Source organism: Teleopsis dalmanni, chromosome X (assembly GCF_002237135.1).
Source record: "Teleopsis dalmanni isolate 2A chromosome X, ASM223713v2, whole genome shotgun sequence".
Taxonomy (NCBI): Eukaryota; Metazoa; Arthropoda; class Insecta; order Diptera; family Diopsidae; genus Teleopsis; species Teleopsis dalmanni.
In genome coordinates, this window is record NC_051848.1 from 62,537,186 (window position 1) to 62,609,274 (window position 72,089).

The 72,089-nt window shown below is 30.6% G+C and overlaps 2 protein-coding genes across 3 annotated transcripts in view; one reads left to right on the plus strand and one right to left on the minus strand.

The window, feature by feature from the left end:
* Positions 1-23,826: 23,826 nt before the first annotated feature.
* On the minus strand, positions 23,827-43,632 carry LOC119688943 (putative uncharacterized protein DDB_G0282133). The gene is made up of 2 exons (XM_038103624.1): positions 42,295-43,632; positions 23,827-27,385 (listed from the first exon to the last, which is right to left on the minus strand). The coding sequence occupies exons 1-2, from the start codon at positions 43,462-43,464 to the stop codon at positions 24,092-24,094; spliced, it is 4,464 nt and encodes a 1,487-aa protein (XP_037959552.1). The 5' UTR covers positions 43,465-43,632; the 3' UTR covers positions 23,827-24,091.
* A 28,319-nt stretch (positions 43,633-71,951) lies between these two features.
* Positions 71,952-72,089, plus strand: part of LOC119689177 (UV radiation resistance-associated gene protein) — a 7,402-nt gene continuing 7,264 nt past the window's right edge. The window contains exon 1 of one of the 2 annotated variants that reach the window (XM_038103949.1): positions 71,952-72,089. This exon is cut by the window's right edge and continues 463 nt beyond it. The gene's annotated coding sequence lies outside the window, so the exon portion shown is untranslated. The other variant, XM_038103948.1, reaches the window with a different exon arrangement.

Consider the following 72,089-nt stretch of genomic DNA (forward strand, 5'->3'; position numbering starts at 1 on the left):
CACTGGGATTATTCGAGAGAAAAATTTTTAATAAGGTATTTGGTCCTCTACGATTTGGCGACGACTACCGCATCAGATTGAATTACGAGCTATACATGCTTTATCACGGAGTTCAGTGGATCAACATCTAGCGGCTTCGCTGGCTTGAATATGTCGTGAGAATGAAGATCCTTCAACGTAAAGGGTGTTTGAAGCGATAGAAGGTATAGAGAAAGAAAGCACAGAGTTAGGTCGTATCTAAGGTGGAGTGATTAAGTTGAGTGAGCACTAACCCGATTTGATGTACGAGATCGGCGAAGACGCGCATGCAGAAGAGGCGCCCGGAGAGACATACTGCATCAAGCCGAAACCCGGTAACAGGTTGTTGTGATGATTTAAGTGAGTAAGTAAGTAAGGCCGCGAAACAGCTTTTTAACTTCAAATTGATGTTGGAGTGGTTTTATAAAGGCTTAATTTTGCTTTCCTTTTGACCTTTGCGTTAAAGTCAATCAAGAGAATTCGCTGCGTGAACAAAAGGCCATACCTTCGGTGGTCTATTAAACTTGTATGGAAAATTGGATCAAGCGTTGGTATGCATGTATTGCCGCAGGAGAAGAGTACTTTCAAGGAAATAATAAATAAAAATTATTAACAATTTAAATTTTGCGTTTTTTTTAACTTCTCGTTCTTTTTTGATCAAATGGTAGATATTATGCTGTTATTAGAGACTCATTTAAAGCAAAAAAATCGTTTTCGGATAAATGGTTATAAATTTTATGACACCAAACTTTCAGATAAAAAAGCTCAGGGAGGCACCGGCGTATTAATCAAGAAAACTATTCACCACTTTGAGTTAGAGCAACATAGAGAAAGCTACCTCAATTTGTGTAAAAATTGGTCTTAATAAAATTGTTATTTCTGTTCTTTGCTGTCCTCCACGGCTTACAATAACTACACCCCAATTTCGCATATTTTTTAATATGTTAGGTATCAAATTTGTAGTGGCTGGCGACTTTAATACAAAACACACTTTTTGGGGTTCGAGACTAATCTCATCAAGAGGCAGACAACTTTACATGGCATTTAAGAATGATCTTGATATTATTTCCTCAGGTCAACCAATGTATTGGCCAACTGATCAACATAAAATACCTGATTTGATTCACTTTAGTGTTATTAAAGGGCTAAGTAGAAAAGATATAACTGAAGTATCATCATTTGATCTATCCTCAGATCACTCTCCGATTATATTAACTTTATAAAAATAAATAGAAACGACACAGAATGTCAAATTAGCATACCTCAAACTACAGCTCTTAGATGCCATTCAAATATTGATAAAGCAGTGGAATTACTGAATAATACAATAACCAATGCGATAGAAGATGCCCCAGCTTACAGAAAAACCACTCGTTCGAAAGTTGTTTCTCACAATGAAATTGACAAGTTAATTTTTGTAAAGCGACAATGAATTTCTCTGATAAAAAAGATTCCAAAACCAGGAAAGAACACAACTCTGGCTACCTCTTACAGGCCGATAAGTCTTCTTCCTCACTTATAACTTATTGGAACCTTGTATAATGGATCATAAAATAATACCTGATTACCAATTTGGTTTCAGAAAAAATCACGGAACAATAGAGCAAGTTCACAGAATTGCAAGTGAAATCCGCACTGCTTTCTAGGAGAAAAAACATTATACTGCCATTTTTCTGGACGTTGCTCAAGCTTCGACAATGTTTGGCACGAAGGCTTACTTGCGAAAATTAAATGAAAACCCCTTGAAAACATGCATCGACTATATCTTTCTTACTTAACTTCTAGAAAATTTCGTTTGAAACATAACTCTTTTACTTCAAGAGATGTTGAAATAATGGTTAGTGTTTCTCAGGGAAGTGTTTTTGGGCCGTTTTTATACTTACTATACACAGCCGATATTCCTCTCTTTTCAAACCATAAAATCTCAACTTTTGCAGGCGATACTGCTATTCATAGTATACCTTATTCATAGTATACCTTGGATCTTCATAATGGCCTCTCAAAATTTGTCACTTCATCTGTGTCTTGTTGAGAAGTGATTGGCCAAATGGAGGAAATGCTGATTAACACTACATATCTTGATGAAATATCGAATCTCAGAATGATTACAGGCTTCTCGGGGAGGTATGCAGATCTGAGATCAATTATTGCTTAGTCTGGTGAAGTGATAAACAATAATCCAGTCAAGAGGTAAAGAGAGGTTTTGAAGATACTTCGAGTTATAAAGAGTAAAAGTGCTCAAGTGTACAGGCTCAAATAGCTTCAACATAATAATAAGTGTCATAATCGGGTTCATCTAAAAACAACTACTTTTCAACTTTGAAAAAGCGTTTTGTATTATCTAAACTGAGAGCATTTGGCCTACACTGGAGAGAAGACAATTTAAATAAACTTGTTACACTTGCTAAGTAAAACTATAATGACTTATGCTGTCACGTTCTGTGTGAGGGAAAGTTGTCGGATCCTTTCAAGTGTTGTATTGCGTACTTAATAAACTACTACTGAATTATTCTATGTGATCGTCCAGAGTTTTCATATTGCTTGTTAAAACTTTTCTTTGTTTCGGTAACTGTTTCTGCTTTTCGAAAAGATGAGTTTAATCGATATGAGCGAAATTATTCTATACTTCTATGCTCTTCTCTCAAAAATATTAAATTTCTTACATCATTGAAGTACGCCTGTCACATTCATCTTATGCAAACTTTCTATTTGAACTTTATTAATAAATTATATTATGTTTAAACAATTTTATCTAAATATGCTGCAATATGTACCATTGTTCATATAAACTCCACATAAAAATTTGCTAAAAAGGTTTGTTAAATTAAGGTGTATACACATTACTAGATATATTTTTAAAAACCAAGACGAGCGCGATTTAATTTACCATACAATTAATAAAATAGTCTAAAAAAACGCAACGGTAAATATTTAATGTTTATAAATTAACTACGATGTAACAAACAATAGGTATTTAAAATAACCAGCCAGATATGCTCCAATTATGGCTCCAACCGTTATGTAGCTCTTAATTCGATATACATATATTAAAATTACAATTTATGGTCAATCACTAACGAATCATGTTGTTACCTATTTATAGAGTAGAGAGTTATGAACTTAATGAGAATTATAATTAAAAAAAAATGTATGCAATTGTACAACATATTGAAAATATAATTCTTATTAGATGTAAATCTCCCGATTTGTGTGTATATTACCTTAATGACGAAAATATTAGTAGGCTTGGTTTATAATATTTACCGAAATGTTCCTTCAAAGGAGTCATACTCTTTATTAAAATACTCTAAATTTAAATAAATTTAAGTGCTGAAAATATAACTAAAATTTAACTGTGTTAAATGAATATATTAAGTAATTTATTATGGATCAATAAGAAGAACAAGCATGATTTTTTTTTATATATATATTGTATTTTATTTCATAAAAACTGCTCTGAATTTTTTCTTAATTTTATATGCATTTTATTTGACCTTTTTAAATCTCAATGGATAAAATACAAAACAACATTTCTACTTTGAGTAAAACTAAAATTAGTTAAATAAATAATTTATTATTTAATAATATTTTAATGTTTAAAATTTTTATACTTGACTTTTTGGTAATGATTAATATTTTAGAAATTCCGTATCCTTATTTTATGTTCTATATATGTTTCACATTATTTGTATATATATATTATTTTTATGAACGTTTTTGTTTTTAAATTTCTAATTTTTTAAACATATGAGTAAACTTAGTGTTATATATAAATTTAGTGTATGCAACTTTAAATATATAATATATTATAAAATAATTAAATTTTAAAACTAAAAAAATAATTTTTTTTTTTTGAGAATATTTTATTTATTATATTTGAACATATTCAAGACTTTAAACATTTTCTGCTTTTATGAAATTTAAATATACTTTAAAATTTAATATCATAAATTATTTACATATTTTTATTGAAAAAATCAAATTATTTATAGTAAAAGTAAATTATTAATCTTAAATGTATATATTATTAAAAATGGTAATTCTTATTATTATGAAATCAATTAATAAGTTTTTCATATTTATTTCCCTGGACTTCTTATATTTAGTTTTTGTTTTTGCTTTGTGCTTTGTATAATTATATATATTAATGACAAAAAAAATAAAATAAATAAATAAATATATATGATGTTATTTAAAATATACATAATAACTTTTTACAAGTACGTACTAACAACTTCAAATATATACCCACTAGAGAGAAAGCGTGCGCTCAAAACCTTTTCAGATATATATGCAATTTGAAAAGTGCGGAAACCAGTTATCGGATTTAGGCACACATACTCATCCCAGTAGAATACTACAATTGCCAACATTAACAACTTTATCATATTTTACAGAAGAGTTGCTTCAACTCCACGAAATGATTTTGTTCAATATAACTTTGTTATATGTTAATAGCCAGTTAACATATTTGATTTTATCAGAATTTCTCAGATTTGTCAAAAAGTTTTTATAAAGCTCTACTACTTAATAAGTATAAGTGAAAAAATTCTAAATAATCCAACCTCTGAAATTAGAATTAAAAGGCCACATTTTATTTAACTCTTGAAAAGTAATTCCAAATAATATCCAAAGGAATTTGAAATAGAATTTTACTTTTTAGAAGAGTTTATCGAAGAATGCTTGAAAATCATATACAGGAACATAATCAAAAGAATTATCGAAATTTAAATGATTTCGAAGCAAAATATATAATAATAATAATAAACAAAAAAAAAAAAAAATAATTATGGGTTACAAAAAAAAAAAACATATGGGTTGAAAAAAACAAAAATATGTTTTGAATAATAGATAATAACATAATAGTAATTGAAATTAAGTCTTAAAATGTCCATTTAAAAATAATCTAAGGATAACAACTATACATATACGAATTTTATCCTTAATTCAGTTTTAAATTAATATTTTCAAAGTAACAATAATTTAAATATTCCTAAAATATTGGTGTTTTTCTGAAATAACTGCGAAAATTATAATTTCATTCCAAAAGTGAAAACAAATATCCATTAAATCACTTAAAACACTAACACTGATAGTAGTGAAAGTAAGTTATCAATTATTTACTTTGTTGTTCACACAGTTAATTGTCAAACGAAAAATAAGAAAAAAAAAAAAAAAGTTCTTTATTTTAATAATATAACCCTCCACTGACACTTCTGCGAAAAGTGTGTTAAGACCAGTGATGTATTGCCCATAGCTAGCATTTCTCATTTGTTTCTATAATGCTCGTTCCTATATAGCTTCAGTACGAAGATTCTCGCCTAGGCTTACTTATAAAGGTTAGCTAGAATAGCATTGTGTTTAATACTCACGGGATATTTGCTGCTTCAGGTAGCCTACTAGAAATAATCCAGTAAAATTTTTAATGGTAAGAAAGACACGCGCTTACTAACAAAATTTTAAAAATTTTTATTTAACAATATATTTCAGTATTTCATATTATAAATAGTGAATTAGCACCATAACTTTATTATCAATGAAAATTCATAGCTTCTGTATACGTAAATCTTGAGCATCACTGTTATAAATGTTATTGGGATGTCAGGATTTTAATACAAATTTTAATAATTGGTCTAAATGGAAATTAGTATTGTTTGAAATAATTAGCAGCTTATGTCTTTAATAGTCTCTCATGAACTCTACTATTGACTTTCCACTGAGTCTTTTATTTGGTGATGGATTTATAAATTTAAAAAGTGCTGGAAACCGAGTTTGAAATAACGAAAAGCGTAGATATTGGATAACAGACATCATTAATATACACACTATAGGCAATAAATTTTGAAGACAATCACTTCAAAAAGACTGTATACATTGTATCACCCGGCAGAAATACGCAGACAACAATACGTCAATAATTACAACATATTTTAATATTAACATTAAAATATTTTTAAGCTATGGGGAATATGTCCACAGTAATTTTAATAAAGCTTCAAAAATCAGTTGAAAGGCATGTTCTAATAAATATGGTATATACATAGAGACTGCACCTGAAAACTGTTAGGAGTCAATTAATGTCTGAAAGAAAAAAAAAATTAAAATTAAATTTAAATTTTATTATTAATGACCAAAGACCTGTTGAAAATGATTCCCCTAAGCATATGATGCTTATATATAGCATATGATGCTCTTAAAAGTTATAAAAGATTCAGGAACCTTCTTCTTATTGCCTTTCATTGACACCAAAAAAATTTGAAGTGCTGTACAAAAACTCATTTGAACGAGTCAACAGTTGTTAGTTCTCTTGCAGTTGCAAGCATTCGTTCATATTGTGTGGAAGTGTTCGGTAAAGTCTAAAAAATTAACTCGGACTCTGATAATTTTTTTTTCAGACCTATTCTGAATCCGGTCTACTTTCAGAATCACTATTCTGAAAGTAAACCAGATGTTCCTCGCAGTTTCCATAAGGGAAGCAAAGAAGATGTTGTTAGGTTTTGGAGCAACGCGACAACAGAGCTGAACTTAGCAGGACCGCCAACAAAAAAATGTCTGAGTGGAAAAAGATGTGGATTGATCAGAAGAGATACGTAAAAAAGAAAGCAGCGGACAATTTAAAATTCAGGAAGGGAATATATAGAACATAAATTTTCAGCTGTTGAATGAGCAATTTATATTCTTATTGGACTGAAAGATGCTATTGAAGGCTTGTCAGTAAAAAAAATTGGATTGCATTTAACAGAAATTTCTACAATTCTTCCGCCGCCGCAATTTGGCAGGACACAGGCAACTGAAACAGAATTAGTTCGAAAGCAGTTCCTTTTTCTGAAGATTTGATCAAAACAACTGTCCATCCAAACCTATGCATGCTTAAAGAATCAGCAAGCAATAGAGATATTGCTACCAATGCTTTGAAAGAGGAACTTGGTGCACAAAGAGAAATATGCGACACCATTAAAATTGGATGAACATTAACAGCTGCATAATTCTTTTCATATATTTGTTTTTCTCATTTTCGCACTTTAAATCTAAAGAAGTCCAAATTATTAATAAACAAAATTGAATTTTTAAGCCACGATATCGAAGATCACAAAATAACGTATCATCTGCAAAGGTACAAGCAGTTATAAAATTTGAAACACCAGTAAACCAAAAACAACTAGAAAGCTTCTTGCGACTAGTAGGCTACTTCCAGAAATTTATTCCTAACTTTTCAATATTAACTAAACCATTGACCGATTTCACGAAAACAAATTCAAAATTTAATTTTACTGAGAGAGAAAGGCGTGCACTCGAAACCTTGAAGAAGTTTACTGCAGATAAACCAATACTAAAAATGTTTAACCAAAATCATCAAACAGAATTACATACAGACGCGTCAATTGATGGCTTCGGAGCAGTTCTTTTACAAAAGTCGTCCCACGATAGGCAGTTGCATCCCGTCCAAAAAATTTTGCAGTTCTAATTCATAGAAATATTAGCAGTGGTAAAAGCACTAAAGAAATTTCACGTTTATTTGTTGGGATTACATTTTAATTACTGGTTGTACCGCTTTTGCAAAAAGAAAGAACTTGAAAGAAAGAACTTTGTATTCGAGTCGCGCGATGGGTAATGTTATTACAAGAATATGACTATGAAGTAGAGCATCGATCTGGCAGCCGAATGCGAAACGTAGACGCACTTAGCAAAAATCCGATCACGATAATTAACACAGAAAATAATTTAACAATCGTAAGACGTGCACAACAACAAGAAGAAGAACTATATACAATAATTAACATTCTTCGCGAAAAGATGACATACAAAGATTTCTTTATGAAAAACAATGTTTTATACAAGTTGTAATCAACAAAGGGAAAATCCCATTGCATACTTATCATATTGATTTCTTGGATCCTCTCTATTCAATAAACAAATGTCTTTACAAAATTCTCTTGGTTATATCCAACCAAGACAACACCAACCAAAGATGCTATACTAAGACTTAGTCAGATTAATATCGAATAGTGGAGCGGCATTTACATCAGATGATTTCCGCAGTTACTGTACATCTGAAGATATCAAACACGTACAGATAACGACCGGCCTGCTTAGAGCAAACAGTCTAGTAGAACGACTCAACGCGACCATCACATCTGTTTTAGCTAAATCAAGCATCGACGATTCAACAAAATGGTACAAACATGTTCCGTCGGTTCAACAAATAATCAATTCTACGATATCAAGAAGCAAAAAAACGACGCCTTTTGAATTGTTAACTGGTATAAAGATGCCGAAGGAGGCGATGATGCGCAACTCTAAACGTAAGCTAGCTACTCAACATATAGTGGGTGACTTGATAGTAATAAAAAGAATCCAATTGGGCGGTGGTATGACCCAAAATACCAAAACCAAAATACTTAGGATCATATGAAATATAACTGCATGCAAACTTAACAATTCTTATGATGTCATTAAAGTAAGCAACAGTGAAGGTCCTACAATAACGACTACGTGTGTAAAATACATGAAGTCTTATCGCACTAGCCCTGAAGATGAGCACTGTAAGGCATTCGAGACAAATGCTGAGTTGGCAACGCGAGTAGCGTGGCCACATGACAGCTGCTCAACAACAATGAGAGTGTAAGTGGTAAAGACATGTGCGGTTGCATGGTTACTGTACGTAAATTCCCACGTATATACTTTTCGTAGTTTATAATATAATATAATATATATAATCCTTTTGCTACTACAATAATAATAAATAAACTTCCATATGTATGTAAGAGAGTGAGTGACGCCAGTAGTCGAAGCTTAGTATTCGGTAGTAAGCAGTAGCAGAAGTCAATCGGTAGTCAACAGTGGGTTGTTCAAGCAGTTGCTGTCGGTTGTGAAATTCTAATAAACTATATTAACTTTAAGCTCTAATAAACTGTTTTAGCAATTATCTTACATTTAGAGGCTCAACCGTGTACGAGTCTAAATTGATTATATAGAACACTCAAATTATGTTACCTGGTGAAATTAATTTTATGAAAAAATTACAAGACGTATTTTTTACCCGTAAAGTAAAACGAAACAATCAAAAGTGAAAAGTTGTGCAGTGGACAATAACATTTGGAGCAGAAAAAAGTTGTATGGAAATTGCTAATATTTAGCAGAGGCGTTGAAATTTGTTCAGAAGTTACTAGCAGTTCACAAAAAACGGTAAAAAGTTGTGGCGTCATCAGATTTCGTAGAACTAGAAATACAGCTGTGTGTTGTTGTTTTAATTAAGTAGTCTTCGGAAATTGAAACGAACGCCAGCGAAACGGAACGAAATGGACATGGGAAACGAAGGAAATCAAGAAGCAAACAGCGAGAATGAGGATATGACAGTGAAGCCAAATAAAAATGTGCAATCGCCGTTAGTTGCTATAGACAAAAATGAGGCTATGTCCGAACAGAAGTGGACACATTGCAAAAAACTGTATTAGTGTCAGAAAAGAGCATAATAATGTGAATCTAATAGTAGATAAAAAATGTGTTAAAAATATTGTGTTAAATGATGTCGAAATAGAATGTCTAGTGAATACAGGGTCAGATGTCACAATAATGCAGGAAAAAGTTTTCAAAAATAATTTAAAAAGAACGTTGATCTATAGAACAATGACTCGGCGCTATGGGGCTTAGGAAATGTATATACGGAAGTAATTGACTCTTTTAAAGGAATGGTGCAAGTAGATGGGCTTAAAGCGTTATATAATTTTCTGGTAGTTCCAAATGAGCGTATTAAATATGATGTTTTGCTGGGATACGATTTCATACAAAAATTTCAACGCTAACGGGTATAAATTTGTTTCGTCGAAGGTGAAGACTTGAAACAGCAGTCGCAGTTAAATGTCTTCAACATAATCGAGATAGGCACGGATATTGGCGTTCCACTGCAACATAAATAAAAAGTGGAGCAAGTTATACAAAACTGAGACTGAAAAAATTGAGAACTGCAGTAAAATTTCTGAAAAAGAAGAACAAGTTAGTAGTGAGAAACAAAAAACTGAACAGGAAAAAACTGATGATGAAAAGAAAACAGAAGAAACTCTAGCAGAAAAGATTCCAGACAAGATTAAAGAAAATGACAAACCAGTTGAAGATAAGGTTGATTCCAATAATGACACAACTGAACAATAAGAAACAAAGTTGAATAATAGTTAGAATAATCCAGTTGAGTCCAGCAAAAAACATAAAAGTACAAATTCTATTTCACCTTCTGTATATGATGGTTAAATTTTAAAGCAGCGTAAAATTAAAGTTGCTGGTGCTTCAAAGATGCCGGTAGCAGGGTATGTACGTTATATCAATGAAAGACGGGACACTATGTGAAAAAAGTTTCCTACTAAAACGGCAATAGAGCATAATAGAATGATCACAGAAGAATGGGGACAATTATCAGAAGAACGTAAAGCACCTTACACTAAAGCAGTGGCAATGGAAAGAAAAAAATGTCTAGCAGATTTACAAGCGTTTCTAAAAGCGAATTGGCTTAAACTAAACCAATACGTAAAAGTCAGAGCAAAACACTTGTGAAGGAAAAACCAAAATTAAGGGGTAATAACAAGTCCGCTGGCAAAAATAATGATAACAATACGAATGATAATAAGAAGAACGATAAAGAGAAGAATCATAAAAAGAAGAATGATAAGAAAAAGAATGATAAGGAGAAAAATGATAAGAGGAAAAAGGCAGTGGAAGAAACAAAGCTTACACCATTTGAAATGCTGTTCGAAGTGAAAATGCAAAATGTATCAGATACAGAAGTGCTGCAGATATTTCAAGACAACTTATTAGTGAAATTTCAAGATGAGCGTAATCGAGTAAGAAGACGCCAGAATGCAAATAAAAATAAAAAAAATGTTGTCGTATAAAGAAAACTTTGACAAGAAAAGAAAAAACAATTATGGTTATAAACAGGGCGATTTGGTAGCAGTGAAAAGGACACTGTTTGTGGCCAGTAGAAAGCAATCTATCGCTATCTAAAGCAGCAAAGTGCGAGGGACCCTTAAGAACGTCCACCAGTAACGACAATATGAAGCTATGGAAAATTGCGGAACCAAGTGAGGAATTACTGTCATCAGAGACTAATGATATATATATATACATCCAGAAAGTTATATTCTTATTTTCAATGATTTTATTAAAATACATTTTTTGCTCAAAACCTAAAACTGACATTTTTTTCCTCCAGCAGTTAGTCTTAAAAGTTGAAAAGTATCTTAAATACTTCCAACATTTTATTATCAAAATTACTAGTTAATGTTAGTAAAACATAAAAACCAAAATATATTAGAATTATATAGATTTGGATCATCCCACTAAATAAACCACTGTATCTTAGCAACGGGCAGAGTATTTTTATATGATTTTATTCTAATGGGGAAGTTACTTTATGATAGCAGGTTTTGAAATAATTTAATTTTAATTAACGAATGCAAATAATAAAAAAAGCTTTGTTATTTTAAATTAAAATTTTTATAAATTTGTATTTCGTAATCCATATCGTGTCGATTAATATATGAAAGTTAACCTAAATACTTGAATACTTATTATGTAAATTTACATCTTTAAAAGTATGTATAAGTATTTTATATATAAAAAATATGAATATAACTAGATTTTCTTTTTAATCCTTTCGGCAACATAATTTCTACACACTTTAATATAATATTTAATATTTTTGCACATTTAAATGTGTATTTATATAAATTATTATTTTGCATTAGAAATAAATGCTTTTTTTAACTGGTTTAGGTTTTCTACATTGACTAGATAGATATATATGATTTAATCTTCTCAGCTATTAGTGAGAAGCTGCAAGCCACAAAAAAAGATACATTCAGGTTAGATATAATATCAATAATTATAATAATAATTAAAAATAATCATAATAATAATTAAAAATAATTACTAATAAAAAACCATTAACAATAAAAAACAATTAATACAAAAAAAAAAAAAAAAAAAATTAAATTAATAAATAAATTAGAAAAAAATTATATGTACTAGAAAAAATTCAAAAATAGAACAAAATCGAATAGAAAGTAGAATAAAAAAAATATAACAAAATAAAATAAATAATATAATGAAAAATAATAACAAAATAAAATAATTTTAGAAATAAAAAAAAATAAAAAACAAAAAAAATTAAAATAAAAAAAAAAAATAAAAAACAAAAAAATTAAAATAAAAAAAAAATAAAAAACAAAAAAAATTAAAATAAACAAAAAATAAAAAACAAAAAAAATTAAAATAAATAACAAAAAAAATTAAAATAAAAAATAAAAAAAAAATAACATTTTTTATTATTTTTTAAAGAAAAAAAAAGGCCATCAAGAAATTACTACGTTATAAAAAAAATGTAACTATATTTATTGTTTTTATTTCTACAATTATTGGGTATATACATAAAAAAGTATAAACGCGGAAATTATTTATTTTCAAATAAAAACAGAAACTTGTTATAATCAAAATGGTATATTTTTTACTTAAAATAAATCATTCCTAATTGAAATAAATAAATATTAACTTAATATGCGATGTGTTCGTTTGAACGTCAAGTGCTGTTCTACACAATTAATTTTAAAAAATATATCTAATGACTGTATGAATTATTAAATACAAGTAAGTCTATATTGAAAGTATTCTCATCTCTGAAACATACGCTTAAAACACGTAAGAACATTTATTGAAAACATGTGTATTATCTTTACTTTTTGCATGATTTAATTATTATCGTTTAGTTGATCTTATTAATCATAAAATAATAATAAACTAAAGAATATAGATTGTAAAAGCATTGTGCAAATCTGGTAGACAATTTTTATTCTTACATAAATATTTAAGAGTTGTATACATAACAAATTAGATAAAAAAAAATATTTTATAAAAAAAATAAAAACAAAAAAATAAAAAACATAAAAAAAATAAAAAAAAAAATAGAAAAAACAAAAAAATAAATAAAAAAAATAGAATAAAAAATTAAAAAATATATACATAAATAAAAAATATATATAATAATAAAAAATATATATAAAAATAAAAGATATATAAAAAAAAATAAAAAAAATATAATAAATTTAAAAAAAATAAAAAATTAATAAAAAAAATATATATATATAAAAAAAAATAAAAAAACATTTATATCAGAAAAATAATAAAACAAAAAAGTTATGTTGCAAAAACAAATAAAGTAAAAAATTTATATTAAAAATGCTTTAAGCAGATACTTGATATAATTTCTTGTGAATTTTAAACTAATTTTTTAATTATTTATAATAATTATTAAGATTTGTTAGAGAAATGAAACTATAATATCCGAAAATTTTTTTTGTTAAATTATTTTTTATAACTAAATATACTAAAACGTAAATTTTGTTTTTTTTTTAATAACTATATGTATATATTATAAGATTTTAACTATAAAGTTGTACTTCAGTTCAAATAAAAAAAAACAAATTAAATATATCAATCGGTGAGTTTGTGGACACAATAAAAATTACATTCAATTTGGTATTAGAATAAATTTTATTATTAAAATTTGTATTCCTCAAAAGACACGATAAATAATAGTGTGGATTAAACAGTGCTCTGCGTCTTTAACACGTTGGGATATAATTATAATTTTTATGTCAATAACTTAATTAAATTTGAATTTAATTTTTTTTTTTTGATATAAAAATCAAATTAAAATTAAATTAATTTTTAATTAAATGAAATTTTACAACAGTTTGGAATATTGCCAAATTTCTATTATCAGTGGCCTTTAGAATTATTTATTAATTTTAATTGTTTGTATATAATTTTTTTACCGTAACGCCAGGTATTGAACGCAATTGAATCTGAAACGTATACGCACGTATTAGACCACCACTGAGTTATAGCGTGTCACTCAATTTGTGGTGATTAAACTTGACGTTATATTAATTGTCGTTTCTCTTCAACAACACTGCATTGCTGCCCTATTTTTAGAACAATCGCTTAAGACCCCACTGTAAAAATGAAGAATTGCTAATATTATATTCTCTAATTTTTGGAATGCATATAAACCTTATAGGAAGGGATTTTCTTATAAACATTATACCAGCGTTTTTAATGAGTTGTTAATATTATTTGATACTCGTGTTAAAGACGTCAATGTTAACGTTTGTAAGAGAACATTTCTCCATAAGATTTCCGTGCATATCAAATATACTCAGCGTAATTTTTGCAATTTAAGACTAAAAACACCGTGACGCTTGAAGAGAGTTCAACAATTATAAATGATAGATTCTTCAAAGTCTGTACTGTTGGCATATAACTTCTTCTAGTCCTCAAGATTAAATTCAAAATTTGGACAGAAAATCGTAAAAAATTGAAAACATCCATGTCTTTTCTTAAAAATTAACTTTGAAAACATTAGATTACATCACAATGACTAAATATAAAACCCAGATTACGCACAAAGTTTCTCGCTTGTATGATATATTAAAAAAGATATATCACAAAAAAAAAAAAAAACAAAAAATATGAAATTTTTATTTAAAGATAAATTAAGAATTTAATTTAATAATTAAACAACATAATAAAATGAGCTGCTTAATTTTATTTTGAAACCATTTGTAAGATTCAATACTTATTCATCATAACGTTCATTGTAAAAAACGTTTAATTTATTCTGTATTTCAACAAATATGTCATATAACTTAGAAACATTCTGCTCTAAATTAACTCATCGAATGGAGACAGTGAACTAACTGCAACAGAATAAGTTGTAATGTATATAAGCAATGTCGTTTAATTTAATTGTAGACAGTTTCTTTCGTAAGTTGCAAAATGACACTCGCATCCAAACATAATAATTTATAATCATCATGTGTATAACTATTATTAGTTACATACTTATTTGATTGTATGCACAATTGAATAGCTCGTCAATTCGATGTATTCGACCGCTCCGAAATGCGACAAAAAAACAACAAGTCTCTTGCTAAAGTCTCTAACAACCACACTACTCTCTTGCTCAGAGACTAGTTGTAAAGTGTTTAATCAACACTAAGAGACTACGGAAAGAAATTTTATCAAAGTGATAAGCGATCTATTGCAAACCGTAATAGAAAGTTTTAAAGAATATTTTAGTAATATGTCAAAAATTATGGAAACGAAATATTTTAAACATACATAAAAAATGTTGAAAAATAATACTTTAAATAAATATACAAAAATGTTTAAGAATACACGAAGAAAGTGTAATTAAAAAGTGTATGCTTATTAAGGCATAAATATTTTTAACTATAATTAACTTTATTGTAAAAGGAAATTACAAAATTTACTACATTGTTAACATTGCAATTAACATGCAATTTATTTTAATAGTTAATTTTTTATTAAATATTCAAATTTACACAATATTCAGTTTGCCTTGAATATTACACACATGCGTGAGACTTGTTAATTGTGAACACATAATATTTGACAGATGGCGACAGTGATGCCAACATTCTAGCAAGAGACTTGTTGTTTTTTCTGCCGCACTTCGGAGCGTTCGAACACACATATTGATGCTCTTTATAAGCGACTGAATGCCGTTCTTTTGCTAATTCTTTACAAAAAAAAAACGCTTTGAATTATAAACAATTTTTATCACAAGATGAATGAAAAAATAATATACAATTGAAATCTAATGAAAATATTACGTTTTAAAAAATATTTTATGATTAAAATATATGATACTATACAATCCAATGTGATATAATTTATATATAAAATAAAAACAATAAAATAAATAATATATATATACCGTAATACAATTTAATTGTATGTGATTTTTAATAAATAAATAATTATAAGTATATTGAATTTTTATTGAGCTGAGCCCAACCAATTATTGGCTCTAAATAGAAAATAATATTTATATCTCTTTCGCAATTAAACATCAATAAACACAACAACTTAAAATCAATTCAGAACTTTGCAATTATGTTTTAAATTTATAGATATATATTTTTTTCTTTGGGCTGTCAGAGAAAATATAATTAGTTTTGTCAAATGAAGTGACTACAAGTATTAAATTTTCAAAGGCAACTGAAGATACAGCATTCATTTAAAAAATTTATCTTTTTCTATATTGTCTATCTGAGGTTTGAAAAGTAGCTTTCAAGTAGTAGAAATTACTACCGCCTGCTTGTTAAGAGTGATCAGAAATCAGTAGGTGTCTTGTAAATATCTATCGTAATTTGATTTGATTGATTTGAAAAAAAGACATATTGAGGTTGAATAAATAATTTATCCTTAACACTTAAGACATAAGTAATCAAGAGTAAACAGTAAACATAGAGAAGTAAAGTTGAAATAAAAAACTCAAAATGGCATTATGTTTAATAAAACAAAAACTTCTGTTGGATTAGAGTTTAATAATGAAAGATAACGTATAAGGGTTAGATTGTTGGTAGATATCTACTTTGAGAAAATAGCAGATCTAGACAATGTTAATCGAGCAAGATTTTTAAGATATCTATTGAAAACCTGTTAAGGTCTATTGAAAGGGCGAGTAAAATTTCCCCATAGGCCAATGTGAGTCCCAATGCCCTCTGTGGTGGGAGCGTCATATAAATAATAAAACAACGCATATGAGAGTAATGAGACAATATGATAGCCGAGTCAGCTGCCATTATCAATTGCAACTGCAGAATGACTGAAATTAGTGAAATGGAAAAAAACTCAAGCATAAAAAATTATATTTAAAATTGACTACAAATCAATAATCATTTTATACTTAGTTATGTTTTAAAACCAATATATTATAATAGATAATGCTTTATATAACATGAGTCTATATGCTAATAATAAATCTAATAATTAATCAGAATATATTATGCATTATATTAGCAAACTGTAAATCAAGCCAATATTAAATAATTTTATTACGAGAGTAAATTTTTTGAAGTGAGCTTAAGGAGAATGGAACGATCGGCTAACCTCATGGGTAATAGTTAGAAATTCAAATCGTTGTGAAATCTCAAGATCTTTTCTTTTTCTTACAATTCGTATCTTGGTAATTTTAAAGACATATTAATAAAATATATATATGAGTTCCAAAGTTAAATATTTTAAGTTTGCTGTTTTTATTGCAGTTTAATTCTTTATATTATGAATTTGTTTATTGCAAACACTACATTGACATAGCAAATACCGTGAGTTTAGATACTTTAAACATTTGGGAAAACTAAACAAAAAAGGAACTTGTTATATAAGAATAATTTTTTTTTTGCTAAACTTAAAAAAGCACAGTTATATATAAAAATTTTAAATAAAAATTTTGAATAAATTTATACATATATATGTTATAATTGAAATTAAATACAATATTTAAAAATTTTAGAAATTTTTTAATATCTCGCTTGGCATTCATTTACTTCTAGTCCTAATCCTAATCTGTTTTTAATAGTTAAACTAAATTGTAACCTCCTTTGGAGAAATTTTGTTTTATTCAAGCAAAATAGCGACTTTATAAGAGCCTATTTTAGAATAATATAATGACTTCTTTTAGTGTTCTCAAAAAACGATTCCGCAATATGTTGAGTTTGAAATTTAGAGAGATAATAGAAAAACATTCAACTAAAGTGAAACATATAAAAAACTTGCGATCTGTACTATTATTCAAATAATAAAAAATTTTATCGACACATATATGGAAAGCTTTTTTAAATACTTTATTATGCTTATCTCCAAGAGATACCCAATTCACACCATAAACCTATCTTGCGGAGGGAGACTAAGAGCAGCTATAATTAGAAATTTGAGTAAAGCATGTGAATACAGAGAGACTCTGAAACTAGTTCCTACAATAGTTTTGATATAATATGCGTGAGCACAAAAGAAAAAAACAGAAATTTTTTATTAAAAACGTATGAGACTTTTACTTGTTCTCCTGTTCTCTTGCACCAAAAGGTTGTAGAGAGTGTAAAAACCAAAAAACACATGTACAACTGCTACAACTTCAGAAGGTTAAGCAGTTAATACACATTAACTTGCAGTGTGAATTAGGTATAAAGCCGAGATGTGTACGAAGACAGCGAAATTCTCATGCTTTGACAATATTTTATTGTTTAGAAAATTTAAAGGAAACTTATTTATATAATTTTAAAATATTTATGACCTTTAACACTTTTTTGGGACATTAACTATTGTGAAACGAAGCAGTCCATACAGTTAAACCATTTACTGCAAACATTTCTAGCTCCAGATGATTTAAAAATTTAAATGTCAGTAGTAACATCAGCAATTCTTTATATATCTCCGTTAGTTGACCATTCTTAACGAGATGCTTGGATTGATCTGATCATTGTTATGGCTATAGATTACCATCGTACGCGCAGAAATGGATATTTTTTATTTTTCATTATTTCTAACTAAGAAATCGTACAATTTCATTAAATTATGTCTTATTAAATTATTATATTTTTAAAATTTGTAATAATCTCAACAATAAATAATTATATACAAAAGATTTTCAATAGTTACATTTTTGAAGAAATTTATAATGTCTTTAACACTTTTCAACTCACAGTATTTGTTTATGCCAAATATAGCATAAATTTGCATTTTGATAATAATAATAATAATAATAATAATAATAATAATAATAATAATAATAATAATTAAACAAATTGTGTATATTGAGTATTTGTTCTTATAGAGTGCAAATTTAATGAATTATACACGTATGTATATATGTATATAGTCCTATTTCAAAAAGTTTACAACGAAACCACTTTTTATGTTTTAATACCTTAGCTACTTAATAATTCTAGAAACGCTGTGACTATATTGATCACGTATGCAATTACAGTTTCATTTATTGAACTATCATATGATAACTAACACTGGCGGTCTTTTAAAGTGACCGCCGACTAGTTCGATCATATTAACATATTAGATTAAATAGTTTATAAAAGAAACATATCGGTATAGAGAGATGAAATTCAGATTGTACCTTTAGCCTTGAATATTTAACAATTAATAATTTTTATACAAAAACAGTTTTATGGTTCTATTTAACATATATATAATATATATAAGAGATAATTTATATATCAAAAATTATGAAAAAAGAAAATGTAAAAAATATTATATATATTAAAAATTACGGAAAAAAATATATATATAAATAATATATAAAATCGGGCGCAAGTATTCCAGTTCTTTATTTTTAGTTAATTTTAGTGTTAACTTACAAATAAATAAATATATAAAAAATATGAATAAAAAAATATTTAAAAAATATATACATAAGAATATATATGTAGGAATGGTGCCCAGACACACTAATAACAGAATAAAAAAAAAGAATTTACAAAAAAATATCAAAAATAAAGAAAATATAAATAATAAAAAAAATATTAAAGGTCAAGAATATATAAAAATAAATAATGAAAATATAAAAAATATAAAAAAAAGTAAATAAATAAAAACTATGAAAAATAAATATGTGAAAAATGTATCAAAAAAGTAAAAAAATATAAAATTTTAAAAAAATTAAGAACAAATAAAAATATTTAAAAAAAATAATTTAAAGCAAATAACATTTTTTTTATTAAAAAAATAATATATTAAAAAAAAATATTAAACAAAAATATTAAAAAAATATTATTAAAAAAAAGTATAAAAGTATATATTAACAAAAAGAATTTAAAAAAATATGTATTAAGAAAAACATAAATTTAAAAAGAAATAATAAAAAATAATTTCAAAAAGACAAAAAAAAAAGAAAAAAAAACAACAAGAAAAACAAACAAACAACGACCAATATTGCAATGGAGCCTACATCAGTGAGGTCGAATACAAACGTGGACTTATAGCACTCCACACCGATGCAGTATCTTCTTCGAGACCTAGGTTGGCTCCCAACAAGGTCCTCAATAGGCCTCCGCCTAACATTTCCCAGGATGAACGTAATCTGCCTCGTACGACAAGAACTGTCCTATCTCAATTGAGATCAGGATATAGCCATGTGCTTAACAGTTACTTGTCACGTATTAATACGTCCATTCCTAATGTGTGCCCAAACTGCAGCTCCACGCCCCATGACGTCGCCCATCTGTTTTCTTGCCCCAACGCACACACCAATCTTGGTCCAATCGACCTTTGGACTCGTCCCCTTGAAGTTGCTAGGTTTCTTCGACTGGATCCTGGTTTGGTTCAAATTACTCCCACCCCTCCCCTTTCCCTCATCCCAACACCCACTCCCACCTTTTCCATTCCTTATTCCCATGTATTCGTCTTGTAATCCTTACATGTTATCTGCTTTCAGGTCCCGGCGGGCTACAACAACAACAACAACAACAAGAAAAACAATATAAAGAAAAATTTGGATTTGTTTGGTTTGAATTTATCATCCTTCAAAGCTATCAGTTTGGTGAGTAAAGGGTGTCCATTTTCAATAGGAGTTATGAGAGGAAATGTTTGATAACAAGAGTATAATATGCAGGTATATACTAACTGTTATATTTAAAATATTAAGATCATAAGTGACTACCAGGTGTACCGGTATGAAGCGAGCGTAAAGATACAAATGTTCCGACAGGGAGCATTTGTTGTGAACGAGCCTTTATTTCTTTTTGTTTGTTTGCTATGAAATGTGTGAAATATATTTAGTGTACATCAAGTCATTGAACAGACAACATCATATTTTTTCATCGTGTTAAAAATGTCGAATTTTGTACCAGAAAGTGATGATTTGCGGAAAGCATTAATTTTTTGTTTTCATTTGAAGTAAAGTGGCGCAGAGTCGCATCGAATGCTTGTCGAGGCATATGGTGATCATGCTCTATCAGAAGCAACATACAAAAGATGGTTTCAACGGTTCAGACATAATGATTTTGATGTGAGAAATGAAGAACGTGGAAGACCGCCAAAAAAGTTTCAAGACGCCGAATTGAAAACGATATTGGATGGAGATGACACTTTGGGTCAAAAGCAAATGGCAGAAATGTTAAATGATCCACAACAAACAATTTCTGACCGTTTTAAAGCTATGGGAAAGATCCAAAAGTGTGGATAATGGGTGCCACATGAATTAAATGAAAGACAGATGGAAAACCGAAAAAACACTTGTGAAATTTTGCTTCAAAGACACGAAAGAAAATCGGGTTTGCATCGGATTGTTACTGGCGATGAAAAATGGATTCCTATGAGGAGGTCGAAAATTGGGTGTCTGGTTGGTTTGCTTTAAAAGACGAACAATTTTTTTGGCGTGATATCCACAAATTGCCAGAAAGGTGGTCAAAATGTGTAGAAAGCAATGGCCAATACTTTGAATAAAATGTTTTTTACTTTCCTATTAATAATTAGTGTTTTATTTTCACCAAAAAACGCTCATTTCATACCGGTACACCTGGTATATCAGAGTTATATTAAGTCAGAATCTGGATATGTGTCTAAATGTGTGAACAGTTTTGTGCGCTATAAAAGTTGCTTCCTGCGATATAAATTTGAATTAAATATTTTATTTATATATTAAATAAAATTTTTCCAAATCGTCTGACATATCTGCAAAAAAGTTTTTATATGTACGGGCATATCAAATGCAACAAAGCACTCAATTAGAGGAACTTATATAGCAAATAAAAGCAAATTGGCTAAAAGTGTTACGGGATGGGCATCACTGATCTAGAAACTTCTGGCAGTTAAGTCAAACAATTGTTGCCATATATATTTAAGGACTATTAACTATGAAATAAAGAAAAATAAATAGAAAAAAATGGAAATAAATAAAAATAAATAGAAATAACTAGACATGAATAGAAATAAATAAATATATAAATAAATAAATATATAAATAAATAAATATATAAATAAATAAATATATAACTAAATAAATATATAAATAAATAAATATATAAATAATAAGCAAATAAATATATAAATAATAAGTAAATAAATATATAAAGAATAAATAAATAAAAATATAAATAAATAAAAATATAAATAATAAATATATAAATAATAAATATATAAATAATATGTACATAAATAATGAATATATAAATAATAAATAAATAAATAATAAATAAATAAATAATAAATAAATAAATAATAAATATATATAACATATATAAATAATGAATATATAAATAATAAATATATATAACATATATAAATAATGAATATATAAATAATAAATAATGAATATATAAATAATAAATAAATAAATAGATAAATAGAAATAAAATATATTTTCAAAACAATGTAAAATGACGTAAAATCAAATTTTTTTTAACTTCGAACTGGTCTATAACGAAACGTTTTTCAACGACTTTGTTATGGAAGCGTCTGACTCTATATACTAAACTGTAACTCCACACTGATGTCTAATATTTGTAGTCAAGCATTTTAGAATTCTACAACTGTTCCAAATTGCAAAAACGCAACGATAAATTTAGAATGATTGCAAGTAATAGACCTTTTCATTCAGTTTTTAATATTATACATTATATATGCTTTATCCTATATAGAATTTTAAAGGATAATATGTGATGTGCACAATATAGCTTTTAACATGCATAAGCAATTTGTATGTAAACTTTTTGATAAATAAAGAACGTTTGTAATTTTCGTTTTATATACAATACATACTCGTATAACATACATATTTGCAATATATAGTTAATGATTGTATTATCTACAAAATACAAATTTATCATTTCAATAGTTTAAATATAATTTTATATATATATATAATTTATATATATATAATTTATATATATATACGGACCTATTCTGTGCACTTTATAAACTTGTCAAACATTCACACTTGTCAAAATTGACTGCTGTAAAGGTATTGGTATTCTGTGACATAAATAAAAAGCTCTTTTCCTTGTTAGTTATCAATACTACAAATGCTGTTGACAACTATAAAAAATATGCTCTTTACAAGCATTTTTTAGTTTTTGCATGCATGACAAATATTCTTAATTAAAATATACGCTCTTTACAAGCATATTTTTTATTGTTATTTGAATGCATGAAAAATGCTCTTGGCAACTTAAAATATGTGCTCTTTACAAGCATTTTTTACGAACAGTTACGAACACTTTTCTATACAAAACACTTTACACCATAGTGTGGTGAGAAGCATTAGGTACTTGAGCTTTGAAATTTGTCAAGATGTGTCCAGAATACCAAAAAGCTTTCTGCTTTATAAAAATCAAAAATTTTATTAAAGAATTTGACAAATCTGTCAAGTGCACAGAATAGGTCCGATAATATAATATATATATATATATATATATTATATATATATATATATTATATATATATATAATATAATATATGTATATATACATATATAAGCAGCAAGTTTTAAACTAGGCTTGTTAATATAAACATACTGGTATATAAACATATTATAATCATAATAAATTCTAATAATCATAAGCACAATACAAGAACAAAAATGATGTATGGTACACTTTTTCAAATAGAGCGACTATTAATTATTAAATAATGAATGTATTGTTTTGTAAACGTATAATTTTTCTTATTATTTATAACGATATTAATAGTGATTACTTTTATATGCAGTTTTATAAACTAATGGTGTAAATCTCACAGATCACTACTATAATACGTATATGTCAATATATATATAATTTTATTTTAATTAATTTACTATTAACGCGTTCAATTTTAAATGTATGTATATGTAGAATATATATATAATGTCATTTTTGTTAAATATAAAAATTACATAACCATCACTTTACATATATTTTTATACATATGTTTATAGGTGGTTGTATCATTAAGTCTCAACTTAAAGCATAAGGGACATTTATTTATGGAGAACTTAAAAAGCTTTAGCATGCCATACCAAATACAATAAACTACTAAAAGCCGCACACACATATCAAATATAATAAAATAAATGGGTTATCTAATTATTGAAATAAAAGATAGAGATCAAAAGCTTTAGTATTAACAAGGTATTAAAATACAATACTCAAGTACTTGCACTTGTAATTAACTTTCCATTAATGTAATGTAATGTATGCGTTTACTAACTTACAGTTAAGCTATGAATTTAATAATTTTCTGTTTTGATTTGTATATCGCAATTCGTTGTTAGTTTCTTGTTGAATTTTGTTGCAATTTTTGGTACGGCTTTAGCTGTTGCTCTTGCCATAGGTATGTTTCTTGAAGTCATTATCTTATCAATATGCTCCTTTCGCATCTTTTTTTCTCTGCTTAACTCGCTGTCTCTATCTTTTCCCTTATATTTGTGTCTATGTCTACAATTATTTATGTCTTTGTTACGTTCCCTATGCCTATGTTTCTCTTTGCATTTATCTCGGTTTCTTTCCTTAATCTTATTTTTATTTTTTTTATCGTGACGATTTTTGTTATAAGTATTATTTTCACTACTATCTTTACTGTTACTATTACTGTTACTGTTACTGTTATTGTTATAAAAGATCTCTTTGCTACTTTTATTAATATTAATATTATCTACTTGTTTACTTTGTTTACTCTGTGTGTTTCCGTGTATAATTTCGTTGCCTTCAGCATCTGCACACATATTCGACAGTACTCTCGATGCGGACATTTGGGTTTTTTGTAAAAATATATTATCACTATTACAGCTGTTTTTGAACAACTGACCTGCAGTTGTAGTTGTGGTTGAGTCCAGTATATTGGGTTCTACCGATGTAGGAGCTGCTTCCATTTCAGTACTATGTAGAATTTTTAAACACTTTTGGCTATTCTCCTCGTCAATTTTGTTCCTTTCGTAATCATTGTCAGCGCTGTCTTTCGTATGAAAGGATTCAGTCTGCTGTATGGCATTTAGATTTGATACTATGACATCGACATAAGCTTCGTTTGCTTTGCTGCCGTAATTTTCAACATGGTCCTGTTGATGATTTTTATTGTTATATTCATCTGAGCTAGAACTATCTATATTATCTGGATCTACATCAATATTTGATGTGACATTTCTATTTATAACTTTGTTATAATCTTTCATTCTTAAAATGTCTAAATTTGTTGTGCTCACATCCACTTCTTGTACACTTTCCTCGTGTACCATGCCTCTGTTATGGTTAACAACATGGGTTTCACTACTGTGGTTTAGTTTTTCTTGCTGTTGTTGTTGAGGTTGCGTATTGAATTGTGTCTTACTTAGGGATATTACCGATTGCTGTGTTGTTGTTTCTGTTGCTATTTTATCAGAGAGTTTTTGTTCACGCTTAAAATTGAGAGCCGACTGAACTTCATCGGTATCACTGCTTGCAACATTTGTAACAATTTTGCCATTTTGCTGCTGTAATCTGTACGCCTCCAATTGTCTTCGACATTGTTGTAATTGTTCCCGCAATTCGCGGATGTGCGCATCTCTCTTTTGCAGTATATTATTGAGTTGAACACTGTTAAAACGGTGTCGTTGATTTTCATGAAACAGTTTTTGCAGTAGTTTAAGTATACATTCACGATCTTTGGGACGCGTGTCACGTAACGCTTCAGCTGCTAGTTCCCATGGAACCAACACATTGATACTATCCAAATCTCCGTTAAGGCTCTCATCGTCAGTGTCTGTCGATAACTCCAACTCACTACCAATATGCGTTGAACCATTTTGTTGGTTATGTAAAAGGTCTGCATGCTGTTGAAATATGCAATTTGACGAATTAATGCTAAGATTAAGCCCAGCATTTTTGGAAGACTGTTGCTCTTGTTGTTCACATGATTTCTTAATTGAAAATGAGGCATGGTGGTCGTTTTCTGACTGATTGTGTTTGAAATATTCGCATTGCTGCTGTGGCTTTTGTTGAAATTGATTTTGTTGTGATCGTTGATTATATTGTTGTTGGTTTTGTTGAGGAAAACTTTTCGGAGGTGGTGGAATTGGTGGTGTTGGTGATCTTATTATATTTGGTTGACTTATTAAATTCTTACTTATTCGAATACGATTTGGCATTTCGTTGCAAATACTGCTGTTATTGTTGTTACAACTAATACTGTTCCCACTTAATGTTGCTGACACTGAAGTTGGCAGTAGTTTTTTGTGTTGATTCACAGTCGATATAATTGTTTGCGATGGCTCTGTATCAACTTGTGATGGATGTATATTATCTTGTTGTTGCGAATATTCAGTATGTTCAATCATTTTTGTGTTGCAAAGCGCTGGGGAAGTAGATGACGTTATTTCATTTGAACTGGAAAATTCTTCGGGACTACGAGTATGACTTGATGTGGGTGAGCAAGACAATCGCCTAACATGTACAAATTGCATAGACGCATGATTCACGTGCCGTTGTTGTTGTTGTTGCTGTTGTTGCTGTTGCTGTTGTACTGGTACAGTAAAATGTGAATGCAACATCTGCTGCTGGGGTGATGATATCGAATCGGTAGATGATGAATTTGAACAGGTCGAAGAATTTGAAGTATGTAATGAAGGTCGTCGATACATCAATAAATCCATATGATTTTTAGAATGAAGTGGGTTTGTACTTAATGATATTGAAGAGATCATTGGAATTGTTACTTCTTCATTTATTGGTCCATTGGTACGTATATCCAATAAATCTCCTTCAAGTGCAATATTATTAGGTGTTTGGGGTTCAGATGCTTCTGTTGGTGTATTGGCACGTTCTTGTTTTATGTGTACTTCAGTTTCGCAAAAGTTTGCTGCTGTATTATGATGTTGCTGATGGTTTTTTATTTCTTTTTCGATTTGAGCGTATTGTTTCTTATATCGAGAACGTATATCATGGTCGACTTCTTTTTGATGATCTTGTTCCACAAAACAATCTTTAACAGGTCCCATATCTTGTTCTCGCTCATGTTCCATTCGCTCTATTTCTCGGTCTCTCTGTTTTTCTTTTTCTCTCTCATATTCTTTCAACTCTCGCTGTTCTTTTTCTCGGTCTTTAGTCAATGTGATTTTACGAGGAGCTAACGCAACATTAGGTTGATACGTACGCTCAAAGCGACCACGATCTGTATTGCGAACAACACGCTCTGGGTTTTGTAAAACTGGTGGCTCTTGACTTAAATATGGCAGAGTAGATAATGCTACTGCAGCTGCATTATATGAAACAGTATTTAAAAATTTTGAAGATGCCCATGGCCTAAAAGCTGACATTTGCCCCAATCGTTGCTGTTGAGCACAATGTGCGTACATAAAGGTATGGTAACGTTGATACTCGAGCTGAACTACTGACGCTTCATCAATATGTTTGGATTTTTTTGTTGGAATGTCACGCAAATCACCACATTGATTATTTCTTATAACGTGTAAGTTCGATGATGGTTGTACACCCGGCATTAATTGTCCCATTGAATGTGCAAACAATGTTTCATCTGCAAAAACGTCGGCCTGAAAATATAATAAAAAATGTTAGTAAAAATTCCATGATATATTTACAAGAAACTATTTCTTACAAATACGTTAAATCGTCTTAATCTAGGTTAACTTCATTTAAAAATTTCAAAAATTTAACTAAGGGATGCATAAAAATATGCCCAGAGAAGATTCTGCATTTGGTTCTTTTTAAATTAAAAAGAAGAATTTAAAAATATCTAAAAAAGTTACTTTCGTTAAAGTTAAATTAAGAGTATCTTTTAAATGATAGCAGAATAAATGATACCAGCTACCACTGACTCTTTTTTAATGATATAAAATAAAATATTTAGTATATTTACAACATTGCAACAAGCATATATTAGTTTTTCTTTAAGTATATTTTGTGTAAAAGTATCCAGAACTATTAAATGAAATAAAATTCTTGTAGCCTTTAATCATCCATACATTTTTGGCAGACTGATTTAGGTATGACTTTTAGCTTCTTCAACGAATTTTCACAATCGATTCAAATCACGAAAATAGACGTGGTCAGACTAGCGTCATGATTCATATAAGCCATGTTAAGAGAATACGTTGTTTGGACTATCGATTCAACTTTTATTAAGATGAGTTTGTGCGATCTTACATAATTGTGATGAAATCCCTATGAATCTAACTGTTTTTAACGAATATTCTTCCTTTGTCTTTTTAGAAGAAATTTGGAGTGTACTACGGTGTTTCAAAAAAAAAAAAACTATCAGGGGCTTTAATGTGATTTTTTTGGGGTTTCGTCTGGTTTTCGGAATAATATTCCAAAGATTAATTACGTGTCGAACTCACATAGCCATGTCTTATCACCAGTTATAATATGTTTCATTAGGTTGCGGATCGTAGAAGTTTAAGATATCAAGTCATCAAAAATTTGTTTTCAATCCAAATGACGTGTTTCTCAAAAGTGACAAAATAATCTTCAGCATTTGGATATCATTTCAGATGTAATTCTGCCTAATTATACGTAAAAATAAAACTAGAAAGAGCAATATTTAAAAAAAAATTTGATTACTTTAATTGAATTTTTCTCTTCAAAAACTCTTCTCTTAGAAAAAACACAGCGACCAATTTAAAGATGTCCAATATATGTGTTTTTAAAATAACGAACCAACACAACTGCATTATAAAAATTATATACGGACTAACAGAACCTATCACTATTGCCAAAGACCATTATTGAAAGGTACTTATCAATACTCGAAACAGCTATATTGTTAGGTTTAAAATTCAATAAGTGAACGAAACTTTTTGTCTGGATTAGTTGTTGGTTCACGTTAGCAGAAGCCTGACCAATTTCATGGGGGTACGTCCAAAGGTCAACTGGACGGAGGTTTATGTGCTTAGAGGGGCAGGAGAACAGATGGGCTACGTCATGAGGGGTAGAGGTAGAGCTACAGTTTGGGCACACATTAGAAATAGACGTGTTTATGCATGACAAATAACTGTTTAGCACGTGGCTATACTCTTATCTCAATTAAGCTAGAACAGTCCTTGTTGTACGTGGACGTCTTTCTTTCTGGCAGATGTTAAACGAAGACCTGTTGAGAACCTTATTATGGGTCAACCTAGCTTTCGAAGAGAATACTGCATTTGTGTGAAAGACGGTTAGACCACATTTGTATTCGACCTGACTGATGTTGGCTTCATTTCAATAGGTGTTGATATATCAATGATAAGAGGAAAGTGATCGACAAATTCATCATGGAGGGAAGGCTCTATTGAACAAGGCGCCATTAAGATGTCCATCTGAATTAAATAATAAATTAGTTTAAGTAAATATTGTATATCTTGCAATTATTATTGCATTTTAATTTGTATAAAAGACCAATTTATTGTAAATAAAATCAGTTATTGAATTACAATCAATATCTCCGCATTTGTATATTGTTCCCCCCCACCAGTGGTAAGGAACCATCTGTGTGGCACGCAAGAATATATTACTTGGACAATTGACTTTTTTAATTTTTGATAATTGATAAATAGGCTGAAGTGAAAAAAAGAATAAAACCTTATAGATTAGTTTTAATTGTTGTTTTTATTATTACATAGTAGTTTATATTTTTATTATAAGTTGTAATTTAACGACAGTTTTTGACGGAAGTGACTATTTATTTAATAGAAACTACTATATTTGGTAGATATTTCGAAAAATAGTCAACTACAACAAAAAATTAGTGAATGGCCAGCTAAAAATTCAATTTATTAAAACAATATAAAAAGCATTTTTGTTGTTATACTTCACTTTTCAATATATCTCTATAGTATATCTATATCTATCACAGACGTTTTGAAGTTTCTTTGACTTCTTCCGCAGAGCGCAGTACTATCATAACTGCTTTTGGAAACATATAGGGCGGTTATTTATACAGGAATCTGTTCAATTATTAAATAATAACATATTAAATACTTACAATATATGAACAAAATACAATTATATTATACAGTCAAGGTAGTAATAGTAGCAGATAACTGATGGTAATATTGTTAATGTCCTCTTGCCTGTTCATGGTTCTGTCTATGTTTTTTAGTATGTGAAGGCTCTTTCTTATTAATTATAATTTTTTTTGTGTTTTCTTCACTATTATATACTCCATTAATGATGCTGCCTTCAAATGTGTCGTGAGAATGATACACATATCTGTATAATACAACACAATTAGAGTATCTTAATCGTTTGCTTTGCTTTAGTTTCTACTATACTGTCTACTATAACGAAAAAAATCTATAAAACTACACTAAATTAATGACTTTACTAGAACAATTATTTCTGTTTTGTTTTTTTACGCGTAATATTAAATTTTCATTCCTTAAAGTTTGAAACACAAGATTAAAGATGTGAAAGTGATCATTTTGTTAGTGAAATGTAAGAGTACATCTATAGTAATCGACTATAAAAAATAACAGGTTGACTTTAGTGTTCCAATTTATTAGATTGTTTGCTGGTACCTAAGTGCAGCATTGATCGTTAATGGGTTAACATTGAATTAACATATAACTGTGTATTACAAAAACATGAGTGGCGAGAAGTGGCGAGAAGTGGCTACCAGCTGAAAATATTTGTCAACAAGCAATAACCAAAAACAAGCTTAACCGCTTCTAATCCAATCATTGTGCTAAAGCGTGTGAATTTACTTATTATATATGAGTCTATATATATATAAACTATTATTAAATTAACAGTTATTTAATAATATGAAGCAAATATTAAGCAACGATACTAGATTACAATATTTTGTCTCGGTCTTTTACGATATAAAGTGAAAATACTAAAAAAGATATTGATTCTCAAAGAACAAAACAAAAACCAAAATGAAAAATATATTAGTGATATAACAATTAAAAATACGTATAATACATATAATATATACGTATAATATATATCTATTATTATATCTCTATATATTAAATACCACAAAACATTACTCTGCAAGGTCACTCCAATATAAAAACAAAGTATGCCTAATATGCAATATATAGTGGCAGTACTAGACCGAAACCTATATATACACCACTAGATTAGATTAGATTTTTAAGATGGATTGGGAACTTGTCACCGCGTCACTGCATCCTTAGAGGATTATTGTGACATACCCACTTCAGTTCCATAGACGCTGGTACTCGTAAGAATGCTAATATGTCCTTTAGAGAGATGTTGCCTAATTGCGTTATAAGCGGATAGGCAGTGGATAAGTACCGAAGTCTGAGTCAAGACTATCACAGTGACACAAAATGTGTTCTGCTGTTTCCTCTTCTTCGCACCAAAGTCTGCAGCTATCGTCTCTAGTAATACCTTGATTTGATAGATGCTTTTTAACTCCGCAGTGCCCAGAAACCCTGTGACAAGTCGGATACCACTTCTATTCAGCATTAGTAGCTTCCTAGTTCTGGCTTTTGATCGAAACGGCATGGATTCTTTGGGTTGTCTGCAGGCAATTGTATTATCCCAAACAGTCTGAGCTGCTTTTTCCAGCCAGTCATTAGTTTTATACACCACTAAATGCTACACATAAAGTCAGCATACCAACCCAATAAGAGTTAAGGGACAAAATGGAATTAAAATCTATCCAGTAACATAAGTATGAACAACGACATATCACAGAATAGGAACTTATATTCTCATCAAACTGTCACATCTTAAAACAACTATTTTAACTAATAAACTAAAAACTATATATATTTATATACAAACAAATTATGGGCGTTCGAAATTTAACAGCAACTTTTATAAATATGTATTTGTAGTGAGGCCATCTAGTCCAGTCGTTACATTTGCATGAATAGAAACCATAATATTGCGTTTCAAGTGACAGTATATTTGCATTATAGTTACAAATATGAGTATCAGGGAAAGTTCTGTATTAAACTTAGTAAAACCTTCACCGGAACGTTTTTATTGATGATTAAGACTTGTGGTGATAATTATTTAGTCGTAAAGATATGAATAATAAGCAACCAGCTCAAGTAAATTTATTTTCTGGACCTGGACCTTATTTTCTGAGATCTGGACCTCAATCAGCAAATTTGTCTAATCTTGAATTAACAATATTATAAAAATATTTATTTTAAAGTAGCATTCGAGCCTGATAGTTGATCGTATTTATAATCGATTGCTTGAGATAAGAACAAGATTATTTTAATATCGTGCGAAGCTTCGGACATAGTAACTTCTTAACTGTTGAAGATTACATTGACTGCCAGTAGGTATATATGTCATTTACGTAGTCAGCTAACTGCTGACGCCCATATTTTGGAAACTATGAAGTGGAGCTATCTTAACATCGTTATAAGCTGCAACAATGCCTGAGATTCGAAAAATAATTGCCATTTCCAACAAATGCTGTAGAGTCTTATACTATAAATTGGTTAGATTACCTTTTTTTCTACATGACACGTAAGCATGTATATTAACACCGAATTATGAAACAATAATGAGTTGCAGTATTTAAAAACTGCAGTTAGAAGGAAAGCCGAGCTTTCAGTGAAGTGATCAAGTCAAGTGAGTCTTCCACTTTACTCGACGTACAATACATAGGAGATATACATGAATTGAAAAACATATTGAAGGCTACGTATATAAGCTTCGAGAAAGACAAAATATCACCCATTTCCATTCTATAATTAATACATAATAGTATAATATAATATATATATATATATATAATATATACAATAATATATATACGTATATATATATAATAATAATGTATATAATAAATATATAATAAATAATATATATAATAAAAAAATATATTATTATACATATACCATAATAAACTCACTAAATTACATAAATTAAATGTATAATTTATAAGTTTAAATTTTCAAAAGAATACGCAAAAAAAAAATAATGCTCGACACAATGGACAACTCGACATTAGGCAATAGAAACTTGGACTATTATTAAAAAGAAGGAATTGTGCACTGCGATCTAAAAGATCTATTGTGCTCCAAAAACTTTGACTAACAGCCAGCTAATATTGGTGCTCTAGTAATAATTTCAAGTGCCTGGAAGGATCAAATAACATCTTTAATAGCTTTTCAGCTTCTATCTATTCGCTAATAGTTTCATTAAGTCGAGTATTCCATACTAAACATAACGATTTATTTAGAATATGACAAGTAGCAAAATTTATAAAATAAGGACCTAAAAGCAGACATTACAATGCCTGCTTTTAATGATTTTTACTATTATAAAATATGAATCTATATACCCTATTTTGATTTATTAACAACAATTCTTAATGTCTATTTTTTTAAAATATTCAACATATTTTGTCGACTTTTTTTAGTTATTAGTTATTATAAAACACTATCAATTTTAGTCAAATAAATATATACATATGTATTTTGATTCTTTTTTCGAGTCAGCGCAACTGGGCACTTTTACTCTTTGATAGCTGGGGGTACTACAGGCTCCCACCCATCTCATTGACTAATTTATGTATTGCCTATAAGCTTCATGATTATTCAGTGATTGATCTAAGATCTGCGAAACTCCCCGTGCGGAGAGTGATTACTCTAAGAATAGTAATATTTTTGATATAAACTCTTTAAGATAAAAGGCAGACTTTAAGGTTTAGATTAGAATGTGCTACATATACAGTCTGCAGATAAAAACTACCTTTTCGCTAAACTCTTTTCGTAGTTTGACTAGCTAATAAGTAGTTGAAAGTCTTTAGTAAGCAGTACCCTTTTTTTTCATCATTATAATATATATTAACTTCTTTAATTACAACATCAGATATAAAGCTTTGGCTCGTTCGGTGAATAAGCATGACAGCCATTTGCTTCAAATTTGATAGTATTAAAGTTCTAAGGCTGGCACGTGTAGTACAATAATTATATACTGAGTTTTATATATTATATTATATAAAGATTATTTCTAGAGAGATCAATATTGGTAATACACATAACAGATGTATGGTCAGTAAGTTAAAAAAATTTAGTTAATTAAAAAATAAAATTGTGTTGTAATTCACTACCATTCAAAATAGCTTTTATTATTAAAACATTTTTCTTTCATAATAATTGACTTTAAAAATTAATTGAATGTGTGTTTTATTTGATGAGATAAGAAAATTACTTAACAGTACATTTATATATAATAATATATAATCAAAAAATATAATTAAAAAAGCAAATAACTTTTTGATTTTTTTAATTTTATGTTAATTTTTAATATTGCAAAAGGATCTCAATCTCAATAAATAGAAACTCGAATTGTCTATGTTGACATTTTGGATTTTCGGGATAAAAAAACGGGCAGGATCCCAAATGACTATATAATATATATGGTTATATAATAGCCATATAACGTAGTAATTTATAATTGCTTATATTTTTAATTAGAAGTTAGTAAAGTAAATCTGGTAGGTAAACCAGATTTGCTTATGAAATAGTGTCACCCAAAAAAAATTATTTTTTTAATCTTTCCAGTAAATCTACCATATTATAACTGATGTTTTTCAATGATTAATTTTAGAACTGATTGCGTCATAATTTAGAGTAGCAATCGAAAAATATTCTTATTCCTTCAATAAAAGAATATATACCAGCATAATCTGAACTATGGTAAGGTGTATTTAAGTAGCACTAGTTAAATACTAAGCATTGAAAAACTTAGATATAAATTTGTGGAGCAATAACAAATCTTAAGTATATACATATTATACATATACATATTATATATAGACATATATATATATATATATAGATATACATATAGATATATTTATATAGATATACATATTAAAACAAATTAGATATATGGCATTCTTATAAACATAGTTTTTATGTATTAAGTAACGCTAGTACGTAATGCAATGTATTTCTGAAATGTATGTTTTGGTGAACGGGCTTAGAAAAGGTGTATAGCAGTGTCGATTAATTTCGAAATCCATAAAAATGATTACAAAAGTTTGTGGAAATAGTAGAAACCATATAGTCCACATTGTAGTAGCACATTGAAAAAAAAAAAAAAAAAAAAAATAAGAATATTTTAAATATGTTCAACCACATATTCACTTACACCATTTTTTTCAATTTTTTTATTTTCATCAATGACAGATGTTTCAAGCCATTACTATGGTACGGTACTATGGAACTAAGGTACAATAAATTTAAAGTCATCTATACACTTTTTAAATAATATACATTATTATATATAATAAGTTATATTTATTTTGACGCCTAATTATAATCATTTTAATCAAAAAATATCTACTTAGATAAAAGAAAAAAATTCAATTACTTAAAAAAATTTGGTAGCTCAACTCTATTAATCATAGTACATAAAAAAAAAAAATATTTCTATTAATTTTAGTCGTTCAAAAATGCATTCAAGATAGTAAGATAACATATATTCATCAGTGTATTCAAAAATGTCTTTTAAATTTATAGATTTGAGAAAATATGAACTAAAATTCAAACTACATCTGCCCTTATCCTGAAACAGGATGATCCTACAAATTCTCACGACATAAAACTCTGAACACTCTAATGAGAAATCATTTTTATGGTTGTTTTGAGCAAGAACTCAAGATCATCTGCCAACTTAACAGATTTAACAACAGCTTTAGATAATGTATATCCATCAAAACCTCAGAAGTTGACATTATACTATCATGATTGAAATATTCTTTCAATCACGACTGAGACATTAGAATCTTCAAAAATTTGGCGAGGTGTGAATATAATATTTGTACCTTAACCAAATTACACAAACACAATATGTTTATATCAAAGCGAAATTTATCAATATGGCATTACCTAGCCTAGGGTACACAGTTAAGAAATCCGTACGACGTAAGAAATTGTCTCTTGTCTTGAGCATCAAACAGCAGCACCTCAGTAGTTATTTTGACAGCAATACCTCATCTGCATATATGCAACCCTATTCGAGAGTTAATTAACTGTTAAACCAAATCATAAAGACTGCAAAGTTTTGTTAAACTAACTTTAAAAGATTTACCATTAAAAATGCACTCCAAGGAACTGTAATTTCTCTACCTCAGTAAAATTTAGCAGTTAACAAGCTACTGTTCTTACTAGACAATGCAAAATGCAAAGCCGTATCCCATAGCTTTTTGTATTTCTAGGGAAGTTATTCGAAGGTCTTACTAGTATTTCAACCGCAATGAAATGTTTCAATTAAATCTCTAATTAATGACACTTTAAAAATACCATTGTACTATAAGATCTAGTAGTCCTAATGGCAAACCTATTTTCTGATTACAGAATACTGGAGATCATATCACTTTAAAGTTCTATACACCTTATTTGACATTCTTCCAATCGATTTATCAACTATTCTATCTAACTATTCTATTCTATGAGTTGTCTTAAAAAATAAAAATTATATCAAGGTCGCACTATATAAATAATCACAGACCGTACCAAAAACGAAGAAACCATTAGCGTCAATAGATAATAACATTTTATTTTGAATTTACTTAGAAGTAAATAAAGGAATCGCTGGCGTAACCGTGACTTATATCAATTACGCTCTAGGTCCTTAAAATGTTTTGGCAAGATGAGATCATTTGCTTAAGAATTAACAAATAGTGTAGCCCATTAATTTATCTAGAATTACGAAACTAATTTACTTAGGTAAGACCAAAATCAAAATCAAAAATTATCTGCTTTGTAGTAATCATTGTGTAATAATTTCTATCCGATGATATTTGATATTTGGGCAGATGCCTAGTCTTAGTAACCAACTACGTTAGAATTAGGAGGACCCTAAAAGACTATCAAAAATTGATTTTGAAACTTAATAAAATTATTAAAAAAATAAAATTATATACCATAAAGTGACGCGAATAACTATTGAATCAGGCAGGCATCTATCATAAAAACTAATATTACAGGACTAAATCTAATAAAAAGAGTTCTAGAAAAACGTAATAGACGATCTATGCGAAATATACAAATTAACTGAAACAACAAATATTCTTATCAAAATCGAGATGGTATAACCCGTAGTGCAGACAAATAGAAATAGAAATATAAAATAAGTTTTATATTATCGTTAATTATTATTATATATATTACATGGTCTGATACACATAAGAAATATGAAATTGTAGTTACAGAATCGATTTACTGCACTTTTTTTTGACGAATATAGGGAAAAAAAGATGGGAGTAAATATTCTAAATGTATATAATGTAAGTATAGTATTACGGGATCTGAGTTTCTTAAGTTTTGCAACGATGAGGTGTTATTAGAAAACAATATAAGTTCAGCCCCATGGAACAGAATAAATAACCAGATCAGGTCAATGTCACGTTAGTCAAGGTAAATGATCGAAATTTTGATAATTACTTAAGCAAAAAACTGTTGATAGTAATAGTTTCCAGTTCAGTAGTCAACAATGTTGATCGACTGATATCGAATAATTTTGACTATTCTATATCAGATTTATTTTTAGAAGTGCTTGGAATTTAAAGATTAAAAATTTCGAACAAACTTATGTGTAAATATACAGTTTAAAGGACAAATAAATTAAATATTCTAATTTTACACGTATGTTTTGGTGGAGAGGTTTTGAAAAGTAGTGAACTACAACAACACATGTTTTGTAAAAAGAACTTATAGTATTTTGATGATTATACATTTGTGATCTTGTATTCTGTCATAGATGATGTTCGGTCAAGTGGTTGAAAAAAAAACATCAGGAGACCGATTTTCAAATTTTGCTCATATCAGAAATGCAATATGATAATGTTATCAGATATTCAAGCTACTCCCGAAACAGTAAGCTTAGATATAATAATCCAGACTAATTGGAACACGATAAGCGAGAATGAACTTAAATCAAGACAACCACATTTTTGTAGGTTTTAAGATACATGAAGATATCTAATAACAAAATAAATAAAATAATAACTAATAATTAAATTAGTAACTAATAAAAAAAATTGTATAACATATGCAAGAATTAAGTCTAATCGAGATACGTCAATATATATTGCACTGATATTGTTGTTTAGCTTTAGAAATAGAAACAGCTTTAAAAAGATAATATTTCGGATTAAGCTACAAGGAAAAATTATATAATAAAAATAGTCACAAAATGCAAACTAACTATGGAAGTGTAAAAAGGTAGATAGAGAAGTATATATTCAAAAGGTATTTGGGTTTAGAGCAGTGTATTGTGATCTTATTAGATCATTAGTACTGCAACTGACATTATTTGATTAGAATGCATTTACGAATTTACGAGAATTTCTAGCTACAGAAATTTAGATTTATAATAGAGCAAAGACAAAGTATGTGATTGAGGAGATCGCATCAAAATTTAGGAATTTAGTGGAAAATATTCTCAAAAAATAAAATCATAATAACATAATTTGTTTACCAAAACAAAAAATCCACTCTGTGTGATCTTGTGATCAGTGTCGCCTGCAGAATGTCGAACTGCGAAGATACTCCTAACCATGCCCTTGCGTTTTTGTTAAGGGTAGGTAGCCGCAGTGTGTGTAACGTTCTATACTTTATTTTTTACTTTAAATATTATTTTTCAATTTTGTTTATAAGCTTTTATGGCAATATAAACAAAAATTCACTACGTTTTAAGGAAAATTACCCAATTTCAGACTATTGCATAGTTGCAAAATATTTTAACGAATTAAAGAACAGCTTTTAAACGAAAGATGGAAAGATACGTATTATATATGTGAATAGATATTTTGTTTGTTTATGGATATAAACAGTAAATTGACAGTGATTTACGCTATGCATTTGATATTGTAAATAAATGTCAAAATTCGAAATATTCTCTTAATACCTCTTATTTTAATAAACAAACTTGAATGGTGTGCAGTTTCGAAATTATATTAGTGTAAAAACAAAAACATCCGCAAAACTTTTAACACCGAAAACGAAACTATCAGAATGTTTATTTTATTAATAATAAACTAATCCAGTAAAAAAAAGAAAAAAATACCATATTATATATAATTTGGGTACGCAAACAAAACCGTGACACATAACTTCTCAGGTCCTTGCAACTTTACTAACATCTCCTATCAAACTCTGGATATGGATTGGGAGTAAATATTGCACCACAGATGTATATTATAAAATCATTTATTATTAGACATTTCAATACAAATCAGCTTGTAAAATCCAATAGTCTGATAATAATCTTAATACGACAGAAAAAAACCTCATAATATATTTTTTACTTGACATTTTAGATTATTTTACATAAAGGTATCTAGCCAAAACAATACCTACATAGTATATTGAAATACCTTTCGTTTAGCAATAGAAAAAGATTTAATAAATCTAAGAGACAACAACCACAATACATCTAAACAGAATTTTCAGTTTATACTGATTAAAAAGTATACTAAAAGAATTGGAAAAAAAAGTCAAAATTTAGCCTGTTTATTCAGAAATCTTGTACGCTATATCATTTACATATGATTATTTAGTATTTAGAAAGTTCTTTAGAGACAACATCGACGATATATCTAGATAGTATTCTAAGTTTATACTGATTAAAAATATACTAAAACAATAGTAAAAAACAGTAGAAAGTAAGCTTCAGCTTATCCAAAAATCTTATATACAATATTACTAAATCTTAATGTTCTTGACTCTGGAGATCGTAGTTCTTTTCTTATGTGATCAACTTTCAGTGTTTAATTATATAGTTTCTTTATATAGTTTATATAGTTTCTCCACTACTTTCGCAATGATTTAAATAAGTATTATGAATATATATGTTCGTAAATATTACAAATTTCGGATTCACCAAATTTGTTGTGAGAATATAAACCTCCCTTCTTAAAAGATCTCTATGTTAAAATATATACAAATATTATGAAAATCTTTATTAAAAATTTTTTATTAATGAATAGAGTTTAGTGAATAAAATATTTCAAATTAAAACACAAAATTATGCTATTTAATAATAATTTAATATTATTTATTACTGATGAGGTAAAAAAAACTTCGAAACGTCTTCGATATTAAATAAAAAAAATATAAAAAATATATATACCTTACAAAAATAAATATATATAAGGTTGCTTTGTTTTTAAAGATTTTGTTCACTTAAGCCAATTTAAATTCTTTAAAATTAAAAAAAACTCCATGAACTTAAATAATATCTACATATACTATCGTATCGAAATCATCAGCTTATATAGTAGTTATAGCGAAATTTTTACCAACAGAACCAGTGTTTAATAGGAATTCATGATAAAAGTTATGACTGAACAATTCGATTTAATAAAAATTGATGTACGTAAATATATATATATATAATTATTATATTGTATAATAAAAATATATAATTATTATAATTAATATTTATAATATATAATAAATATATATAATTATTATCATTAATAATTATTATAGTGTATAATAAATATATATAATTATTATCATTAATAATTATTATAATGTATAATAAATATATATAATCATTATAATTAATATTTATAATATATAATAAAGTTATATAACTATTATCATTGATAATTATTATAATATATAATAAATATATATAATTAATATATATATATATTAAAATAAATATATATAATTAATATATATATATATATTAAAATAAATATATATAATTAATATATATATATATTAAAATAAATATATATAATTATTATCATTAATAATTATTATAATATATAATAAAAATAATAATAAATCCTCAAAGAATAACAAAATTATGGAAAAGTTCTACTAAAGAAGCATATTAGTCCCTACGTACATAAATATACAAAAAAAAAAAAAACCAAAGTTGTGCTCTAACAGGAATGTATTTAAAGAGCAAATTATACTTATACAATGGACTATCTTTAGAAAACCTTTAAAGCAACCATTCCAAAGTCTACATATAACATTAAACAAAGTGATAGTTGACATAAATATTTCAGTTTGAAAAATTAATATATATTAAAAAGTAAATTTTGTTTCAAAAATGATGATACACAATAAAATTATTTTTGTGTGGTAAAATGCTTTCCATTCGTTGAAAAAATTATTGAGGTCAGACCTAAACCAACAACTGAATCTCAATTTCTGATCACATTATTATAATAGCTTTACAAAATAATAATTAATAATTATTATTATTATTGGAAGTTTAAATATCAATATCAAAATAATATCAAAAATATAAATATCAATCTTATCCATCAATAAGAATGCGAAACAAACATACTATTTGGTAGATAAAGGAAAAACTTTTCGAACTTTCAACTTGTGATTTTACATATCAAATAAAACCATATTATTAAGTGAAATAGTATATAGACGTACCTTATTTCACTGAACTTCAACATTATGGAACCACTTAGTAATTAGATTGGGTTAAAATATCGAGAATCAGATATATGTTATATACATCACACAATTAAGAGTTTTATAATTTTATAACAAAATATAGTTACTATAGTTAATTTCATTTCCTAATAATCCCCTCCCCTCTCCACAACCTAACGCTAGTATTTGCATTGCAATGTAATTCCTTTCGTATTATCTGCTTTACAGATCGCTGCGGGTCACAACAACAATATCAAGTATAGAACTGGCAACAATACCAACTATATAAAATATATATCACACAATTAAGGGTTTTAAAATATAGTCACTCTAACTTCCTAATAATCCCCTCTCCTTTCACACAACCAATACCCATCCACATCCTAACCCATGTATTCGTCATGTAATTCCTTTTGTTTTATCTAATTTACAGATCGATAGGGGTCACAACAACAACAACACTACCAACTATAGAAGGACAAAGATTCCAAGAACGTCCCGAAGCCACCCGCTCGTTCAAGTCCCGTTCGACACCTATCAAAGGGACTTCATAGGCAGGTCCCAACGGGCTACGACAACAACATAGAAGGACACATATTCAACTATGCTAGAGTGCATAACTAATAAGTACTGTTTAGAGTAAAAACATTCTGTTTCTCTGTTAAATTAATAAAAATTATTTAAATATCATTAACTTATAATCATAATTATAAACGATTATGTCTATAAATTCGTTAATATAAGTACGTAAGGTAGGCCAAGTCCATTGAATAAACAAATACAAATAGATCGTCTTATGCTATCAAATTTTCATAATATATTCGTTAGACTCTTATATTAGTGTATATATTATTTTAATTTATTTATTTCCTATAATAATTTCTTAACATTTACAAATAAAACAGTTTAAATAAATTGTTAAAACGTAATAAATAAAGTTGGATTATCAAATATTTTTATATAGATAATTTGTGCCGATATAATTAAATTTCTCGTTTATCTAAAAAAGTTTGTCACGTTTAAACTTTGTTCTTTACGTACATATATTATATATTATATATTATAATGATGATAAACAATATTATTCTTACCTTTCTTTTCATATAATTTATTTCACGTTGGCCGTTCAATGCTTCCTTTACTTCGATTTCTTTAAGCTCATCCAATATTTTCCTATATTTATCGCGATTTTCGACGTCGAACGCTATGTGTAAATAATCATGCCAATTACGTGAATCGAAACCCCAATGACATGTGCGATTTTCCATTTTTCGATGCACATGTCCAACAAATTTTTGCGGAGAAAACCAGCCTTTACATTCTAAGCACATAATACAGGTTTGCTGCTTGAAGGAGTACATATCCGGAGTACAAATACCTTCACATTTTCCGAAGCAACGATGATAAACTTTAAATGAAATTGATCCTTTAGGTATATCGTCAACATTAATATAACTATTACAGTCCGATCGATGCAATAATGCAGAACATAGACGCTCAGCATCAGTGCGTGTTATTAAACCGCTAGCCTTGACATCAGATGGTAAGATTTTTGCTGCTTTGAATTCGATCAATTGATCTGGTGTACATTGCGAACAAAATATGCCCAATTCATCAAATATACGATTTATTTGATCGAGGGTAAATTCGGCTAGCACATTGTTAAGAAATTGTGGAAGGCACAGACGCATTTCTCCACCCAACGAAAAACACCCAATAGTTTTGCCCTCTAATCGCGTCTCATAGAGTTCAACGGACCCTGAATCAGCTGCTGACAGTACCGGTTGTGAAAGTTCTGGCGGCGGGGGAGGAACAATTTTAATTGGTGTTGTCGATGTTTGTGATGATAATACATGCTCAGATAATTCAGGAGATATAATCTCTTTCTTAATTACTGGTGCGATGGGTTTCGATACAGCTACCGATCCTGCTAGCTTACCATCAACAATACCACTGGGTACGTCATCACAAAGGCTATCCACACCACTGCTTGTAGAATGACAATTGATACTAGCTGCTAAACAAGAATTAAGTGTACGCGTCGCAACTGAAATATTGCCGCTGGATATTAAATCAACACTGTTTACATTAACTCCTCCACGATTTATAGCCGCATCCAGGGAACATTTTGAACCAGTTTGACACAGCCCATCAGCTGCTGTCGCAACCAATGTATGACCAGGACCTTGCAGACTTTTAGGTGCAGTGTTTTGATATTTCTTCAAAACTGTGTGTATATTTGGTGTGACGTATTCAGTCATATTTCGTTAAAAATGACACAGACGCTGTACTTAATTTTTCTATTTGAAGCTTAGGTCAACTTAAATGATTTTTTTGCAGCACGTGGACACCAAGCTTTTTTGTTTTTAAGCATTAACTTAAACAGCAATAATATAGGCGTCATGATTTTTAGATTTTTAGATTTTTAGCTTTATAGCTTTTTAGTTTTTTAGTTTTTTAATTTTTTAATTTTTTAATAGTTGATAAGTTTATTCCTTTAAGATTTTTGTAAAATTGTAAATTTATTTGTTATTAAATGTTTCATACATTTAAGATTCTATTAGTAATAATAATTTTTGTTAATTGTAATATTTATTTCCCTTTACCACTGTAAAATTTCAGCTGTAATTTTTGAAAATATTTTGTTTATTGATGGAACGTTATATAAAAAATATTTCTAGCAATTGCGTTCTTTACTTAAAAAACAACAATACTAGAGTATTTGGTAAATTTATTAGAATGATATCAAAACTCATAATGGCGGTGACACTACCACGATAACAGTTTTATGCCACAAAACTTTTCTATTTTTTTATTTTTTTGTAGCTCAGCATTCTCATAGGATTTTGCTGAGTGATATTATTTTGCTCATTGAATAAAAGCTATTTTTAAACAAAACAAATCAACAAAAAACGAAGCCCCAGTGGTCAGAGCAGTAAAAGCACTTAGCACTTATGTTGGAAATAGCACATTATTTATATTTTAAAGGTTCTCTTTCTGCAATTTAAGAAATACTTTTTTGCTAGACTTTAAAAAACATCACAAAACTCTACAATGTTAAAGTACTTGATAAAAATTAGCATAAGCAGTTTGCGATTTAAAACACTTTTTTGGAAAAATTTTTTGCACATCTTTATTATCTGCAAGAATTTTTGAACTCATTGATATTTTGTACATATATTTTATTAATTATTTTACATTTTTTCCAATTACTTTAACTTTTGACACTTCTGCTAATGGAGGCAAATTATTTTGTGGCGAAATATCTCCAACAACATTTTTATACCCATTACTTTTATTTTGCCAATTCGAGAGAGCGCGCAATTTCCCATCGTATTTTGCGTTCTTTTCTTATGGATGGTTCCACATTTCGTATAATAACCTTTCTATGAAAACGACTGCTGCATTCTTTGCGCTCTCAAATAGACAAATGCTCCCGACATAAGAAATTTATGTTTTATCAAAATCTTTAACAAACGCAGGCAAAACATGAGATACTAATTCAGCCAAGTAGCGCGGCGAACCCGTATATACTAATGAGCAAAATTAATTCCTATGTATTACCTCTTATAACTATTCTTGCTTTGGCATTTATTAGCTTTTTTTTCTATTACCTTCTCTTTTGCGAAAAGGGTTGCTGTGCTCAAATTTTAAAAAATATGTACATAAGTTATGAAAACTGTCAAATTCTGTTAATGGGAGTGGACAATATATTACAATTCAATAAAATTATTAACTTTATTAAAAAAAAAGATAATAATTAATATTTACAAAGCCACGGAAAAAAATACACAAGTATTTTATTTAAGATATTTATGGAAAACGTTACACAAAATTTTAGGAAGAGTGCACAACATATTTATAGAAAACTTTTATAAGTTTATGTAAGATGTTTAAATCATTATTATTATATTTTTATACATTATAATTTCTAAAGTATGTAATATATTTTGTAAGAAGACGTATAAGTATTTATAATAACATTTGAAACTATTATTATTAAACTATTATTTTTTTTAAATTATTACTGAGCTTAGTTCATTAATTTAACACATAAAAATTAAAAATGTTTTTTTTTTTAAATAAAAATTACACTTATAAATTTATATTGAATATTTAATTATATTTTAATTTTTATAAAAAATTATTCATATTACAAATATTTCGGTTTACTTCGTAGACCATGTTCAATAACAATATTAAGCTATAATACTATACAAGGAGAAATGCCTAGCAGTTCAGTTCCTTATTCTTAGTTAACAAATAAATAAATAAATGTTTTAAAGTGTATAATGTGTTTTGTAAGAAATATTAAAGATTATGTGTCAATCTTTTATAATTATATATTATATTATACTGTTTTATATATATATATATATACATATATTACTGCTTTTAAATTTAAAAAAGTATTTTCTAAGAAAACATTACAATCATTACTATTAAATATTATTACTGCTAAAGTTTATGTTGTATTTTGTAAGAAAAGCAAAAATTGTTTTTATTATATATTACTTTTAAAAACCACTCGAAATTATTAAAAACAATCTCATTAAAAAGTTATCTTAGGGCATTTGTACGAGAAACGCATTAATTTAAAAAGTTTTATATTAATATATAAAACTTATTATTAAATTTATTACGCATTAAGTATAGTAGTGTATAAATATAGAACGTATTTATCCATAAGCTACTATAGTTCTTAGTCATTACAGTGAAATATATAATTTTTAAATAAAACAATAAGATTATTATTATGCTTAAACTTCGAATTTATAAAACGTGAATCAATGAGTTTTGCAAAAATATTTTTAAGTATTAACAATTATCAAGCAAATTTCGCTAAAGAAAAGAAAAAACTAAGCACGTTTTATTTTTATTTGAAATTTGCTTTTCAATATGATAAGCCGCCATATTTTTCAATTATTCAAATTAAAATTTCTTGAAGTGTTTCACAAATAAATTGCATAATAACATTTTTGTGCATTTCTTTGTTTTTGTTATAAATTTATTTAAAAAAATCTCATATAAAGTTTTTTTGATTCACGTATTTTTTTATTTTTTTTTTGTTTTTATGAAAACTTTAGCCCATAATTGAAACATTGATATGCTTCCAGCCAGCGTTATAAATATCAAGTCAATAAAATATAAGTGCGCTTTTATCTCTTATATTTTTTAATGAATTTCATATAGATTTTATATGAGATATAATACTAAATGTTAAAAATTTATGAAAATAAATGCAAAAAGTGATTATGTACATTTAATATACTTTTATATTATATTGTTTTTTAGCAAGAATTAAATTTAAGGAAAATATAACAGATTAGGATAAATTATAAGTATTATAAGTAAATGTTTTAAAATTTTAAGAAATTAGTAAATAAAGCAGTTCGAGTATTACTTCTGCGATGCTGACGATATATAAACATTATTGGCAGCTTTTTTCCTTATACTATACCTATTATGTCATGAAAAACATTTGTCCTAGATGGCGCATATAATTATTGTTAGAGAACTTTTGTGAAATCAGTGTAAAAAATTATTTACTAGTCGTCCCTAGATGGCGTGTAAATTTGATTTTTATGCTATATCAACATAGAGCGTAGTGGAAAATATTGCTCAGAGTGGCGAATATTGCAAAAAATCCTTTGTCGTCTTAAATGTTTCTAGCAATACAAATGTGAATTGGACATTTTAATCGATCCTGTTATTAGAAATTTTTCAACTCAATTTTATGATATTGAAATAAGGTTTAATTAATAAATTAATAAAGAATTTATAAAGTACTTTTTGTTTATTGCATTATAATTTATTTATATAAAGCACATATTGTTATACAGCTTCATATGTATGTTCCAAGAAATAATAAAGTATATTTAGACCGACTCATTAATATATCTAAACGCGGTTATCCAGACGTTTTTGAATAACATTTTATAATCATTTGACTATCTGCATAATATCATAACAATTCGATAAGTCGATAAAAAAAAAGACAAACGATTGTATTTGCGCCTTCGTCGATAATATTGTAAAATGAAATTCCCAAAGTTGCTGATTTTGTTTTTGTTTGTTTTTTTGTATAAAACAACAGCAAGAAAATACAAAAAAAAGTAATACAAAAAAAAACTTTTTTAATTCATATTTTAATTTTTGTTATTTTTACAAAAACTTCAAATTTTAAATTAAATTTAAGTTTTGTTCAACACATCACAATAAAAAATCAGCTGATTTTAACAAAATATTAATCGGAACCCAATAAGTTTTAAGCGCTGTAACTCGATAACTTCACATAAAATGTTAACACTTTACCGACTTACCGACTTATCGAGTTATCGAACTCGACTGAATACATGTATAATGTGAGTCTGAACGCATTTCTTTAATTATTTCAATATAAAACGAATGAACGTTCAAAAAATTTAATTTTAATTGTTTGTTAGTTCGCATTAGAAATTTAAGGTATAGAAGAATGATAATGTGTTCAATTAATCGCTTCGTAATTAATCTCATATATAGAGTGTTTTTTAGCAGCATGAGAACTTAAAATGATAATACAAGATAGAAATATTGTTAAAATGAAATTTTTTTATTATTAATTGGTAGATAATTTCATGGTATTTATTTTTTAAATATGATTTCCGGCATATATCCGCCGCGAGTTACATGGTCTATTTGATCAGTCCAATGTTCGACTATTTATTTCAACTGCAATAAATGTGGTTTCCAATGCTTCAAGAATTGCTGCTTTGTCGGCATAAACTAATGAATTACCATAGCCCCATAAAAAGTAATCGAGATGCGTTAGATCGCACGATCAAGGATCGTGATATGGTAATAAAGTTATCGATTGTAAAGTAATCGATTATTGAGTATGCTATATGGTAATTTGCGCCGTCTTATTGGAACCAAATGTCTGATTTGACCATGTGTAACTGATTAATTTTTGTAAACAAAAATTCAATCAGCATTTCTCGATAGCGGTCACCATTTACCGTAACGGCAGATCCTTCCTCATTTTGAAATAAGGAAGGATGAGTTTTAAAGCGTTGTTCTATCGTTAAACGAGTTGCAAAACCTTACTGAACACAGTTTTACATTCCCAGCTGTCAAACTATAGTTATCGATATCTATAGTTCTCATGCAGCTAAAAAATGCCCGATGGATATATGTAAATTATTATATGGATGATATCCTAGACTATATGAATTAATGTAAATGGAGAATTTTTTGAAGTAGCATTTGAAGTAATTGCTCTGTGCCGACAAATTACCGAAATGATCAAAATACACAATTTCCAAGAATTTCCCATAAAGAAAAATTGATCGAAATGTAAAATGAACATCTATTTAATTTATATCGTCATATCCTGTCTGTCATAAAATAGGTTTGGTGTCAATATTAACTTTTCAATAAAACGAATGAGGTATAAAGTCTTTAACTAAATCTTATTGTAGGGTTTCTTCGTAGGACTTGCACATGTCATATTCTTTCAGAAATAATAAAACAGATCCCATAGACCACGATGTGCTTCTTTAAATTATAATAACCATGAAGAATCTAGGTTAGTCTTATTGCAACATGACTCCTAAAGATTTTTTTTTGTTGGTGTCCGAGTTAGAGACACTTTACTACTTTTATAGCACTTCAATGGTTTATCTAGATCTAAATAAACTCATTTCACATTATCACATGCTAAGAAATACATTACCCAGTTCTGTTTCTAAATATGTCCGGCTGGTTATAAGATTGAGAGTCTTTCTTACCATAAATGTGAAATGTGATACTAGAACAAACTCAAGCTAAGTGAGGACCTCATTCTATTTGATCTTTATAATCTTTTTATTCTGATCTTTGTACTGATCTATAGGTTGATATTTACACTTATCTTTATACTTTATACAAAAAACTTTTGGTAGTTTCACTATTTCCTCAGTTTAGAACTTCCATGGCAAGTTAGTGAAAAGTTTGATCAAGTGATTTTCAGCGGCTCTCCTATCGACTAAATTTTTACCATAAGCTAGTTTTGGAGAGACTGAAACAGAATGTGGCGACTATGGATGCATCAAACCATCACATCTAAGTTCCGTTAATTCGTTTCGAAAATTTCAAAAATTTGTTTGGTCTGGTATTATCATGACGGAACATAACTTTTTTTCTGTAGGCAATTCTAGTTTTTTTTTCTTGATTGTTCTATTTAAGCCGTCGAGTTGTGAGTAGTAAACAAACAAATTAACCATTGCACCAGTCTGAAGCACCGCTTAACAAACGATTTTCTTTTAATTCCATCAAACCCTTAATATAACCTTATTTGCGTTAATACAGAAATCATGTCTATAATAGATGGTCAATGACTTTTGATCATTATCATTTGCGTTGGATATTATAGTATTTAATCCATTTTTCATCCCCCGTTATGACTTGTTTCAAAAATGATTCGATTTCGTTGCGTTCTAAAAGTAATGGTAATTAGTCTTAATTTCGGTAATAATACCGAAACATCGATTGTTTTTGCGTAGTCTGCTCTTTTTAATTGATTTCAAACTGGCATGTGGGTGATGTTAAGTACTTCCGAAATCGAATGAAACAAAATTTTTTGTTTCATGTGTAAATGAAAACAATATTTCGATCTGAACACCACACTTCATTCGATACAACGAGCACATATTGTATAAGTGTGCACATATTGAATGCGTCGGTTTGAACAGCATATAAACAATATTTTTCGTGATAACTTTTTAAAAGAATTTAATATGTTGGTCTGATTCAAAGAACTGCAATGAGTACTCAACACTCGTATCATACTCAAGTCATTGGCTATATTTCATTTGTATTAACTCTGACTCTCTTTTTCGCACACGATACTCATTAGCACTTATACTCGACACAAAAATAATGCAAGTAATTTCACGAGTCATTCACGAGTATTTGGTTATAGTCAGCAAAAATGTACCTGTTATTGTTTAATGTGATAAAAATTTTTTAAATCATGTTTCATAAATATAAATAAATAATAATTTGTATTTAATTATCTTGTATATTAAGAATGAAATAATTCATACCACTCGAGTATATAATATTTACTTATAAGTATTTCTGCTGATACTCTAGTCCACTTAGAAAACCGTTCACACTCTTGTGAACGGCAGGCGTTAATAAAAATACGTATGAATCATTTATGTTGTGAGTATAAGTGCGTATAAGTATCGTATCTATACTTATTTTACTTATATACTTATTGCACCTATACTTATTTTTATGGGTGTACTCTAACATTAACAGACTGAAATATGACGTTAAAATTTGTGTTGAAATCATTAATAAATAACAATATTTTAATGTGTATATATTTTGTAATTTATTTATTAATAGCATAAATTAACGTGTAAGATTAGTTTAAAGATTGAAATATTATACTGTTTTTGAACTAAAATAAAAATACTATACTAGTACTACATTATTTACACATTTTATGATAGATGTATTTTTCAATACACAAAATACCAGGCAGAACGATGTACTTGACTTTGTTATAATAAGATAATACAATATGAGTATACTAGATTTCGATTATTCTTTTCTTTAGGGAATTTTTATTTTCCATTTTAAAACTTACTAGGCTATTTGTGCTTATTTAAACGGAATAGAGCACAGTACAGAAGTAACTATATATCGAACGGCAATATAATCAGTGCATCACCGACTAAGTGACGCTACAATGTTCTGCAAGGAAGGTTCCGATGACTAACTGTCCTTTTCTTAGCTTGTGGCAACGATGAAAGTGAGTGCAACTTCGTTGAAATCAAAGATAAAACAGAGAAATAATCTAGGCTGTGTTCTCGAATTCGTAAACTGCTGAATCCCCTGATTCCGCACTAGCAATCTGGGCGCTGTCCTACTGACGCTATATCTAAAGTAATGCACTTTATTTTGCCACCCCAAAGTGAATTTATCTCAAAGATAGTGAAAGTAGAATGTTCAAGAGAGCTATGATAATGTGGTTTACATTGCATGCACAATCCTTTGTTATTACCTTTGCTATAAAATTTAAGCCGACTTATGTTGTCGATGCGGTCGGCACTTTATTCTTTGTAGAGTAGATATGGCTTTTTACAAAGAAACATTTTTTGACCATTCAATTGAGCAACAAAGCGACAATAAATAACAACTATTGGCTGCTTATTATTTGCCAAGATGACAAGATTGCAGGTTAACCTAGGATTAGGTGTTGAAAGTTATCAGAATTGAAAGAAAGGATAATATACGGGTTAAAATACTTGTGTTGGATCATCAAGCGTACCACTCTCTCTCTTAATCTCGGCTCCGGCAGTATTCCAATCAAATGATTTACTAACGGAAGAAGAGAAAGCAGTTATACATCTTTCCATGATCAGAATTGCCGACCGACGTACAATCAAGATTCTAACGTCATGATTCATACTCATATTCTCCTTCAGGGACAAAGACTTATTGTTGGTACAAAAAAAATGGTTTTAATTGGTAAATTGTTACAGAAACAATCAAATCGTGTCAGAGGTAAAATAACTTAGCTAACAAAACTAACAGGTTTCGTTTATGTATCTGATCAAATCAAATGAGCACTTCTAAAGTGGTCCACGTAAACTTGCAATAGTATCACATGTAGCATTCTAATCAATAGGAGTATAAGACATCAAGTTATTTTATTTCTGTAGATCTCACAACAGTACTGATGGAAATTTCAGCTTCAAAAGTAATTACAAATATATCCGTAGTTTCTAATTTCCAGCATTCCATCATTGAAGCCCAACAAATGATTGGCTTCTGGGAAGCCACTGAGTGGAAGCTGATAATGGGCTGTCAAACAAACGCTTACCATATAATATGTGAGTAGTAACATCAATTTTTAAACAAACGCTCACCATATTACTGCTCTTTTCAACTACAGTTAACAATTCCGACTGTCTGAACAAACTAACTACAGCAGATATACTGTAAACATTAAAGTTCTGTTTGAAGTAGCTAGACTCCATAAAAAATTTAAAATAACTTAAACAAATACTATAATATCCGCATTCCTCAGAAACCCGATGACTTTTGTCAAGATCCTGTCAAGTTTCACCTGCAGGCACACTTCCTTGCCTCCGCAGCAGAAGGAATAGTTTTAATCTAGTAATAAAGAATGCACAGTTTCCGCGCGTCAAGAATATACGAATTGTTAGCGTTATTTTTGACAAAGTCAAGATGAAATGGCCATCAGCTAATTTCAACTATTTATAGGGTCTTTCAGATATGATATTTTTTCTGAATAATAACTGAAGAAAATTTAATATCGTTCTTATCAAAGCATATACTTTGAGGGAAAGTTCTTGTAGTGAAGCTGGAAAGTATTAAGGTTATATTAATTTGATTGATTGTTCTAACTAAAGATCTACACCAATTCTTGGAGTGGGTCCAAGATTGTTGATTTTAACTGGGTTGTGTTTGACCAACTATAAAGCAATTATTGCTCAAGAGCAAGATGAACTTAAAAACTGTAATTTAAATAAGAAATCTGTTAACTTAATAAAATTCGATGCAAACACCATGACGATATTAATAAACACATTTGTGAGGCTCATTACCAATAATTAATATGGAAAATGCGTTACAGTGACAAACAGTAACGGTTCAATGATTATGGTGTTGCGTTGTTAACTCTTATATTGTATCTAGGGTATATCGGACACTAATGCACGAGATGAGTCGTTTTGCTAAATAAGTTTTAGCTAATAACGATGGCGAACTGTGTAGTGTGTTGGCCTCTCTTGTCTAAAACTGTAAACTTTTAGACTGACATAATCTATCCTAATATTTTTTTTACGGTGTTATGCTTCCTTCACTTGATCGCAAGCTCGTTACCCACATCCCTACAAAAGAAGATTTGGCTAGGGAGAGTGCGATTTTAAACGAGTGCTTAGAGACTTACAAAAAACTCACAACAACGGGAGGATTATAAATAAATAAAATATTAGGCATGAATATTGGCACTTTTAATAAAAGCCAATCGACCTTTATGCAGCTGTTTTCACAACGTTTATTGGAAAAACATTCATTTCTGAACGAAACAAGAATTTAATAAATAATCCAAAATGGCTTCTGCCTCATAGTGGCATTTTTGGTAACTGTCAGATCGATAAATTAACCAAAAATGGCAGAAGCCTTTCACATCAATAATATCGGATGTGGAAATCTCTTTAGCGTCAGCCAAACTGTCTACTTGTACAGCATATTTTAACCAACAATGACGTTTATCTATTTACGCGTATACTATAAAATGGTCTAGCCATGACTCAAAAAGCATTGAGTGATGGTTTAGGTTTAATTGTCACTTAACCTAAATAAATGTCTGAGACACTTTATCATTAAAGACACACAGACTGATTACGAAGTTTTTCCAACGACTACTGATGTAGTTGGAAGTCAGAGTGAGCATGGGAATGTGTTAGCCATTACTCTACCGGCAGTAGTCAGAAGGCGTTGATCCATTCTAGGGTTTGTTTTTTTAAAATGAGATATTGCCTGCATCATTAAAGTAATAAAATGGTCCATCGAAATAAAATAGGGCTCTCTTAGAACAGCCAACAGGTTAGCACTTCCTATTTAATCACTTTGAAACTCGTACATTCTGCTACTACTACCTCGTGGAATCAATTGCAAATACATAAGGTTCAAGGTATAGATTTGAGTTCAAGAACTCGCTCCAAAATAAAAGCACTTGTATTCAATACATGAATCACATATAAATTGTTAAATTGTTTGAGTTTAATTTAAAATAGGGAAAGCGCTTAAATAATTTACTTGATATTTGAGGTGTATGAATAATATTGAATAACAAAACTGTTGAGGATGAACTAGTTTCCATATATACAAAGTTTGTACCCTTTGTAACAAGCACATCACATATTTTGTGGGACGATATCTAATTATTTGTGAAACTAGATGTCTACTGCAGTGGAAATATCTTCTTATCGCGAAATGCTACGCTTTACTGAACGATGCAGACTATCGTCCGCGCATAGTCTTCTTGACGAAGAGTAGTAGTATAGAACGCAAGTATGCATTGATTGTGCAGAGTACTGTTGTACTATCTGCAGAGTACTATCTGTTTTTTTAAGTAATATTAAATTACTATTATATTTAAACTATAAATTGCTTAAGTTATAAATTCCTTCTACTCGCACTCATAAGGTACCTTAATTTTTTCAGTATGCGTCTCTATTTTTTGCTTTACAAATTTAACTAATTATCTGTATCAAATATTTCAATCATGAATAATTAAATTAATCAACTATAATATTATTATAATAATATATAAGTATATGCAAACTAAAAAACATGTAAAGAATGTATTGGCATTCATCATTTCATATTAAATTAAGCGTATTGTCTGTCGGGTCGCTAGGCTGGTTTCAAGTTGTAAATAAAATCTATCGAAATATATATTTATTCTCATTCGTTTATTGATTTTCCTGATAAATACATCTAAGTAAAACATTGATATCAAAAATAAGTTCAAAAAACTTATTGCAAGTAGCGAATTTGTGTTGTAAGTTTTAACTTCTTTATCGTCGTTCTACGAAAGAAATACATACATAAGTATGTAATTTTGAATATAAATGCAAGGTTCTAATTACTCTCATTAATCACATTTTAGTAGGGTAGATAAAATCCTTGAAAAGCCTGATAAGAATTAAATAAATTGCAAATGAATACATCAAGACAAACACATATGTATATAATTTTTTTTATAAATGTTTAAAATCTACACAAACATAACAAGACCAAGTCAGTTAAGCTACTGGATAATAATATGATAAACTATATAATTGTCAGAATAATCTTCCTTGGTCCTATGACGGTTGTTCCCAAAGTATCTTTCAAAAATAACGTCCATGCTTCTGCGCGTTTTAGGAGCACAACTAAAACGATTGACATATAGTGTGGAAGTATTATTGACCGAGAGGTTCATAATACAAGGAATCACTTTGTGTGGAGTCACAAAGATTTAATAACATATCAACTGCATTATACCCATTAACATTATTTTGTAGAGACGTGTCGTTTTGCAGAGGTACCGAGTTCAGACATTGCGGCGTAAACATGATGTTATTAATTGCTGCTTTAAAATGAACACAAAGATGGAGGGTGTTCATATTATGTTCGTGAGATTTTTCAAAATATTTTTTTATTTCACGAATTTTGTCAGTGAGCGAACTGTGGCCACAATAACAATCATTTTACTAGCGTTTCACAGTGTCAAAGGCAAAGGATGGAGCTTCATCGTTGAATGTGAAAGTAAGTTGAACGATGTACTCTTCTCTTGATAATCCACATGGAAAGTTGTAAAGTCGTAATAAATCATGGCACGAAAATTTTTTCGAGTTAATTTAATTTTTTAGCGAACACTCAATTTACAAATCACTGTAAATACGAGTATCGCAAATAACACTCTTTCCACAAAAAGTCTAAGGTAGGTTATGTTTAATAGTATCAAACTTTCGTATAGAATTGTCAGATGACACCTGACTACAATGATTGTTGGCAACAATCAGTGTTGCCAAAGCTCAAAATATAAATAGTGACCATCCGAACGTGTTATTTAGATGCTATATACAACACCTATTTAGTTTTCGTTAAGTGGTACAATTTCAATACCATCAATTTCAGTTGGGGACTCCGAAAGCATTTTCTCATATGGAAAATGAAAGCTACTATCGCAAGACTGCAAGCTGGAAAATTGTTCTATCCTATTTTAAGGAGGAAACAAGACAAGATATTCCATCTCTCGCAAGGCTCTAAATAGGCGTCTCTCTTTCTTTGTCATCTGATGACATTGTTCGTGCATAGGTCACATGGCTCCTGACAGCAGGGTAACTTTATATCTCACACTTTTCCCAGAACTAGTCTGGCGACACTCAATATTAAAACAGCCTTGCTGCAGCATACAGATGGCTTTGTCAGTTTCGCTTTGGATAAACAACTTTTTTAGGGAAACGTGGGATTCAGCATCAGAGCTGCTACACGGTTGGTGAGAAAAGCTGCAGTGAATTTCAAAAGTATAGTTTTTAAAAGTTGGATAGAAAAGCTTGAATATGTACGATATTATGTGTCTAACAATTTTAGTGCAGGTCACAGGAAAGTGCCAATTTGGCACGATGCTGACGGTTTCTTTTTTGGCTATACTAAAAATTCCATCAGGTTTCTTAAAAATGCCGAGCTTAGCAGTTCTCTTTTGAAGATTTCAACTCATTGACATTTTGTACACTTTTACAAAACTTTCTAAAAGTAGTGCTCTTCAATCTCTTAACTTTTTATATTACTTTTGCTTCATGTGCTAGTTGTTCGCATCAGAGTGATGCCTAGCTATAACAAATGTTGTGAAAGTATCTACAATTTCAATATGTAGACGTGCAGAAACAAACAAGTCATAAATAAGTTATAATACCCTTGTTTTCCCTGGTATTACCTTTGCTACTACCCCTAAATGTATGTTGATGGTTCGCATCACTATAGATAAGAATACTTAAGCTATGTAGGTCAGCAGTAGTATAAGAGTTCATTTATAATCCCCGGAGGGGGAAGAAGCAGCGAGTGAGATCCTATTTACTGTTGCTTCTGTTGATTATTTTTGTTACAGCCAATCTTGAGTACTAAATTCTCAGGGTTCCATAGCACAAACGTTACTCTATATTAGAAGATAATCCCTAAGACGGTCTGGAGTCTGTTCGCTAAAAATTAAAGTTTCCTTTGAACGAATAATAAGCTTAAATTAAAACAGGCACCAGGATTCACTGCATCATTGGCAGATAATATTACTATTCCGGCAGTGAAAAAAACAATTGAAGTAACAACGAGTAAATTGCTAACATTGACATAAGTCAATCCACATTAATTTCACATTAAAAAATATAATTTATATTTAGCTCAATATCTTAGTATAACGTTTGACGCAAGACTCGTTTGAAACTGAATATGGAGAAGAAACGAGGAGATTTTGACTTAAAGCTAAACAAAATATATTTTCTCACCGGCAGAAACTTGACCTTGTCAATACAATATAGCGAACGAACAATATACAACGATTTTCACTCTATGTTTATATTGAAGCGTTTTTATTCATATACGAAAATGTTTAGGCTCTTTGATTTTGCAAGCTGGCAAGGTCTGAATGGCTAAACAACACTCTAGCGTCTCAGGGAGTAGGTGGCGGTAAAGACCGTCCACTAAGTTCCAGCTTATCAGCCAGACTCGTCAGGGGAAGTGCGACAATCTCTCAGGCTGATGGGAAGCTCTTGATATGGCCATGTCTCTGCCAAGGATGGACTGCTGATTGTCGGGCTGGGAAGAGAAAACTTCCCGGGTACGAATTTCTAGTAATTATTGTTTTAATATGTGTAACTATCAAGTCTGCACGATACCCGAAAAAATCCCCAAATCTGAAGTAGACTGTTACGTCGAGGATGCTTGGCTGGAGGGGTGCATCCAGTCTTTTAGTAATGAACTCAGGATACCGGACGCTCTCCTGTTTTAATTAATGCCTTCTCAAAGTATGGGGCTCTGCTTTGGGTGACTGTTCTTTGCCTTCTATTAAACACTATATATGGAAAATAATTTAAATTTACCTATTAATAATATAATTACAGAGTCAGAGGAAGAAGCTCTACTCCGTTTGCCAACAAGGTTGGAGGAAATCTTGAAAAGAGGCTTGAAGCATTACTCAAGATTCAGGATCTGGATGATCTGAACCCATCTGCTCAGAGACCAATGGTATCAAGCTGTGGGAACACCTCTCCGGTGATTGACACCCAGAGTCCTATGGACACAGGTGACCACGATGGCGGTGCGTCTAATGCTAACACCCAGAGCATGGTGAACTCAGGTGACGGCAACATAGAGACCAGGAAGAAAGCGGAATACTTCACCGGGGTTCAGAAAAGACGCATCAAGGCCATGATTAGGGAAGGCTTGGATTTGGAGACTGCGAAGCAGAAAGAGAGAGAGCGATACTCCCTCTACAAAACTTCCTTGGCAGCAGAAAGAGAAAGTGACAGACCCACTGGTGATCAAATGGAGTTGATAAAATCGAAGCTCCTGGAAGAAATTGACAAACTTCCCAAACACAATAGTGTCTACGGCTTCATCACCAGTGTTAACAGAGACGGATGGCTCTTATTAACATGCTGCAATGGTGAAACGAGGAACTGGCTGACCACCTGTGTCCCAAAACTCAAACCTTTCCCGGATGCTATTCTCAAAGTGTTTCATTCTTTGAAACAGCTATTCTCTGCTATGCTACCACCAGAAATTCTGATATCCCGCTTGGAAAAACAAAATGGTGGCATTTGCACATCATCGTGGAGAATTCTCAGGACTGAGAAAGATAAGAATGGTGGGGAAACCATTACGATCTCGGTGGACGAAAAATCCAAAAATTGGATAGTCGGTTAGGCAGGGAAGCTGTATCTGAACTTCACACAAATTCACGTACGGGTGAAGGGAGAGCCAACTGGACCCAAGAAACTGACGACTTAAAGACCATTTACGACAGAGAAACCCAGTGACTTCAAGCAACAGGTGCCTCCATCCAAAAGGCCGCTTTCAGCTGATGGACCCAGTACCTCAAAAGCACAGGCAGATAAGCCAAGTGAGAAGGTAAAGGTTACACGGGACAGCACCCGAACTGAAGTCGGACCGAGCACCTCAAAACAGCAAGGTGGCACACCGGTATCTAGTATAAAGGACCAGAAGCAAGGGCCAAAGAAACCAACATCAAGATCCCCTCGACAGGAAGCACCCACTCATGGGACAAAATTGCCCAAGTGGATGCGGAACGCCAAGGGACGATACTAATAAAATGATGAGGTGCCTGCTGGTTAATCTTCAACACGCCAAAGCTGCTACGGCGGTGTTGACACAGCGACTTCTATCTGAAAAGATTGACCTAGCTTTTATCCAGGAGCAATATGTATATGAGAACCAGATAAAGGGAATAAAAGGTAAGCTAATGTACGATCATGCCAGCCATGGTCGACCTAGTGCTTGTAGTGTGGTAAGGGATGACATTAATGCTTTTATTATTCCACAGCACACTAACAAGGACCAGGTAGCAGCTATAATTTCTGTGGACACCCCAGTAAGTAAGACAGAGCTTATTGTTTGTTCATCTTACCTACCTGGAGACTCCCAAGACCTGGACTTCCTATCACTGAAAGGACTAGTAAACTACAGTGTTAAAAGCAAGAGGCAACTCATGAAGTACACGCAATTGAACTATGTCTCAGGATAAAGGTAAACCCGGAAAAAATATATATATCTTTTCTGACAGTAAATCGGCACTCCTAGCTCTACGCTCACCTCGAGTAACCTCAAAATTAGTGTGGGAATGCCTTCTACTTCTCAAAGACCTTGCGGAAAGGAACAGAGTCCACTTAATATGGATTCCAGGGCACAGCGGTTTTGAGGGAAACGAAAAAGCAGATGAACTAGCGAGAAAACGAGCGGCCTCATATTATATTGGGCCACAACCATTCTGCGGTCCTTCGTGGAGCTTTTTCAAACTTAAAATTAATGAATGGCTGGAAAGAGCAGCTCAGAATGATTGGGATAATACAATTTCCAGCAGACAAGCAAAAGAATCCATGCCGTTTCGATCAAAAGCCAGAACTAGGGAGCTACTTATGCTGAACAGAAGTGGTATCCGACTTGTCACAGGATTTCTAACTGGACACTGCGAAGTTAAAAAACATTTATTGAATCTAGGTATTACTGGAGATGATAGCTGTAGACTTTGTTACGAAGAAGAAGAAACAGCAGAGCACATTTTGTGTCACTGTGATAGTCTTGCAAGACTCAGACTTCGCTACTTATCCATTGCCTACCCGCTTATAACATATTGGCATTCTTAACTGCTACTCGTCTATGGAACTGAAGTGGGTATGTCACAATAATCCTCGAGGATGTAGTGATACGATGACTACTTCCCAATCCATTTTGAAAATAAAAAAAAAATAAAATAAAAATGTTTTGCGTATCGATGAAATGAATTAACCCCAGACCGTTATTGAAGGTGGACTCATGGAGACTGATTTTTCCAACAGTTTCTTTTAACTTTTGTGTTAAAAATGTCGAGAACAATTTTAAAGTTATGAACAGAGCAGTGGTCATAGACTTCTTATGAATTACAGCATTTTAAAGGAAGTAAAAAACAATGAAAATTCTGTGTAACAATATGTTACGTGATGTTGTATCATTGAACCGGCAGACGTCAACACACTGATTTGGACAAAAATCCAACAGAAGTTCTGTGGCGACACAGTCCCTTTTAAGTTATTTACTTTTGGACAAATTGGCGTTACTACCTGTGCTTTGCTTACAACTGTAATTTTTGTGCTTTTAGTTTTGTTTTATCGATTTCCAGATAAATTTTGACATTTCTGTTCGAAAGTTTGATATTTTTTAGCATAAATGTCATTTTAACTTTTTAGCTTACGCGCGCATATTGTGTTGTTTAAGTCAAGTCTAAGTTATATCTCTACGAAAATTCAAAATTAAGTAATGAACATTTTCGTGATTTTTTACAATTTTAAACGCGGATTATCCAGAAAAGAATGCATCGATCAACTTAGTTCGGCATTTGATGATGAAACACCACATGCAGTGACTGTCGTTTTCTTCACAACAAATTTCGTGAAAATTGTCCCAAAACAATTGTTGTTCTAAAAAACATCGATACATATAATTTTACATATACATTTAGCTGTCAGAAAAATTTGTTCTCATAGGATTCACAATAATTTGAGAATCACTCAAAAGAAAGCATGTGTTGATTGGTAAAAGGATATAGTAAAAAAATACGGCCGAGGTTCCTCAAAACACCAATCCACTATTTGGGTCTTTCAAAGTGAACAGCAATCTAAAGTAAGCAGAGCCCGACAAAAATTGTTGGTGGACGGAGTAAATCCAATCAAATAGGCCTTTATTTTTTCTGAAAGACTGGGCTTTTACGTAGAACGGTCAAAAGTATTATAACGAACGCTCTGGCTACAAACAAAGAAATCCTGGTAACGAACAACGAGGTTTTGATAATGTTGAGTATAGATACAAATCTAGAAGCTCTGATAAAAACCACAATCATTCGTAGAACGATAACTACTGCACTTTAGGCAGATATGTCGGCACAACTACTCCTCAAAAAGAAGTACTTCCTCCCTTACTCTGAACACGGCGTGTTTTTACTGCTGATTCCATACGAGGAACTTTAACGGTGTCATTGCTTACACAGACTTTTGCATACTCGTTGATCTAATATTACCAGGCTTGAAATCTATATTTCCAATATAAGAACAAAAAGGAGGGCTTACGCATAATGCCGGAAAAGCAAATTAAAACTTTTTTTAAAAAAATAATACATCTGTAGTCTCCTAGCTTATATTTGAACGTGTGAAAATTCCTATGGAAATGATTGTTTAATATATCTGACTCGTATAAAACAGAAAATATATCTTAACTTAATATTAGAGATAGAGTCAAGAAGGCGAACGTTATGGTGACTACTCCACCAGCAACCAGCAATAATTCTACTTCCGGTGCGAAATTTCACGTTAACTCCTTGACAAGAGTGTCCAAAACGCGGATGACAGCTCACCGATCCCTGTTCGTTAACAGAAAGCAACAAAGCGAATATAATTTGGGCAAGGGAGAACGTCAACGTCCGCCCCGCAAATTTTCTTCCGACCCCTTCTGCCCCTGTGCGAAAACGACAAAGGTTGACTGCGCAGATTGGACAATCATTACCAATTACATCTTCGAAGATCCCAAGTTAACCTTCAAAACCTCCCCCCTCCAGACCATAATTGACACGTAACAGTAATGGCACCATCTCCCCAGTAAACTGGAAAAAAGGTTGAGCTAGCTCTCCTGAAAGTCTATATGGAGGTCGTGGCTCTTCACCCGGCCGCTCACCTAGTTGTCGTGACATTGGTTGGTACCAGGGTCATATAAAAGTAATTGCTTGTTTTGATCAATGCTTCTCGAATCTTTACAAAGAAGCGATTAGGAAATAGGAAAACTCTAATCCAGCGCACAGCTTAAAGCTGTTTCCATGGAAAATATTTTACAGCGCCACCACTTCAAAGTTTGGCTTCTTTCGGAGCTTTCCTTGCCTGAAGAAATACTTTCACTCCTCAAGGCAAGCAACACTGACTGGAAGGGCGAGAGGTCAACGACCCCAACTTCATAGAGACCCTCGTCGTTCTTAACGAACAATCTTCAAGGCCGAAATGGGGTGATCAACTATGGCTTTGGGTCGGTCATTCTCAGAATTTACAAAAGCGACTACCAAGTCGCCCTGCAATAACCATCAGAGGTTGTCCTTTCAGAACTGGCCTTTGACGACAGGATCGTGGTAGCTGATACTAACATTCCCGATGACGAGGTTAGTGGTAAAATCAACATCCTCTACTCCGAAGACGGAGGCAGTATTTTCATGTCATCCGAGTTGGTTGGCAAACTTTTTAAAGGTGTGTCGCTCTGTCATGAACCCTCACCAATGTCGGACAAGGAAAAGCTTAAAAGCACCGTGGTTGAAAATATTTAGTTTGTTGAAAGTTGTGCAAATTAACCACCAATACAAATACACTATGGGACAGAATCCAATATGGATTAGAAATAACAAGAAATTGGTGCAACAAGGTAGGACTGAGTATAAAACCAGCTAAAAGTACACTTGTAACCTTCACAAAAAAATACGAATTCAAGCACTTGAAGCTTATCAGACTCGATGGAATTGAGATAGAAATAAAGAAAACGGTTAAGTTTTTAGGCATACATCTAGACCAAAAACTCAACTTGAAACACGATATTGAGTAGGTCACGAAGAAAGCTACTAGGGCTCTTCTGTTCTATAGATCCATAGCAGACAAAAGTTGGGACTGTACACCAAAAATACTGCGATTGGTCTACTCGGCGATAATCAGATCTATCATCTCATATGGGGCGCTCATTTGAGAAAAGGGAACAACAGAATAACACTTACGCACTAAACAGGCTACAAAGACTGGCGTGCGTATGTATAACGGATGTCATGCGGATTTGTCCAACAGCATTCATGGAGTTTCTTCTAAAACTCACTCCCTTGTCGATATACATCAGATCCCAAGCGGAAAAGGCAATTCTACGAATGAAGAAAGGAAATATAACGGAAAGAAATGGAAATGGCTCAATGGATAGAAGTTCGAAAATCTTGCGAAGCAGCGTCCCGAATTTTCAATGCCATGGGACACAATGAATCCTAAGTTTAGCTTTATTAAGCTTTTTAGAACTGAACTAAGCAACAAAAGAAGCTGGGAGGGCATCCATCAAACCTACCAGCTAACAAATAGCACAATCGCATGGTTCACTGATGCCTCGCTTACGGAGGAAAGTGTTGGAGCGGGCATAGTCGGACCAGGCAAAAAGCACTGGGAAGTGCTGGGGAAAAACACTAACATCTTTCAAGCGGAAATTTACGCAATTTTAAAATGCGTACTCATCAATATGGAACGAAATTACTAGGAAAAAAATATTGTTATACTGACAAACAGCCAAGCGGCGATCAAGGCACAGAACTCGCATCAGGTAACTTAAAGACTGGTGTTAGACTGCCTTGATAAGCTAAATTTGCTTGGCAAAACAAATCAGGTGTCGATTCTTTGGGTACGTACGCCAGTATGCAATCAAGGTAGCCAGAAAAGGAGCAGCCACACCGATGATGAGGCCGGAACCTTTTTGTGGACTAGGAAATAGTACGCTCCTTTCTCTCATAAAAATAAAGGAGAGCCAGAATAAAAAGGATTACTGGGATATTATACCTATATATAGGAATGATTATATATTCCTATATATATAGGAATGTATATTCTTACAGAAGAGTCAATAAAACTCTGTAAAGTAGGTTCTATACTACTTTTTATTGTCGCAACAGGCCTACTTAAAGGCCTACTCTAAGCCCAGAAGAGGGCAAAATAGATCCGACGGTCGCAGTGTCACATCCCCTAGTAATAATAATAATAACCTCCAATACTCTAAAACTGCCTCGGCAGTCCTTACCTTCCGGCTGGCTAAAAAGGAGAGGACATCCTACTGATCCAAGAACCTTAGATTGTTAACAATCAGGTCTGCGGAGTGAACGCAAACTGATACCGCATAGTATTCGTAGAAGATCAAGGTCAACCCAGATCTTGTATTTTAGTAAAAAATAACATCAATGCCTTTTTATTTTTTACCAAGGCTGTTTGAATAGTTTCAGATCACATAGTACATGATCAGGGTCCCACACCACCACAGGACTCCCTAAAGTTTCTGACATGAGGGGCAAACAGCAAAAGGATCCCAGCCATTATTGGAGTTGACGTCAACGCGTATCAAGAAATGTGGTCAGCACTGACACCAACGAGCGAGGTAAGTGTCTTTTTGATTTCATTCTTGCAGGTAACTTGATGATCATGAAAGCAGTGAACCGACCTTCATTAGCAAACACTCTTCACACTTTCTCAGTAAATGGTCTGTATCACAAGACTCGAGTCTTACAGCCGGACTCCCCTACTATTCTTTACTGCTCCGATATCGATCGGACAATCAACCTTCTTACGGTAGCTTTTCGAATTTCGGAGCAAACCCATTCGGCAGGCCAAATGAGAATCTTGAAAAAATTTCTGTGGCAACAAAGAAACTTTTTCTGAGTCTACATGATTGCGCAAAATTCTCAACTCCACCCACTAAACCCTAGATAATATCCGAGCTCCAAATGGTCAATGAACCAACTCTAGCAAGGAAACTTTAGATATCCTTCTAGATATCTCTAAATAGAACCTCTAAATAGAACTCAATTCGCTAACTCCATAGGAAAGTCCACCGAATTGTCCTTGCATAACCACAAAAATAAAGAAATCGCACTTTGTGCATTTTTGGATATAGAAGGAGCTTTTGATAATACAAGTTATGGCTCGATTACGAATGCTTTATCTAACAGGAATGTTGATTCCGATATTATTTTCTGGATTGAGGAGATGCTTCAAAACAGGAAAATCACATCAACTTTAGGAAAGACATCTGTAGCTGTTGAGGTCGCAAAACGTTACCCACAGGTTGGAGTGTTGTCTCCTTTGCTCTGGTCGCTGGTTATCGATGAACTTTTAATCTAGAATATTGGTTACGACGCCATCGGGTATGCAGATGATCTAATAGTGTCTGGAAAGTATAATAGTGGTCTATCTGAGTTTTTGGTAGGGCACCTTCGACGCATATTAGCGTGGTGTAAAGGTGAGGGTCTCTCCATAAATCTGGAGAAAACTGTTGTTGTTCCTTTTACGTTTAAACGTTAATTAAACATAGGTACTGTACGTTTAGGAAACACTAATATTCTTCTTTCTAGTGAAGCAAAGTATCTAGGAGTCGTCCTCGATAGTAAACTCACTTGGAATACTCACTTAAGTAAAGTATACAATAAAGCACTGCAGGCTTTATGGATAACGCCTGACTATGGTCATGGAATAATATTAAAAATACTTAGAACACATAAAATTCCTCAGTGCGATGGAGACTACATAACAAAACTGCATCATTTTGGCAGAAAATTTGAGTTTCACCTACCTTCACGTTCAACGTTCAATAAAGTCAGTCTTTACTGGATTCCGGGTCACAGGGGAGTTTTCGAAAATGAACAAGCTGATGAGCTAACCAGAACTGCTTCAAAAACTGTTTTTACAGAACCTAACCCTTTTGTGGGACAAACTGGGCCAGTATAAGACAAATAATCAAGAACAGGGAAAATCAAATGCGGCTGGAGTACTAGCAAAACTTCCTTGGACTTAGACAAGTAAATAATTCATATCACCGTACTCCTGCAAAAACACCCTTAAATTTTCAAAATGTAATTTAAGGTTGCTAACTGGTGTCTTTACATTATTATGGACTGAAATACCATCTTCATAAAGTACAACTATCTTCTAATTCGGAATGCAGATTATGCATCGAAGATGAGGAAACTACCATGCATATTATTTGTGAAGGCCCAGCTTTAATAACACTCAGAACGAACTTGTTTCATTTGGAATTTCTGTCATAAGAAAAGATTAAGAACTCTTCTATAGATTTAGTTCTAGACTTTATTCACAAAGCTTTAAGGGACTTTGAGTAATTAATAGTGAAACTGGTACAATAGCATTCTTCTGGCTGTACCGGTTGTTGGGCGATTTCATACTTAAACTTTTAATAATAATAATAATCAACACAGGTCGGGCCATCTCCGCTGGTCAACCCCAGTCCTTTTAAAGTGACCAACACTCAAATCGAGTGGGCCATTAAAACTTTTCAACCAAATAAGTTTCCAGGTCTGGACGGCATTATTGCCGCTGACATTCAACAGGACGATTTTGTTGTCCTTCCCTGGTTTATTAGCGTATATAAAAATTATATCAAACTATGTATATCTCTATCTGCTGAAAAATTGCTTGAGTAGTATTCATTCCCAAGGCAGAGAGTATGACACACTCCAGTGCAAAAGATTGTAGGCCTATTAGTCTGTCTTCCCTTCTTCTAAAAGTACTGGAGAGGGTTTTTGATCATTATATCAGAACCACTATAAATTCGGCACTTTTCTCTTTATCACAGCATGCATATACTAAAGGCAAGTCTGTCGATATAGCGCTCCATGTACTCATTTTGAATGTGGACTCTTTCATCTCCCTTAGGGAATACACACTTGCCATTTTTCTAGATATTGAGGGCGTTTTTAACAACATGTGCCGTAGTGGTATAGTTAAATCCTTTTCAAACCTACAACTTAACGATACTCTATTGAAAGGGGGATGCTCTCTGCACTCTTGTGGAACATAGTGGTTATTACCTTACTGAACAGCTTATGCTGATGATATTGCCATCGCTTTATCAGGTTAATTGCAGTAAATCCAAGTTTTATCCAGCGTCATTAATACCGTGCTCGTCACTGTAATTGAATGGTGTAGGAAATTTGATCTTGATATTAACCCTGAAAAAACGGAGGTCATTCTCTTCACTAGGAAATACAAAAAAGCTACATGTGCTACCTACTGCTATAGAAGAGCTATAGATCGCAGCTGAGATCTTCAACCTTGTATAACACTCTAGCTCTATACAGCCGTTATTGGACCCATCCTTCTTTACGGAACTGCCTTCTGGTTTCAAGCAATTAAAAACACTTGTTACAAAATTAATTGACAACATAAGAAGGATAGCTGCAAATCATTGGAGCTCTACGCTCCATCACTACGAAGGCTCTGCTTTACTGGCTGCCATCTCGAATTCTCCTACAACAGCAAGCTAAAATAGTAGCACCCAGACCTTATGCTCTCTTCTGCTGGTCAAACGTTGATAGAGGGCACGCGATTACACTGAACCAGTATCTGCCAGCCCCCTTTTTAAATGACTACAAGTGTTCTTACGCAGACCTAAACCGGAGGTTTAAATCACTGGTAAGCACCTCAGCCACATCAGTTATTACTCAAAATTAACGTAGTTCCCTCACCTTAACGTACCTAGCTAGCTGCGTTAAGGTTCAACTTATTTGGGTTCCTGGTCATAGGGATATCTCGGGCAACTGTAGTGCAGATGAACATGCCAAGGCAGGGACTTTACTCCCTGATATTCACTTTTCAGATATTGGCGTCCCACTTGCAACAGCTAAACTGACAATTAAACAAACATATCTAAACATATCCAAGAACAATGGGCTGATGAATCCAGTTGTCAGATTTTTACGTTGGATTTGGACATGCTATGAAACTAGGTCTTCCTAATAATGACCTTCGTCGCGGTTGTGGCTCTAAGGACGAAATATGAACTGTGTTGCATCTTATACGTAAGTACACGCGATTTTGCGTGTACCTTACATGGATTCCGGATTCCTGCCTTGTATAAACAATCATTAACTTCTTGGTAGTCATACCTTTTAGCTGGAAGTTCAATCTAATGAATATTGTAGAAGCTGCAGAGGTGAGAAGGAAGAATAAACAGTAGATCAATTATTCTGCAGTTACTCAACTTTAGTTAGACGCAGGTCTACAAACACCCTACGCATTAGGGTCTCGTGTTAAACAGTGGTCCTATAAGGTGAAAGTTAATTTTTCATTTCCACCGACTACTACCAACGACTGCTTATTATCTGACCTAAGACATGTCGTTTTAACAAGACAGTACCATAAGCTATATAAGTCAACCTATTTTGGCTTTGTTGTTTGAACACTTATCCGCACGGTCAGTTCTACGTTTTGATAACCAGAATTGGTAACGAAGATTAAACGAACATTGGGCTCTTTTTGAGTGATTGCACAATAAAGCACTCATATTTATGTGTAAATTATATTTATCTGGATAAATGCGTCCCACATTGTTTAAAAAAACGTGAAATGGAAAGTCGTAGTCATTTCTGAAATAACAAAGAAATAACGCCATGAAGAAAAAATCATGCTTTGTGTCGAATTTGTATCGAAGCGGAAAAAATTGTTATTTTCGCCAGTCCTCAATACCAACGCTGAATCGCTTCGGAGAGAAGACCACGCTTTGTGTCTGGTGGTACCAGAGGGCTATTGTATACTACGAATTCTTAAAGCCAGGGCCAGAACACATTTCAAAGTGATTTTGTTTCACAATAAGGGGCCGTCTCACACAGTAAGGCCACTGAAGGAGACCTTGAAATCATTTGGATGGGACATCCTTTTGCTTCCGCAGGTTCCCCAAACCTGATGTTATCTGACTATCACCTTTTGGCATCAATGCGGTACGCGGTCGCAGAAGACAATCAGTTTTTCTGACATTGCATTTATACATTACTAAAAAGATGGGCGAAATGTTTGGAAGCCAATGGCCAATATTCTGAATAAATGAAATTTATATCCATTGAAAACTATGTGTTTCCTTTACAAAAAGAACCGGAAAAAACTTATGCATGCTTCTAGTACAACCGCCTTAATTTGAACTCTAATACGCTGCAATATTAAAAATAATGCTATACTCGTATTATAAAAACATATGTATGTATACTCGTATGTATGTATGTATGTAAACTGTGCTTCTGGATTAGTCCTAAAAATAACTCGTATTTCATTTTGTATAATACTGCATCATTACCTTGAGTGTTATATAAAATAATAACAAACATAAGCAGAAAATTATCTTTCCTATAATTTGTGCAATGTTATTTTATATAGTAAATATCTGTAATTTTTTCATATTTAATACAAAAAAATCAAACAAGATAGTTTAGTGCCAATAGCTAAGTTCAAAATGGGAGCAATGTAGCAATTAAAGAAAAAATGGGTTTCTTTTTTAGTTTGAACTTTATGTTTAAAAAAAAATATTTGAAAATTTATAAAATTGTATATTAATTGCTAACAAAATATTTACGCTTTCTTCATAGTTTTTATTTATGTGGTATACAATAACAACAAAGATTATCGAAACGAGTGGAAAGATAAAAATGTAAACAAACAAACATTGACATTTTTTTCCAGCTGTTCTCGTCCGTATAAAAAATTAATATTTGTTTCTCTACATGGGTATGCGCTATATGAGTACGCTTAATGTTAAACACACCTATTGTAACACTTTGTATGAAATTTCACAAACCCACCTATAATCAATGCCTAGAATAAAATTATAACAATATTTATTTACTTGTCTTATATGAAATTCAAAACAAAACCTAAAACCTGATATAGTGTTTCTACCAAAAAAAAATTGGCTATTATTACTGCTCTTTTTTTACAGTAAAAAAAAAACAAATATTAATGCAGCGACCCTGATCAAACACATCAGCATATTTTGAAAATTTCGCTATTCGTTACAATAGTTGGAATCGTACGGTATGTGAAAGAAGCAATACTCCGACTTTCTTTATTACCAGTTCAGAGAAATTGACAAAAATGCTACATGAAACCGATTTATCTATAATAAAAAATCTATTCGCAGTAATCTGCAGTCAACAATAATTTATTATTAGAGGGCGAAACTCAGAAACTCAGTAGAAACTCAATTTTCAATAATTGTGTCTTTCTGTGTAATAGCGCAAAAAAATCTTTTATTTATTTATCACAACAAAATTGTCTAACATTAAAACCGGTGTGGCTGATAACCAAAATGTTTATTTCCACATAATTTTCGTATCGAATTTTTAATGTCAAAACATCAAAACAAACAACGAAATTACCCAGAAAATGGTCTTATATTACTAAACACCGTGGTGAGTAACGAAAGAGTGGGTAAATAACAAAAGTAACAAAAACGGGTAGGGAAAATTATTAAGTGTCATTATGTGGCGTTAGGTTTGTTGATTTCGTACTGCATGATATTTTCACCTTATTACACACAATTTTGAATACTATTCGGATAATCCAGAAAATTATTATTTTTCGAGTGATACTGGAATCACACGAAAGTTTTGTTTGTAATTTAATTGTTTTGTTTATCAATTATAGTTGCTTTCAATGCAAAATGAAAATTTTTGACAGCTGAAATTATAAACAAAATTCTTGTGTGAGTCCAAGAATTTTGTTTGTATAACTCTTAGTTTCTTTTCTTTATCTTCTTTAGTTACAGCCATTGTTGAATCTTTTTATTTTATATGTTTTGTTTTGAAATCTAACTTAAAAACATATACAGTCTTTTAGCTTTTGCATAAAAGAAATGTTAATGTCAGTTATATTCGAAATAGATATAATACCATGTTTCCAGGGGTCTAATTTAGGCAGTTTTGCTTTTTAAGACAGCTATTGGGGATAATTTACCATACAAAGCCCGTGTTCGACTTCGAGTAAATTGTTGAGAATTTCATGGAAATAGTAAATTATGTCGACATGGCATCGAATTTTGGTATTTACCAGAATTTCGAGTAGGGTAATTTAGATAAAAATTAGGTATTACCATTGTGAAAATTTTATAAGATGGTTATACACTTTTAATCAAAAATAATAAATAAGTGCACTAAATAAAGATTACATAGGACGTGTGCGAGTTAGGCTAAGTTGCGTTCTAAATGAGGGAAATTCTAAGATGAGCCGATAATGTAGTGATGGGTCGATACGTGTTGATAAATGGCTAAATGTGTGCAGTGCAAAAAATCCCAAAAAATCTCCCATTTGGTTTAGCATCAACTTAGCCTAACTCGCACACGACCATAAGTGCAGTGTAAAAAATCCCAAGGAAATTTTAATTTATTTTGCCTTAATTTACTTGAACCCCTCATTTTATATAATTGAACTCATTTAAGGGGAAAAATGTCGAAATCAACCCATAAAAATAAATTTCTAACAAGTGAAATTACTGAAATTGATATATTTTTCAAATGTTTTGTATGTAAAATGTAAACACACAACATCTGAACTGTAAACAAATGCACTGAGAAAGTAAATTTACAATAAAATCTTTGTTTTTATTGATTGAATATGTAATTGATATATAAAATGTATATAAATGATTTAATATATCAATTTCATTTTTAATTTTTTTGAGTAATCTGTTTGTGAAGTTTATAAAAGTTTAATCAGCTGCATAAATAAGCTCATTACAAAGTGAACGTTTACTCATTAATATATATGAGCAAGTATCTAAATAAGACAGTGTGAATATCCTATAAAAATCTCCAAAAATTTGATTTCTTTTTTGATTTCCCTCATAGATAAGTACAAATTTATACAAATTTTATTCAGTTTTTGAATGCGTCACCAAACCGATTTTGCTATTTTGCCTTCTATAGTAAATAATCGCATTTACTTGTACAACTACGTTACCTGAATAACCATTTCTTACACATCACTAATCTGTAATGACAGATAATTCTGCATAAAAAAGAAAC

What these genes read in the sequence shown, in the direction of transcription:
- LOC119688943 (XM_038103624.1), bottom strand. Translation starts at nt 43,464, where the DNA reads ATGACTGAATACGTCACACCAAATATACACACAGTTTTGAAGAAATAT. An exon ending in TAAATTATATGAAAAGAAAG is followed by an intron (nt 27,386 to 42,294) that starts GTAAGAATAATA and finishes TTATATTTTCAG; the next exon opens with GCCGACGTTTTTGCAGATGA.